Source organism: Apium graveolens, chromosome 5, assembly GCF_009905375.1.
Source record: "Apium graveolens cultivar Ventura chromosome 5, ASM990537v1, whole genome shotgun sequence".
NCBI classification, from domain to species: Eukaryota; Viridiplantae; Streptophyta; class Magnoliopsida; order Apiales; family Apiaceae; genus Apium; species Apium graveolens.
This window is the reverse complement of record NC_133651.1, coordinates 6,657,223-6,729,311: the sequence shown is the minus strand read 5'-3', so window position 1 is coordinate 6,729,311 and position 72,089 is coordinate 6,657,223. Positions and strand designations below refer to the sequence as shown.

The 72,089-nt window shown below is 32.8% G+C and overlaps 3 protein-coding genes and 2 long non-coding RNA genes across 6 annotated transcripts; 3 read left to right on the top strand and 2 right to left on the bottom strand.

Moving 5' to 3' along the window:
- Positions 1–13,430: 13,430 nt before the first annotated feature.
- On the bottom strand, positions 13,431–19,519 carry LOC141662121 (casein kinase II subunit alpha-2-like). The gene is made up of 10 exons (XM_074469170.1): positions 19,083–19,519; positions 18,619–18,748; positions 17,608–17,802; positions 16,370–16,527; positions 15,202–15,292; positions 14,795–14,860; positions 14,631–14,713; positions 14,485–14,548; positions 14,332–14,400; positions 13,431–13,697 (listed from the first exon to the last, which is right to left on the bottom strand). The coding sequence occupies exons 1-10, from the start codon at positions 19,424–19,426 to the stop codon at positions 13,638–13,640; spliced, it is 1,260 nt and encodes a 419-aa protein (XP_074325271.1). The 5' UTR covers positions 19,427–19,519; the 3' UTR covers positions 13,431–13,637.
- Positions 19,520–37,854: 18,335 nt separating this feature from the next.
- On the top strand, positions 37,855–39,840 carry LOC141661415 (uncharacterized). Its single transcript, XR_012549937.1, has 3 exons — positions 37,855–38,034; positions 38,112–38,243; positions 39,638–39,840. It is a non-coding gene; the product is annotated as an uncharacterized LOC141661415 (long non-coding RNA).
- A 2,692-nt stretch (positions 39,841–42,532) lies between these two features.
- LOC141662120 (uncharacterized) lies at positions 42,533–48,737 on the top strand. Of its 2 annotated transcripts, none has more exons than XR_012550256.1 (5): positions 42,533–42,821; positions 44,638–44,732; positions 44,841–44,997; positions 46,266–46,427; positions 47,358–48,737. It is a non-coding gene; the product is annotated as an uncharacterized LOC141662120 (long non-coding RNA). The 2 variants fall into 2 exon arrangements; XR_012550255.1 differs by having other exon boundaries at positions 42,535–42,821; positions 47,363–48,737.
- LOC141662119 (uncharacterized) lies at positions 45,093–48,696 on the bottom strand. Its single transcript, XM_074469169.1, has 7 exons — positions 48,478–48,696; positions 48,113–48,350; positions 47,837–48,027; positions 47,409–47,644; positions 46,545–46,788; positions 46,284–46,391; positions 45,093–45,493 (listed from the first exon to the last, which is right to left on the bottom strand). Exons 1-7 carry the CDS (start codon positions 48,694–48,696, stop codon positions 45,371–45,373), a joined length of 1,359 nt encoding a protein of 452 aa, XP_074325270.1. The 3' UTR covers positions 45,093–45,370.
- A 17,292-nt stretch (positions 48,738–66,029) lies between the features above and the next one.
- Positions 66,030–67,142, top strand: LOC141662116 (LOB domain-containing protein 38-like). The gene is made up of 2 exons (XM_074469166.1): positions 66,030–66,456; positions 66,637–67,142. The coding sequence occupies exons 1-2, from the start codon at positions 66,273–66,275 to the stop codon at positions 67,068–67,070; spliced, it is 618 nt and encodes a 205-aa protein (XP_074325267.1). The 5' UTR covers positions 66,030–66,272; the 3' UTR covers positions 67,071–67,142.
- Positions 67,143–72,089: the final 4,947 nt, after the last annotated feature.

The window sequence follows — 72,089 nt, the reverse complement described above, 5'->3', positions numbered from 1 at the left end:
ATTATTAGAAAGAAACTAAAGCGACTTAAATGGGAGAAATGCTGGCCGCTTGAACTAACCATGCCTGAATTGATTAATCTTGCCTAGCATGTATGCAGGGCGGATTCGGGATCCGATTTCTTTAGGTATATGTACATCATGTAATTAAGTGACTATTGGTGGTTCAAATTCAATTTCAATTTTATTATATTATATACTTAAAATTAATATTTTAGCAATTTAATCTCTAATTTATGATTGTATCATAATATATAAATAAAAATAAATATGACTCAAACTATGAAAATTTATTAACATTATATATGCACTTAAATTTTTTTATAATATGACACTTTATACAATATATATCTTCATATTTTAAAATTTTAATAAAAAAATTGCTAACTTTTGTATTGTTAATTTTTGTTTCCATGAATCCGCACTCACATGCATATATTATGTTTATCCAGAAAAACCAACTTGGTAACATAGATTATTTTATCTTTTTTTTGCCAAAGAAGTAAAATTTTATTAGAAGCATAAATCTTGACGCATTACAGGATAAAGTTCTGGGTAGGCATCTCCATACCAAAAACGATGAACTATTATGTCTCACTAGAAAATGAGCCACTTTGTCCGTAAATTGTTTAACAAAATTTAACGTCATATGACAATTTTTCAACTCGGGAAAGTAAAGCCACATTATTTTATCTTTACTGTGCGGTTAGATAACTAAAATTTTATGAAATATGTTTCGAGCTAGCTAAAATAAATTCAGTGTAACTTATGACGTACACAAACTAGCTAGTCCCAACAATTTTGAGAATTAGAATTCCTCAAATTAAGATCGCTCGATCAGATATATGAAATTAGTCAGCTTCAATCCTCTAAATTCTGCTTCAAATTTTGAAGCATAAACTATTTATTATTAATATTATTATTATTATTATAATTATAATTATTATTATTATTATTATTATTATGTATTAGAGTAAATTGTAAAGAATAACCAAGTATGGCTTAAGCTTTTATAAAAGTGGCTAATGATTATTATTTTTTAAAATAAACAATAGTTTCTTCTCTTAAAACAGTGGCTCTTAGTCATTTTTTGAAATATAAAAATAAAATTTAGCCACTTTATTATAAATTTGAAATATAAATGTAAAAGCAGTTAACTTCAGTCACATCTATGTAATTTTCTTTTTTTATTATTATTATTTGATAACCATTAGAAATTTCAATATTACATAAATAGGTTTATTGTAGGATAATTTCTATTTAATTGATCATATATAGGAAAAATTACCCAAGATACCTGTATTTTAAAACTTATTTCCGAAAATATCATCATTTTTAACTTATTTTCAAAAAATTTAATTTTTAAAGTTAATTTTCAAAAATATGATTTGCAACCTCTACAACATGTAATGGGACTTAATTTCAATTTTGAAAATGTTAATTTTAAGGTTGTTTTAGTTGCGTTTTTAAATTTGCAACCGAATCATCTTTAATATCAAATTGTTAAAAATGCATTTTAAGTCGCGGAATTTGCAAACCGTATTTTTGAAAATTAAATTGTAAAAAAAATTATGTTTTTAGAGGTTGTCCACAGAAGGCCGTATTTTTTAAAATTTTTAGAAAAACTATATTTTTAAAAAATTGGATTTTTTTCAAAAAATACTCATGTTGTAGAAAGTATTTTCACAAATATTGCAAAATATAGTATGCAATTTCGAGTAATATCCTTTACAATATTTGCAATCTCCTATTCAACTTAGAACAATCTCACCTGCACCCTCGTATATAATATTAACAACCATATTTTTTATAAATAAATTCATAAAACATGAATATTTTTAATAAATTTCCCCCTTATATATAATAAGAAGCCCTAATCATTAATTTAGTTCTTCATCATCCATCGGGCCCATTATTGAGTTCAATTAACAGATCATAAATTATGGGACTTTGCCGTACAATTAGCGCTCCAACTATCGGCACCTTATAGGGTTAGTCGACCGTGTTTATAGATATATTAATTTTGTATATTTTCGGCTATCACGTCATTTTTAACGACCTATCTCATAAATTATCTAGGTCGGCACATGAAATCAAGAGCTTTATAAAAATTATAAAAAAGAACACAAAATTGAACCACAGGATGTAGGAATAATTATTCACATGAGGATATTGATGCATTAGTTACCGAAGAATTAAAACAGTTACTCCACCTGTCTCGCTCAATATTTTATGTTGACAAACAATGACAAATTACTTAAATCTTTTTAATTTTTTTTAAATAAAAATAAAATGTATAAATATTATTATATTATATACAATCTAGCTCTACCAATATTTTGTTCAGTACTACTATCATTACAAAAAACAGGGCCTCTTCCGACTGTCTTATTCCGATCGACTCATAAAAATGACATATGACACTGAGATATCAGGTCGTGGGCCAAGCCACGCCTGATGGGCCCGACACGTCACATGTATTTCAGGTCGGTTAATATAAATTTGACCAAAAAGTAAATAACGATCGGGGATAATTCGATTGTTTTGATTTCGGTCATTATTTGTGAATATCGACCTATTTTGGCTTTAGGGCAACTCTAAGAATGACCTAAATGTACAAATTTGGACTGATTTCGGGTTAAATTTACCAACAGTGGCCTAAATTTTGGTCAAAATTTGGATCGATTAATAGTGTTGATGGTCCAAATTTGGATCAAGTTTAAAAAAATAGTTTTTAGTTTATTTGTTTTAGTTTGTTGGCATAAATTTTTGATTTCGTATACTTATATATGTGATTAACTAACATTAGGATATTTTGCATTTCTTATATTCAAATTACAAATACAGCCAAACATTAAACACTAAAGTAAGGGTTACAACACATAAAACTAAATTTGAAATAAAAAATAAATAAAATGCAATTTGATAATTTAGTTCGACAAATTAAATCATACTAGATAATAACTTATATCATTTAAAAATAAAAAAACTTATTATTATAAAGACTTAAAAAAATATTAAAAATAAATATTTTAACATGTTGAAGTTAAAGAGGTGCTCGGCTTAAATTGGATCATTTTTTATTTAAATTTGAACCAAACACTTGTCGTTACTTTTATCACAATTTGACTTTAGCCAACTGTACTATCTAACAAAATAACGGGAGAGCTAGACCGTATATATTACAATAATATTTGTAATTTGACAAAGCCACAAACTACTTTTAGCATAATTTTACTGAATATTGTGCCCTACATTTCATTTAAGAAATGGTTTCACACTTATAACCTTTTATTTTCATTACAATGAAAGAACCCCGATAATCCTAGTACAGAAATACATCTATACCTGTATGTAATAGTATTATTGAATACATCATTTTCGCGGTACTGATGGGGTCTTCGGTTGCTGTCCAGCCTTCGCATTGTCGTCTTTTGATTGGGTTTTGACCATCTAGTAAGATTGAATATGTCCATAAAGAATCAAAATTTACCAACATTGTATAGTACATATGTATATTCTAGCTAGCTAGAGTGATGAGCTGCATGCATGTGTTGTAAATTTGAACGAGGTGAGCACTGAGCAGCAGAGCCTGCAGGACCACAATGTTAATCCAAAAAACTCAATTCCTGTTACCAAAGCTTAACTAAACAAGTATATTAAGTACATATGCTTGTCGACCAAATCAAGTTAGCTAGATATAAGCCTTACTAGAATGAAAACTACAGTAAAAATCAAAGAAACATGAATCTAGACAGTTGCATTGGGACAATAATCCCAAGGATCTTGTTCCCTTTTCATATCATCTAACCTTATGCTCCGTACTATATTTTCAACTAATAATATTCCGGTAACAAACGAACACAGAGCACAATGCACTATGTAAGCACAGTTGGAAACAAGAACAACTCATAATCTCAAATTTTATTCCTAATTTGTCTTGCTCCGCGGAAACTAATTAGAAATTACCTGGTTCTTAATCTAAGATTATTATTAGGGTGATCAATTATTACTTAATTAATTAATTAAGAACGTTGAACGAATTAGTTCTTACCTTTGACCCGGCAACTCTACTGGTCTCTGGTGTCCCTGATGAATAAAATAACACTAATAATCAAATCACTACAAATATTTTTAGTTTTCTTATAGTTCCATGTTTTTGGGGTCTCTTGAATTTGACCATGTAGTCCGACTGTAAATAGTACCCTACATCTATATGGCTACATGTTACCGCATTCTTCTGATGCATGATATACAAGCTAATGAATATCTACGATCCCTTTCTCATGAGTTATCTGACCCGTTATAACAGATCCAACATAACCCTAAATTTGACTAATTAAACTCAACCATGCAAAATCGTGGATTATCAGAATTGATTTACTAGTAGTAGCACTTATCTTCTTTCTTGTCTATTTATTTTAACATTCGGGCATTTGTCATAATATTCGCTTAAGCTCTTTTTGATTAGTCTCTGGTCTCAAAATTCTGAGTACTCGTCTAAAACAACTTTTTAACCAACATATTATAGTGGATCCTTATGAGCTTATCCATCACATACGCTTGCTATCTTATATAGGTATCACTATTAATATATTTCGAAAGAGTAAAATTAAAATTCTTGATGTGAATGTAAATACCTAAATTTTGCACGTTCTTCGTTGTTTGTTATCATTTATTACATATGATATAACATATTTCGTTAAATTGTAAATTTTATTATGTAAAAAATATATTTAACTGAACATGTAGTTATAACATTTTTATTTATGATATTTTGCACTCTTCTTAGAAACACATTTTTGTTTATGATACGTTACACTTTCCTTAGAAATTCAACCGCGTTAAAAGTTAGGAATTCAAATGTGTTAAAAATAAAATGCATGAACACGTGTTGAATTGCTTGTTAATATTTGCACATATTTGCCTCATTTACTTTTGTAGCAAACTTACCGACTACAAACAATTCATTTTTAAATTCACTAAAAGGAGAAAATCCCGTTAAATCGACATAAATATGTTTTTCTGTAAACTAACCCATTAGCTAGCCTAAGAGCTAATATGACTTCAACTGGGTGGAATCTCAACTCTTCATAAAACTGTCATATATCACATATCTTAATATGTCATAACATATCATGTCGATATTTGGAACTTGATTGTTTTTGACGATGAAAAGCATGCTCCCCTTTTACTTCCATCCCAACAAGTACATAAGGGACATTATTGAAATATAAATAAATTATTTTAAAAATAAATAAATTAAGATAAGAAACATTATTCAAGTGAAATAGTTTTTATATTTCATATGTAGATAACTGATATTTTAAAAATATTTTAGGGATATAATATAAAATTTCATTAGAGATGCTCCAATTTCATATATATATATATATATATACACACACACACTTATGTGTGCATAGATAAAATTATTCTAGAAAAATTCCCGATTAATCCACTACAAAATCTTTCTTTTGGAAGAAATAATCAAGAAATACTTTAATTTATGAAATTTATTTAATCCATATGTGTCTTTCTGGTCGGTATATTGAAATTAAATTAGTTGATATAAGATCATTTTAAATAAATATAAGTTATGTAATATGATAAATATCTATTAATTTATAAATTATTAATAAAACAAATGTATTGAATTAAATATAATTAAAATATTAGAGCACAATACTTTGACAAGATGGTGCAAGCCGTGAGATAAAAAAGAGGATTTAGTAAGCAATTGAAAATAAGTAAACTAGTTTTATTTTCCCCAATAGCTTTTAGGGCTTGTTTGGATTAAGGGTTAGCAAGGGATGGGTTGGGTTGGTAGGGGTTGAAATCTCACAACTAGAGGTGGCCACTCGATCGGGCCGTGCGGGCCGGGCCGAATAATATCCGGGCCGGTTTGATTAGAGCTTAATTCGTGAACGGACCGTTATGAAGTGCGGGCCGTGCCGGTTCGGTTCGAATAACGAGAAAAGTGAATCGTGAACAGACCGCAAATTGAACGAATAATACGGTCAATTGAGAAAAGGCATACATGTGCGAATTATTCGCGGTTATTCGGTCGAATAATTCGCGGCCTAAGAAGAGTACGAGTTGCTGACAGAGTGTGATGTGACACAGTTGAGCTTAATTTGTTATGTTTATTTATGTTTGTTTATTCATTCTCTGTCCGATCCTTTTCTTCTTATGTACACCTTCTTTAACTTGGATTAATTTATTTTCATAAATTAACTAATTGATGTAACTAATTAATAGAAAATTAAATCAATTTCTTGATCCGGGTCTCCAAAAAAATTGTGTTCATTTTCTTTCCCGAATTTGTAAAACTTTAAAATAAAATAAGGAAAAGTGGACGGTACCTCTATAAATTTTATTAATTCAAAAAAATGTTACAATTGACAAATTCTAAAAAAATGTTACAATTGACAAATTCTAAAAATTCAAAAATATTTTATTAACTATTCAAATTCTTCTTCTTGTTGTGGATCGTTCGCTGACGTGCCCGATTCCGATGAAGTGTCCATCATCATCCAAGTATCCTCTTCACCGTCCGAGTCATCTTTTTTCTTCCCTTGTTGTCTCTTTGCCGCTTGATCCCAATCCTTTTTGCAAACACATATCTTGACCACATCCGGTGCAAGACTTGATCTCTTCTCGTCCAACACTCTTCTATCGGCACTGAAAGCGGACTCGGAAGCAATGGTAGAGGCGGGAACTACTAAAATGTCCCTTGCAATTTTAGCTAATACCGGAAATTGGTTCTCATGATTCTTCCACCACGTTAGTATTGAAAAATCCTCATCAAACTCATAGTTATATGAAAAAAACTCTCTAATCATGCTAAATGAAGTTGTAGGTGTAGATGCATTTTCGAGAATTCTACCCTTTTGTTTTTTAGTGAGGATACCAAGCAATGTGGGATTAAACCTACTAGACTGACTAGTCTTAGGTGGTATAATATTTTGAGTTCTAGGAGTATATAGATCTATAAGGCGGTGTAACAAGTCTAAACAATTTTGAACATAAAGCACGTGATTATATGAAACTCCTAATACCGAGTAATAATGTTCTAACATATTTTCTAAACCTTCTTTTCTAACACCGGGATCAATAAGACATGCAACACCATAAATAAAAGGAAATTCGGTAAAATATTCTATCCACTTTTTTTTCATATCAACAATAATTGCACCAAAACAATTATCTTCTTCATATGCTTTTAAAGTAGTAATAATATTAACACACTCAATAATAACAAGATGTACATTTGGCTCGTAAACGTAAGAAAATATCTTAGTACCACGTGCATAACAATCAAGCAAATCTTTTACCCTAATTGCCAAGTCCCATTCATTTTCGGTAATAAGTCTATCCTCCACTTGATTTCTTGGATCAGAATTATATAACTCGGTGATAACTACCTTATATTTAATTGCCTCACATATTAATTTATAAGTCGAACTCCATCTCGTGGGACAATCAATTCCCCACTTTTTGGGTATTAATCCGTTTTCTCTACACAATTTTTTATATTGTCTCTTTAATGTGTGTGCGATACGTAGATACTTAATTATTTTTCTAATAGGTGCTAAAAATTCGGTTATTTGTTGAATACCCTTTTGAGCCGATAAGTTGATTATGTGTGCACAACATCTAACATGCAAGAAAAGACCATCTAAAGTAGTAGGAATATCTTGTGCAATATAGTAAATAGCTTTATCATTTGCCGAAGCATTATCTAAAGAAATAGTAAACACCTTGTGTTGCAAATTAAATTCGTTAATTGTTTCGACTATTCGTGCCTTTATGTTATAACCCGTGTGTGACTCGTCCATAACATCAAAGACAATTATTCGTTTTTGTAAAAAATAATCGGAATCAATCCAATGAACGGTAACACAAATAAAAGGCTCACCGCAACTCGAACTCCAACAATCACTAGTTAAAGAAACCATGCCATCATAATCACGAAAAAAATTAATTAATTGTGCTCGTTGACTATAATATTGTTTTTGTGTGTGACGTTTTAGCGTGTTCCTAGAAATTCTTTTGAATGCCGGATTTATTGATTCTTTCATCATGTGCTCTAAATTCGGACTCTCACCGTGAGAAAAAGGTAACTCGTCTAGTGTAACATAAGTAGCAAAAGACTCGATCATTTTATCTCTACTATAGTGGAAAGGCATACCTCCATCGGGAGTCGATGTCACGAAACCACCAATTTGTGTTTGTTGCGGTGATTGTCCACGTGCCTCTCCACTTTCGTGACTTTGTTTAGAAATTCCGTGATTAACTTTCAAGTGTCGATCAAGTGTACCCGTACCGGCCCCTTTAGAGTGAAGAAAAGGAGATTGATTTCGGTCACTTTGAATACAAAGCAAACAAAAACATTTAAATCTGTTGGGTTCTTTCGTTGCTTGTCTCGAAAAATAATTCCAAACGTGCGAGGATTGTCTCGAAGAAGTACAAGTGATTCCTGCATATTTTTAATATAAAAAAATTAACAAAATATTCGAATACAGAAACTCACAAATAATATGAGTGAAACCGAATGTTAATGAAAATGATCCATACATTTAAAATTAAAAATAATATAGACAGCTAATTAGGTCCAAAAATATTAATGAACAATCTTTATAAATACGCCCTTAGATCTCACAGTTACCCAAACACTTGCAATTGCAATTTGCAAATAAATAAAAACCTATTTCAAAACAGATTTAAAAAACAAAAATTCATAGATTTTTTACCAGTTTCGGGTCGGGGGGGTCGCATCGTATGTGCTTGACTCGATCCTTGAGATGATTGTGTGCCCGTTCCTTCTTCCATTTTCTCGAATATGCTTGCCTGATTTTTTTTCGGTTTCGCCAGAATATTTCAGGCTTGCAGGCTTGCAGTTGCAGCAGTTGTTTGCGAATTGTGATGTGAGATTGAGAGAGATTAAGAGTGAAACGAGAAAGAAAGAGATGCAGAGAGATTAAGAGTGAAATGAGAAAGAAAGTTTGGACAATTATTTATAGGTAACAATAGCTGAAGAACGTTAGATGACCGTTGTGTTGTTGCCGTTGGAGAGCAGAGCAGAACAGCAGGGAGGCAGGTGAACGTTGCAGCTTGGAGGCGCGTGCCCTGCACGCGAGTGGCGGGTAACGAATTAAGCGGTTTAACCGCGGGCCGGTTAACCGCGATTTAAGCGGTTATGGTGTTGTTGGCTCGTGGCGAATTAACCGGTTCGGGCCGGTTTGGTACCGGGCCGGTTCCGGTTTTTGACAATTTTATTCGTATTCAGTTCGTATAATTTCACGGTTTGTGCGAATAATTAACCGTTCGTCTGGCGTGCCGAATAAGACGAATTTCAACGATCCGAATTGTGAACGGGCCGAGCCAAACCGCTCGTTTGGCCAGCTCTACTCACAACCCTTGTTTGGGAAAAAAATTAAACTAGAGGGGTGGGTTATCTCAGGTTTTGCGAGGTGTTGGTGAGGGTCATGGTTTAATAGAAAATGGGCAGTGTTTCAACACCCCGAATCGGGGTGTTGAGGATGCACAGATGGTTACGCGCCATACTCTTGTGAGTGCTGTAGCATTTTCTTTCTTTTGCATTTCTGTAAACTGATGTCTCACTTTCACGATGGTCTTTCTATTCTTATTTATTTTTAATTACTTTCGTACATTGATGTAAGATATCAATAAAATTGTAAATTTTCTTTTAATTATAATTTATTCTATTTATCTATTACATTAACATATAATCCAAATTTTTTTAAATTATCTAAATGTCTTACATTTTAATATCTAAGATTTTAAATTAAAAATCTTATTTCATTTTTAGAAAATAAAATAGATATTGATGGTTCGGAAGTTTGTTTCGGCGGTGTTATAATATTTTAATATATATTTTGCTCCTCAATCAAAACATTCATGTTAAATATATGATCTGGTTACACAACATGGTATCAGAACCCAAATATAGGCGTCGGTGTTCCACTCTTTAATCCCATAAATGAGATTTCAAGTGAGGGGAAGGGTTAAATATATGATCCTATTGAGTTTTTTTCTAACACTTTAAACTTTTAGATGAACTTTTAGATAAATAGAGTTATTTGTTCCCATTGACCGTTGTTTTTTTATACAATTGATAGACACGTGAATATATTCAGAGAGAGGTAAGGAAGAGGAGACAAATGTTTAGTGAAAATATTTTACATAGATTTGGTATGTGCCCTCTCCGGTTCCACTTCCACCGGCCACCGTCAATACAGCTTTATCAACATACCTGCATTCTCGAAATGACTGGTTGGGGTCCATCTTATTATGGTACTTGTAAAACTACATTGACTAATGGGTCCAAATGATTTTGAAAACTACTTGTTGCGTAGTGTAGTAGTACCTGTACAATATATGCTAAAAATGTCCTTCGTTTGTGTTTTAAATGTGCTGTGTGAACAAAAACCATAGAGTTATTTATACCACCAACACATGTTTTTTCTGAAAGTTGATGTTATATTGACATTGCATGAGTATAGCCAAATTGAAACTTGACTCTCTTATTTGTTTGTTGTCCAATATAGTATATTAAGTATCTCCCCGGACCAACCAATCTATTCGCTTGTAATCATTGTAAACCAGAACTATATAATCAAGTTCTTATATATATGCCAATGAGAAAAATGCATTAATATTATTGTTGTGCATGTATATACAGGCAAATATTCTTAAATAGAGTACTCTATACTGGGTAATATGCAAAACTATTGCAAGATGCAAGCAGTACTTCAACGATTAGTATTTCATATTGGGGCGCTTGTTCATGTTCATCGACTAACGATTTTAGGCAAATCATCGTAAAACCCCTAAAAGCAAGAATTTAAGTTTGGATAGAGTGACGTGAACCTGTATTTAAACCAATTTCTCATGTTGTCTTTTATATTTATGCAAATTATCTTATATTTTTAAAATTTTACATCATAACTTTTGTGTACATGCAAACCGTGGAAGAAAAAAGACCTTTACGCGTGAATTTATCCTCATACTCTGGATCCATGAGCATGAGCAGGAAATCAAATCGATCTTGATTTTGAAAGGCTGACTTTGAACTAGCTCAATAAAGAGAAAAAATCTATTGAGAAAAAGAATTTTCACATGTGAGTGAGTGTTTTATACTACCATTTGCAAATAGATACGGTTCCTCTGGTATATTAAATCTTTTGGGGTTCTAAAATGCTTGATTATGTTTCGATTATACCACACAGGATTAAGTGCATCATTAATTAGCAAAAGCACCATGTATTTACAGCTAATTATACTTGCAAGTCAGTTAGCTGGGACTGGGAGCTGGGTAACAATGATCTCTTGCATTAATGGATAGATGCCTATACCCTAAACATGGCCCTTGCCAGATGCTTTATATCAATAATCAACCTACTTGATTATCATTCTAAGGAGACAAGGAAGCATTTTGGATTAAAATTAAGCAATTAGGTTAATTAATTACATCAATGACTGCATGTGACTATGTTTAACTGTCACTTTTGTTACGGATAGATGTAAACTTGATTTAAGAAACCCGTTCTTGGTTATGCAGTTGCAGGACAGCTTAGGTTTGGTCGCTCAACTGTTTGGATATTACCCGACTTGATCACTGGTGAATTAGTGATGCATGCACGTTCTGTTACTAATCAATTTGTGTGTGTGTGTGAGTTTGTGTAAGATTCAGAATCTTATAGAAACTTACGTTTGCTGTTTACTTTAATTATGATACCTGTCATAACAAGAGAGTTTACATGTATTGAACCTGCAAATCGAGCAGCTGAAATTTGACATAGTAATTTTGGCAAAATACACCTGATACAGGTGGTTACTGATTTCGGATATCGGAACTACTCGGTTGAGTTACCGATTTATTGAATGATTTATCGAATGATTTATCAACGATTTATCAAAAATTGATCAAATCGGACAACCTTTTTGACCAATTAATGATAAATCGGACGATTTTTTGAATCACGATACATATAAACTTTGATCAATTTTATAAACCGAGCAATGTTATAGATCCCAAAACAGATCCAGAAATTGTTGACAAATTACATGTGAAATGTTTTAATTGGTGGAGCGCGTATAAATACACGCAAGGTCCAATCTATTTATTGATCAATAATTATTTATCATTTGAAGAATCATTTTTAACGTATTTGGGAGTTCTAATATTTTTCTTCGTGTATATATATATATATAGGTAAATTATCCCCAACCAACTTGGTTGGGATATACCATCTGCAATGTTTCATTGCAGGCTTTTATAATATTTTATTGCGGCAGGCGAGTACTACCGCAATAAAGCTGTTTCATTGCAGGCTTTTACAATATTTTATTGCGGCAGGCGAGTACTACCGCAATAAAGCATTACGGCAGCTGTATCTCAGAGAACAGCTCCTATATATATATATGATTGCTAAAAAATCAGGCAAATGTAGATAAATTACCTGTCATACACCCAATGGTTATATACATGATACATGTAGGATTTTATGAAAATAAAACATGGTATACATCATCCATGGTTGGTTAGGATTGTTAGAAAACTTGGATTAAGGGGCATGAAATATGGGGGAAAGAGACTCAAGAATCAAGATATAGACAAGCTAGCTAAACTAGAAGGGATGGGCCTTCTCTCTTTTTCTACAAAAAGGATCATACTTAACTCACAAGCCTTACTCAGCATCACTTTATTTAAAAATCAGCATCAACCAGATTTATTTTCCAATTGATCACTTTTGGATAGCTCACTAGTAAGGAGTTTATCCTTTGTCGTCTCAATTATTGTCTCAGGTCTTGAATTCGACTCTGACTCACCCGAGAATTATTAAGAATATATACTCATTAGTAAGGTTATAAGTCATATTAGTAAAAAAAAAGATTTATTTTCCAAATTTTCTGCATATTTCCGGGTACATACTTAATTAACCAATAACCATCATGCTCATACCTCTGATTTACATTTTCATTTACCCAAATGATTGTTGTCTAACTTAGTAACCTACAGAAAAAGGCTGGCTCGAAATTCTAATACAAGACGGCCTTTATAATCAAATATGATCTGATTTATTGATTTAAACTCTTGTTCGTTCTCATTTTCTCTGGCTATATTTATAGAAGAAAAAGAAGTTGACTCTCACTTGTCTGTGTTAAAGATACTGAGCAAATATAATCAATTTTTAATCAAACGACTTAAACAAGTACATATTTTCAGCTCATAATTATAACTATAGTCAAATTTCTCACATTTGTCTGGCTGCTAAAACAGTTTAAAAAAAATAAATTCACATTTACCTTGTTGCACAGCATATAAGGAAACATATAGGAAGCATAATTACCTTGGTAAACATCAGTTTTTTTGCTCATACCAGTTAATTTCTAAAACAGCAATGAATCCAAAAAAATCCATGCAATCAAGAAAAAATTAATTCTTGATCTTTGGAACACATTATACTGTAGATAACTGTTTTAAAACAAACCAGACATTAAAACCACAGACTTTTGAGAAAATTGCAATCATAATGAATTCAAAGCATTTTGCTGGATAATATTACAAATGAGCAATAGACACTTCTGCGAAGAGAAGGCGTCAATATCCACTATCCACGGGTTCTGGCGCTGCTCTCTGCATTCCTCACCGGATAGAAATAAGCATGGGCCTGCAATATCAATTATCGATTATTTCAATGAGGTTTCGGGGTGGCCGATGGCATGCAGACAATATCAATAATTTATGCAGACAATATCAATAATTCCATCGATTACAACTCATAACAGTATCTACCTAATTGGAACTCGAAATTCTACTAAATGGCATGACACTGCTAAACATGCAATCAAATATCTACAAGTCTACAACTCATTAGCCCCACTAAAAGAAAAAGATATTTAATATCAACAAAGAATATCATCAAGATTACTACAGCCTGCTATAACAAGTTTATATATATGTATATAACAAATTTTAAACAGTAGCAAGTTCTGATGAATTTCCAAGTTTGCTTTCACTTCCCATCATATATTGTCATAATCATAATAAAATTAAATATACATTCTGATTTTTTTATGTATAATACATTAATACTACATTTTTGACATATAACAAATAAATGGATCGCTGAGATGTATATATCGTTTACCAACTTAATAATTATATACATTAATTAATAACTAGAATGCAAAATACACTGTCTAAAATGACATTATACAGTACATTGTCAAATATTTATAGTATTTAAGTAAACTGGTTAGAAGAGTTTAGGCACTACTAACTGTGTTAGATAGTGATCTTACCATTGCTTCTTTTGCAGTTGGCCTTTCTTGATGATCATAACGCAGCAACTTGTCAAGGAAATCAACAGCCTACATGCACACACATGCCAACATTGTAATACTAAAAAAGTCAAAAGAAGAATGTTTACCAAGAACAAGTAGCAAAAAAACTACCTCAGGAACGGCTATATGTTGGTTATCAGCATTAATGAATTTTGACCACGGTTTCCGACTATGCCTATATATCCAAAGAATACAATAAGCATCAAGAAATGTAGAATTCCCTCTAAAACCAAAACTAGACTACTAAATTCACTAACCTTCCAACAAGTGCGGCAAGATTTGGGTCCAATTCTAATCGGTACTTGTTTAGATAAGAATTTAATTCTTCTGTCCCCAACACCTGCCCATCAGATACACTAATTATTAGAAATCATGCATGCTTAACCAATCAGAACAAGTGTACAAGTTGGAAAAAGAATACCTTGGCAATTTTGACAAGTTGATCATAATTATCATGCCCGTAAAAGAATGGTTCCTTGCGGAATATCTGCACAAACAAGTCCATACTGTAAGCAGTGAAAAAGTGAACTTCATATATCTGGCTAAGATATATAAATATAAAGTTTTTAAAATGAGAAAACCCATGAAAATGTAAAAAAAAAAATGGTCCGCATACATCATTAAACTATAGCAACTATTTTAGTGACGCTTAAAAAAAGGAAGGACCTAATTATACCGAGGTCCACTTAGATATCACAATTCACAATACTATAATGGCATGCATCATGCACCATCAAAAAACCCCATTATACAATTATGCAAATAATTTATTGAACTTATAATATAAAGTATTAAGCTTTAAGACTGAGATGCCAAGGGTATACATACCATCCCAGCAAACATACAACCCAGGCTCCACAAATCTAATGAATAATCATAGTCTTGCAGATCAACCAGAAGCTCGGGACCTTTAAAATATCTGCAAACACAAAATGGTATTTAAGATAAGAAAATGTCTTCACAAAATATAAATAGAAGTAGGCTAACACTTAGCCCAACAGCTCAAGTCAATAAACTAGTTGGACTAACTACTATCTAAACCATGTCAGTAATGAAACAATTGCATTGCCTACTTTCATCAAACTATTCACAAAGCCATTGTCCGTGAGTCAAAATACAACCAAAACTCAAGACTTATTGACTTTTAACTGAAATGGACATACATATACATACGATATATGATACATGCATACATACATACACACACACACACGTGCATGCGTACATACATATATATATGGATGTATAATATATTTGCATGTTGTGTATGCGATCACAACATGGGAAGCTGCCACTCAAGTATATATAAAAATACTGGTTTAACAAAATTTTATTAATCAAATGTCAAGTTCTGTGAAAAAGTCATTAAACTCAATTGTATCCGTTACATAAAAAATTAGAAGATGTACATATGCCTATATCACAATCATTTAACAAGTTCACTACTACGCCGCAAAATTTTGACCACCGGCCACCACAGAGTAAAAGACAACTCAAAAAAATACAAATCTTCGAGAATCCTTGAAAGTGGACTTCTAAGAAGACAGGAAGTAATGGAATGGACTCTGGCAAGCTTCATCCCAAAATTACACAGTTTAAATTAAGCCAGGGACATTAATATGTATTAGATATGAGAGAAAGACTTGTTCTCATTCCAGAAAAGAAACCACCAGCAGACGTATAAATTTACAGGAACAAAAAATTACACTGACATGATAAAAGGCACATATATTTTAATTGATTAAAACATCAATAGACAAAAAACTTTGTGATCAAAATCACCAGTAACCTTGGGGTTAAATTTAAGAAAACAACATTAGAATAATAGAAGAGTTAAAGATATAATGTAGCTGGGCCGGAATTTAGTCAACCATTAGAATCCAAAAAAAAATGGTAGATAATTAACTTATTGGGTGATGCACAACGAATCATCACTACATGTCAACCAGAGAACGTGTCTTCCATTTCAAAAACTAGAGGACAGACAGAGACAGACCTTGAAGCAACGCGCACATTATATTCTTTGCCAGGATGATAGAACTCTGCAAGGCCCCAATCAATAAGACGAAGCTTTCGTTGCTCGTGATCAATCATCACATTATGGGGCTTCACGTCTCGATGCATAATGCCTTGAGAATGGCAGTAATCTAATGCCTGAAATATGTTTACAAAATTTACAAATAACAGCAAAGATAGTTTTATATTAGAATCTTATTGACAAGTGAAAACACAAATGTGTCACAAACATAAATATATAAGATTTAACACAAATAAAACTTCCCAAAAGCACAATAACTATGGTATGTCCCGAAGCTATCTACGATAAAAAAAACTTTGACGACAGTAAGAACTTAGTCTAGCTATCGCCCGACAATGATAATAAGGTTTCATGTTTCAGACGTAATATTCATTATAACAAATGTGTATCAAATGCTGCCAAAAACTCCTCTTTATTTTCGTTATATTAATCCTTACAGATAGAAGTCGAATCACCAAGTGGGAGCATTTATGGATTACATATAAATCCTGTAAGTAACGTTCAGGTAGAAAGTAGCGGTGCCTTTTAATTTAAGTTGTCATACAAATGAACCGGAGATATGCTTTTCTAACATACAAGCAAATTCCCATGAAATGTAAGGTTACTCAATTAGCTCAAGTAACAAGGAATATCCACTCCTTCGAGTAAACTTTAGTCAACTGTCACGATATAAGCATTCTATAGAAAAAGTGAAAACAATGGCAAATGCAATCCAAATCCTAAACCATCTTAGTTTTTCCCTCATCTGACCATAATCTAGATTGACTGATCTTTAACATAAACTAAATTTAGAATACCAGAACATTCATCCTCTTGACATCCACAAGGCACAGCTTTTTCATATCAATTGAAATCTTTGTAAAAATCTTCAGCAAAATATTTTGAAAACAGAAAAAACTAATTGCAACAAATTTTATCAAGAACAGATTATACAGCCACTTTTCTTGAACTTACTATAACAAAATACTGTATACATCAGAGAGTTGGTCTGTTGATCTTATATTTAAAACAAAAGTAAAAATTTAACGTACTCGGTATCAGATAGAACATAGATGACAAAGATATGCAGTACTAGGATTGTTGGTTGAAAATTACTATCTAAATTTAGTGTAACAGAGACACAAAATAGACTACTTTCTTGAGGCCTGCATGATATGGAGATGTACAAGTATGACATATATAGTTTGAGCTCCTACCTTGAGAAGTTCATAGATGTAATACCGAATGTCGAAGTCAGAAAGCGTAGGATACAACACTTTAAAATCGGTATTATTCACATATTCAAATATTAAACTTGGAGTCTTTGATTGCTGGTCTCTAACAATATCAAGTAATTTCACAATATTTGGCCCGCCGCAGAGGTTTTGTAGTATTTTTATCTCCCTTTTGATCTGCACAGATGAAATAATGCCTTTCAAATAAAATGATATGTAGGTAAGAATATTATAGTTTTTTAAGCTAATCACGAGATCAAATGTTACACAAAAGTCACTAATCACAAGACCGAAACTTAAAAAAAAGTCTCTAACTCTATCTACATCATGTAGAAGCAAAAACACTATAATCCCTTCGTTAAGGGTCAAGGCGTAAGACTCAAGCAGGTCAAGCTTGGCTTGTCGCTTGTATAATATTCAAATTAATAATCATATATATATTCATTATCATATTATTAAGTTTACGTAAAAGAATCGCATTTTTGAGGATGACGGAACCAAAAAAGAAGAAAAGTACACAATAATTGAAGATCACAATCAATAAGCTTGTTTGTGAAACAAGGTAATAAGTTTACATGGAATTGTACACGACAAAAACTATGTAGTGCATTCTCTATCCTTGCAGTTTAAGATCCTTCTGGCTTTTATTCCCTCGTGTGTACACTTGTGAAACCCAAATGCAGAGTACATCGAGGAACACAAAATATACAGATAACATAGGAAAAAAGACACCTCCAGACTCTTGCAAATATCATGGCATTTTTATTAGATTTATTAACTTGACAGACTGTTCTTCCTAATAGTTGAGCAATTGTGAAACCAATACTATGAATCAATATAATTGAAATCTTTATCAACTATTTACATCACTAGGCTTAACACATAAACCGAAATCTCATCAAATGACCTTCAAAATTAAGACATTATAAACCAGAAAGGTGCAGTTTTGCAACAATATATAAAACAATCACTCATATTGCACCAAAAAAATACCTTCTTCTTCTTAACAGGCTTCAGAATTTTAATAATGCACTTATCATTGTTGCTGCAGTGAAACCCCTCAAAAACCTCGCTATATTTCCCCCTCCCAACTTTCCTCACAACCTCGTAATTGTCTTGCTCCCTGCATATCCCGTCCACAAAATCAAACCAAATACAAGCTCAATACAAAAATACTTTATATAAATAAGCTACAACCAAAACCTTATATCAATTAATCAATCTAAACAATTTAATTTCATCTATCATAATCACTACCAATACGATAAAGCATTCAATCAAAAACGATTTATCGGGATTTTATCCAGTGAAATAGAGATAGAGAGAGGGAGAGAGAGAGAGAGGGGGGAGAGAGAGCGAGAGGGAGAGAGAGAGCGCGAGAGGGAGAGAGAGAGAGAGAGAGAGGGAGAGAGAGGGAGGGAGGGAGCGAGAGAGAGAGAGAGAGAGAGAGGGATTACCCCCATTGAACAGTAACAGCCTCATAATCCCAATATTCCTTAGGCCTACTGACATTAATGTCAGAGTAAACCTTAGCCTTGGATGGCGCGCCAGGGCGGCGAATTGATTTCCCGATCTTCTGCGCCAGCGTTTCGGTCTGCGAAATCGACGGTCGTACACGGTAATTCAACGGCGGCGGCGGCGACGGCGAAGAAACAGATTGAAGCTTTACAATATTCTCTGGGAGAGACGAAAGGTGGGCTCGAGAAACGAAGTGACGGAGATTAAATAACGGCGGAGATGAGATTAACAGATTTGAACGGCGATGAGGTGAGATTATATGTAAAAGAGGCCTTACGGCCATCAAACGGAGGGTTTGATTAAATACGTTTGTTCTCAGATTCAACTTCTCTATTGCTTATCCATCTTTCTTTCCCCTTTTTCTATTATTATTTTGATAATTTTCCACCTAATTTTTCGAGGGTTTTGTTATTTTTTTTGGGTATTTTTGGCCCACGCGACTTCATCGATGTTGTTTGGATACTTTGGGCCAACTGGAAATTGGAGCACGTTATTGACCCATTGTGTACATGTCAAAAGTTTGATTATGATATTTTTGTTCTTTCATATTTTTTCATTTTAACACCGATAATAGCCGGTCAATAAATTTATACCTCTTTTTGGCTCAAATTACTACTATGTCCCTCCCAAATATTTATATTTGGGTTGAGCACGGATTTTAAGAAAAATGATAAATTAGTGGAGGAAAATTAAAAAAATGAGTAAAGTAGTGGAACCAATTAATAATATACGTATAAAGTGGGTATGGTGGAGATAAATAGTGGATATAGTTATTTTAAAAATTATAAAAACTTTACTATTTTTGATTTGAAATGTAAACAATTTGAAGGAACATCCCAAAAAGAAAAGTGTAAACAAATGGGAGGGCGGGGGAGTATTTGGTTTTTATCATGTATGTTTTCAATTGTTGAAAACATAAAAAGATTTGCAAAAGTGAGCTAACTAGCTTAGCAAGTCATAATAACAATAACTGAGGCTAAACAATAGCCAATTGAAATAATTCAGAAGAATCAAGTTTCTGAATAAGCAATGATTAGAATTGGATATTCACTTTTCATTTTAAAAACCAAGGTTAGGTTGTTGATCAGTCACGCACTAACCCCGAGCAAGGCTCCCAGCTTTGCTCTATATACTGGATCCAAGGCACGCATTGGCCTATTATGACCACGAATCTGGTCCGACCACGAATCTGGTCCTACCACGAATCTGGTCCACATTTATAAAACCATCCAATTCTAAAAGAATTCAATATGATAACCAATGTAATTCAATAAGCTGAATCATAAACAACATTTATTTTTAAGCATAAGGTAATTCACAATACCATGAAGGTATAACGAAGAATTCAAAAAGATTGGTTTTCAATCAAGGAAAGAATCAGAAAGTAGAAGACCAATGGTTCAAGGGTTCCAAGGATTGGTCTTCTGTTAAACAAAGAATAAGGGTTGGTATGTCAAGAAATTCAATATCAGAAATCAGTATGTGGTAGATATGTATTTGTGGAGTAGTATCGTATGTGTCTGGCTCGTATCTGAGAATTCAACAATCAATGGTTTATGAAGAATAAGGCTTATGGCTCAAGATCAATTAGAATCAGGGTTCACGGTTGAATAGTTTAAAGCGCTTGCAATATAAAACACGATTTATTTTGAATACTAGCAACATGTTATGAGAGAGTTTGAAAATATTTGCAATATATCTTGAAGAAGGTTCAGAAGTACTTGACTTATCACCGATGATTTCCAACTTTACTTGTACCCGTCTAACAGATTTACTTTTCCATCACTTTCCTTCTTTTCCTATGCCTTGCTTCTATTCATCGATCACTTGCTTTCTTTTTCTACACTTCAGTTCTATTTATTGATCACTGGTTTTCTTTTCTATGCCTCTCTCACTCTGCTAGGCATCACAAGTATCTATCAATATTCAATCTCATATTATTATAATCGTCACATAGACGTCATAAGCTTTTATCTACCCTTCGTTATACCCAAATCCGATTTACGGATTGAAAGTTATGACCAAAACAGTCAAACAATTACCACATAGGCATATAACATATCAATCGGATAGCACGTAGCACAGAGCACGCAAGATATTCGATCAAAATAATTTTCAAAGAAGATTCGGGGTCAAAATGATTTTCCAAGTATCTATTACGAAATTTTGAACATTGTTCGGAGTTAAAACGGGTCTCCAAATCATTTTATAATATAATAATAGGGTTCGAACACCCGAATCTGACTTTAAAATAATTTTATAATAATTATCGAGCCTAAAATAATTTAAAATCATATTTTAAAGCTCAAAACTATTTTTTGAAATTTTTAAATCAAATTAAATGATTAAATCTAATTATTAAATTAATTATAATTAATTAATAATTAATTAAATTAATTAATCAATTAATATTAGATTAATCGATTAATTTAAATAATTAAAAACTAATTAAAATTAATTAATAAAATAAATTAAATTTATTTTTAAATAAATAAATGATTAAAACAATTTTCTAGATTTAAAATAAATAAATAACCATTTTTTTGATTTTCAAAATAATAAAAATACAATTTTTAAAATATTTCTAAACGTCAGGGTTAAATTTGCAAATTGTTGAAAACTTGGGGGGGTCAGGAGGTAATTTACCACCTTCATCCCCCATTTCTTTCCCGACATTCGTCGGCGAAGCCATGGCCGCCGGCCAGAAGCTTCCCGACTACGTTCAACCCGCCCAGATCAGTGCAAAAACGAGCAGGAATCCTCTATGATACTGCAGAGCATGATTTATCACAACAAAATCAACAGATTCGCAGTCAAACAATCGAAAATCCTCCCGCCGACTCTTTCTTTCTTTTTCCGGCGAAGTCGACTCCGACTTCCCCTGTTAAAACACACACTTAGAATTGATTCCCCTTCACACGATCTGTTTATTGATGTAATTAGTATGATTCCGGGTTTAACGAATCAAAAATCCGGCCAATATGAATTTTCCGGTGACTTCCTTCAAGAACACCAAGAACACTCAAACTCAAAGATCAAACCAACTTTTCTACATGTTATTGAACTCCAAATTTGACATATAATATACCAAAATGACCAGGAAGAAAAGATCTACATGATTCTAGCATCAAATCACACAAACAACATCAAGAACATAAATTTCATAATTTAATCTTTAATTAATTCGAAATAAAATAATTAAATAAGAAAAATATCTTGATTTCTACACAAAAACAGATGATTGATTCAGAAAGAGTTTTTCAAGAGTTTCGATTTAATATATTGCACGCTTGAATCGGAGTTCGATAACGCTTTCGTTTGTGCGTTTGATTCCGAAGAACGCGACGTTTTTAGGGTTTTTCTCTGTAAATTCTATATTTCTACTGATCGATTATGATTATATGAATAAAATGAAATAATAAAAGGGCTATATATATTTATGGAATATTGGTTCGTGTTGGATCATTTTGGATCGATAAATTAGTTACTTAGCCGCTAAGTAACTGCAAAAACGATCTGATTTGATACTCGTATTGGATAATTATCCAAACTGTGCTTCATAGAAAACACTATATACAAAAATAACGTAATATTATCCCATCTTTCGAGAATACGGGTTTTGTTGCTTTATTAAAATGATTATCGTATCGAAAAATCTTGCGTCGGGCCGCGCACGGTTCAAACAGTAATCCAGATTGAAAAGTTAAAACACGGAAAATGTCTGGAATTACCAGATTAGGTTAGGAAGGAGTTTTCAGAAGAGTTTCGGATTGTAAAAACGTAAAAACGGTTGAGGTTGGACGATTCCCGGCTTTATAAAAATAGTTTTGTAATTATTCAGAAAATAACTAATAAATTAATAAATCATTTATAAATCATATAACGATCCAAAAATTACCAGAAAAATATCACAATCATCTATATTTCATTCTGGACATAATAAAATTAACATACTCACATTTTATCATATATAAACATCCAAATATTATTATCAATCATCAGATAATTCACCAAAATCACATAATAATCACATAATAATTATTTATTGATAAAAATAATTACATTCTATGTCCCGTATATTACAAAAGGTCTATTCTTAAGTTTCTTAAAAATACTCTCAATACCATTAACTCTTCTGAAATCCTTGTTTGATATATAATCAAACATGGGGCAGCCACATATCCATCGTAAGATACGCATTTTCTTCGTTTCCAACTTACACCCTTGAGTTTTTTCTCAATGGACAACATTTATATAATAATGACGGTTTGACTGCCAATCTATAAAATTTAATCTTCAACTTTGAAGGTACACTATAATCACACAACATTCCAGTAGTAGCCCTTCATTTAACCCAAATTGCTTCAATACGATATGTAACGTCGAGATTAATATCACCATTTTTTAGTTTGATAGGGCTCATATATTTCAAAATTTCGGTTTGTGGCACACGTTCTCCAGCAATACAAACTATAACAACATCCGCATGATTCACTTTTATGTATTTATTATATACTGTTTTGTTTGTTACACGTTAAGTTTATAAACAAATTTCGCGTACTATTTTATTTATTATGTACCAAGCCGATAATCTTTATAAAACCAACCTCTACTAAGGAGTAGATCTTAATATGTTCATACCCTCCTTCGAGCAAAATTAATTTAATATTTTTTGATTTTCTTTACATATAACATGTGATGATGTTCTAAACAAATTATTTTTTTTAAAAAATAAGTGAACAATTTTAAAAAAAATTAGCTATTCAATTTTTAAAATTTGATTAACCGCTTGGAATTATTTTTAAATTATATTATTATTGAATAATCCGAGTGAGCAAGCAATTCGTGACTATGGCGTAAATGAACCGATACACACATAAACAGTTTCGGTGTTTGGCTCAAAAAAAATTGGTTCAATTTCGGCTCGAATTGTGAATGAGTCGAACATGAATAAAATTTTAAGGCCTGGCTAATAAATAGATGAACCTGAGTATATTATTGTTCGACTCAGAAATTCATGTATAAATTCAATTGTAATGTTCGTGAATATATTTGTTAAGAAAATAAGCATTCTAAGGTTAACATTAGGATAATTTCCTATTGTAATGGTTGAATTGGGTGTAGTATATTTATTATATAATTAATCACTTTCCTAATTTAATAGCCATGCAAAATATATGATAAGTAAATATTAATAATAAATTGTTATGATTATTTGTTTACATGTATTTTTGGTGATCTTTTTTTTTGACATGAAAATGAACTTTTATTCAAATCTCAAATCCTCCAATAGTACATAATAGAATTCAGAATGGGCATCCTTCATCCTCCATTGACGATCAACAATGGATCAACTGTATCTCGTTAGATAGTGAGCTACTTTGTTCGCAGATCGTTTAATAAATCCAAACACAATGTTTTGACCACTTAAGCTTGCCATTAGTTTTCGGCGTTCTTCTATCACTCACCCTAAATAAGATGCACTAGTGAAAGAGCTACAAGTTGCTTGAACAAGTTGTAGGTAATCAGTTTCAATTTATGCACCTATATAGTCTCTTTCTTTTACCCAACTTAGTGTCTCTCGTATGCCAATAGCTTCAACTAGGTCAAGTGATATGTGCCCATACCTGCACTTCGAGATTGTTTCCATAAGCTCTTCACTGTGCGTACGAACTACGAAAGCGTGACTGTAGGGATTAGACTCCTCGAAGATGGCCGCATCAGTGTTTATCTTAACTCTATCACTTCTTGGTGGTCTCCAATGATCATGACCATCATCTGAAGTCATAATCCCCATAAAACAATCAAAGGTTTTATCTTGAACACTTTTCCATTGGTTAAGAACAGAGATTGCTGATTGAACCACTTCATTAGAATTTATATTACGATGCTTCCAAACTACATCTTTTCAAACTTTCCATATCATCCAATACACCATTACAATCTGATTAATTTCAACCTTGCTCTTCTGCTTGAATATGTCTTGTAACCAATCTGAGAACGAGAAGAAAACTCGATCCGTCTGCAATATGCCTACCTTGTTCCAAGATCCTTTTGCATAACTGCATCCGACCAAAATATGATAGATTGTTTCTACCTCTTCATTGCACACACGACAGTCTGCATTTATTGGAACTTTCCTTGACAGAAGATGATTTTTTGTGGGAAAACATGTTAGATATATTTGTGATGTCATGTCTAATAATGATTTGTGTTTAGTTTTCAGATCTTGACTAACAGGACAAATTAGGACTTAACTGGAAATCAGTACTTATACTGAAGTCAGAACTTAAGATATCAGAACTTAAGTTATCAGAAGATATCCATCAGAAGATAATATCAGGACTTAAGAAGACTTTCAGATAAGGAAGGCGGTTGATTGAAGGGAATGAAGATCAAGACTAAAATAAGAAGAGATATGCATGGAGAAGAATTCTATGAAGAATAGAAGACTTGGAGGAAAAGATAACTAATTGATATATTTTAGGATACAGAATTATATCCGATATCAATTAGATATTATCTTGTAACTGTGTGATATATAAACACAGACATAGGGTTTACACTATAAGTGTTATCATTATCGAGAATATTATTAATTGTAACCCTAGCAACTCTTAGTGATATTGTTCATCACTGAGAGATAACAGTTCCATTGTAACACTGTGTTATTAATAAGATTATTCTTTGTTACATACTTGTGTTCTTAATTCGATTTGATTGTATTATACACTGTATTCAACCCCATTCTACAGTGTGTGTGACCTAACAAGTGGTATCAGAGCCTATATGTTAACACATATGCAGTAAAGATCCAAAGCAATCATGTCTGAAGAAGAACAAACTCCAACCAAGCCCACCAAAACTGAAGAAACTCCAAAGATTCAAATCCACAGTCGATATGAGACTATTAGGGTTCCCATGCTGAGACCTTCTGAGTATCCCATATGGAAAGTAAAGATGGCTATGTTTCTGGAAGCTACAGATCCAGATACCTTGACATAATTTTTGAAGGACCACATAAGCCAACCAAGCTCTCTGTTGTAGTTGCAGACCAACCAGCAAAGACCATACCAAAGGAGAAAAGTGAGTATACAGCAGAAGATATCTCATATATTGCCAAGGATGCAAAGGTAAGACATTTGCTGCATAGTGCCATTGATAATGTCATGTCAAACAGGGTAATTAATTGCAAGACAGTAAATGAGATATGGGATGCTTTGGAAACAAGGTGTCAGGGAACTGATGCAATCAAGAAGAACATGAAGACTATACTCACTCAAGAGTATGAGCACTTTGACTCAAAAGCTGATGAGTCATTAACTGGATTATATGTCAGGTTTGTCAAACTCTTGAATGATATGTCACTGGTGAACAAGGAATATGATCTTGAAGATTCAAATCTAAAATTCTTGTTATCTCTTCCTGAAAGTTGGGATTTAAAGTCTACTACTATAAGAGACAACTATGCTCTTGATGAAACTACTCTTGATGAAATTTATGGTATGCTAAAGACTCATGAACTTGAGATGGATCAAAGAAGCAAGAGGCATGGGAGAAATTCAATGACAATTGCTCTTAAGGCTGAGGAGGAATTCCCCAAAGTGGTTGTCTCAAAAAAAAGCAAAGGAAAGGCTCTCATCACAAAGTCTGATACTGAGTCGTCAAGTTCTGATAATGATGAGGATTCAGAAACTGAAAGTCTATCTGAGATGGATGCTGATGAAGAGATGATGAAATTGTGTGCTCTTATGGTGAAGGGTATCACAAAGATAGCCTACAGGAAATTCAGAAAGGGAAAGAAGGTTTTACAGGAAAAGTGGAAGTTCTGATAAGAAAAGTTTCAGAAAATCTGAAGACAAAGGAGGAAAGTCTGACAGAGGAGATTACTCAAATGTTAAATGCTACAATTGTGGTGAGAAAGGCCACATATCTCCTGATTGTAAGAAAGAAAAGGAGACAAAGGCAAGGTACTTGTCACAAAGAAGAAAAGCTGGACAGACACTTCAGATTCTGAAGATGAGGTGAACTATGCCTTGATGGCAAATACTGATAGCAGTTCTGATGCTGCTGATTTAAAGGTACCTCAAACAACTTATGCTTTTCATACTGATGATATTACTGAGTTGAGATCTTATCTTTAAACCATATTCATTAGCTATAGAGATCAGACTTTAACATGTGATAGGTTAACTTCTGAAAATCTGGCTTTTAAGAAAATGAATGACTATTTAGAAAAGGAGTTAGTTATGTTTCATCAAACTCAGAAAGAAAGAGATGATACTTTTTATGTTAGAGATAAAGTGTTAAAATTGAATCAATCTCTAAAAACTGAGTTAGAAAAGGAAAGAGAGATTATCAAGACTTGGACTAACTCTGGTAGAACAACTCAGAATTTGCTAAGTAGTGGAAACTGGAAAGAGGGCTTAGGTTATGGAGATGATAAAAGTGAAATAGGAACTGAACAAATTAAGCCAATTATTGTTAAACAGACTGTCAAGCCAAGGGTAAATCCTGTTAAGTTTGTAGCTAAAACTGTAAAGTCTGATTCTGAAAAGATGAAAGGTACTGAGACAGAAGTTAAGGCAGAGTCAACTTCTGACAAATTAAAACGGGATAAGCCAACTGAAGTCAACATAGCCTTAATGACAAAAAGACAGCTTAAGCATAAGTTGAAAGAGATTAAGAATGTAAACAAGGTAAAGCCACCTAGGAAAAATAGGAATGGAAAGGAAGGTGTAAATAAAAGCAATAATTATAAGCCTGTTCCTAATGCTCCTAGAAAGAAATGCTATAACTGTGGAAACTCTAATCATCTTGCTTCTTTTTGCAGGAAGAATAAGGATATAAACTCTTTACCTCCCAAATCAGGAGTTAAGAGTCAGTCTGTTAGGTTTAAACCACAAAATCCTTGTTTTCATTGTGGTAGTTTATGGCATTCTATTTATACTTGTAAGGAATATCATAGTTTATACTATGATTATTATCAAATAAAACCTTCTTTAAAGAAAGTTAGCATTATTCCTTCTAGTGTAAGTTCTGATACAAAGTCTGATACTGTAAAATCTGATAAGAAAAAAGTTAGCATAAACTCTGAAGTTAAATCCGCTGCAAATGCTAACAAACTTAATAAGGCCAAAGGATCCAAGCAAGTCTGGGTCCTTAAAACTAATCATTAGTGGTTTTTGTGATTACAGGGAAACAGAAAAAATATCCCAGTTCTTGATAGTGGATGTTCAGGACATATGACTGAAAATAAAGCCCTGCTATCAGACTTTGTGGAGAAAGCTGGCCCAGGAGTTTCTTATGGAGATGACAACATGGGAAAAACTCTGGGATATGGCAATATCAATCTTGGGAATGTCATCATTGAAAAAGTAGCTCTAGTCTCAAGACTTAAACATAATCTGCTGAGTGTTAGTCAAATATGTGACAGAGGTTATCATGTGGATTTCTTTGAAGAACACTGTGAAGTTGTAAGCAAATCTACAGGCAAAGTTGTTCTGAAGAGATACAGGCATGGTAACATTTATGAAGCCAAACTTTCAACAAGTTCTGATGGTTCTGCAATCTGTCTGTTATGCAGAGCATCAATTGAAGAAAGTTGGGATTGGCACAAGAAACTCTCTCATTTAAATTTTAATAATATAAATAAACTAGTCAAGAAAGATCTTGTGAGAGGACTGCCAAAATCAGTATTTGCTCCTGATGGCCTTTGTGATTCATGTCAAAAGGCAAAACAAAGAAAATCTTCATTCAAGAGCAAGACTGAATCTTCAATTCTTGAGCCTTATCACCTACTACATGTTGATCTATTTGGTCCAGTGAATGTCATGTCTATTACAAAGAAGAAATATGCTATGGTCATAGTAGATGAGTTTACCAGATACACATGGGTGTATTTCTAGCATACAAAAAGTGAAACTGCATCTATCTTGATTGATCATGTCAAACAACTGGATAAATTGGTCAAAGACTCTGTGAAAATCATAAGAAGGGATAATGACACTGAGTTCAAGAATTTGATCATGGAAGAGTTCTGCAAAGACCATGGAATAAATGAGGAATTCTCTGCTCCTGGAACTCCACAGCAAAATGGAGTTGTTGAAAGAAAAAATAGAACTCTTATTGAAGTTGCACGAACTATGCTTGATGAAGCAAAGTTACCAACCTACTTTTGGGTTGAATCTGTGCAGACTGTTTGTTTTACTCAGAATGCAACACTTATCAACAAGCATGGAAAGACATCATATGAGATGGTGAAGAAAAAGAAGCCAAATCTGAAGTACTTTCACGTATTTGGATGCAAGTATTTTGTTCTTAAGACTCATCCTGAACAGCTATCCAAATTTGATCTAAAAGCCGATGAAGGAATTTTTGTTGGATATCCACTTTCCACAAAAGCCTTAAGAGTCTGCAATTTAAGAACAAGGGTTGTCATGGAATCTATAAATGTCTCTTTTGATGATAAGAAGATTACTGGACTTGAATATTTCAATGATCATGATCAGCTGAGATTTGAGAATGAAGTTTTAAATTATGATAGTCTAAATCCTGATACTGCATACTCTGATGGGTTAAACTCTGATGTTACTGAAACTATGGTGACTACGCCAAAGGAAAATGTACCTGTGCAGGGGGAGCATATTGAAGATCCAACCACATCTCAAGAAGCATCAGAACCTAGAACAGGCTCTTCAAGTTCTGATGGGCCAAGTTCTGATAATTATGGAAACTCAAATTCTGAAGGATCCAACTCAGAGAGCATAATTTCAGGGGGAGTATTAGAAAATGTTGATGGAGACAGCATGGATCATGGGGGAGCATCCAGTTCTAGAGATCACCTTCCATCTGCAAGGAAGTGGACTAAAGCACATACACCTGACTTGATTATTGGAGATCCTGAAGCAGGTGTTAGAACTAGAACAGCAACATCAAATGAATGTCTCTATCATTCTTTTCTTTCTCAGACTGAACTAAAGAAAGTGGAAGAAGCTCTTCAAGATGTTGATTGGGTGCAAGCAATGCATGAAGAGTTAAATGAATTTGAAAGAAATAAAGCTTGGACCCTAGTGCCAAGACCAAAGAATAGATCTGTTGTTGGTACAAAGTGGGTGTTCAGAAATAAAACTGATAGTGATGGCATAATTACAAGAAATAAAGCAAGGCTGGTTGCAAACGGATATTCTCAGCAGGAGGGAATTGATTATGATGAAACATTTACACCAGTTGCTAGATTGGAAGCCATAAGAATATTTTTGGCTTATGCTGCTCACAAAAAGTTTAAAGTCTTTCAAATGGATGTAAAAAGTGCTTTTCTTAATGGAGAATTGGAAGAAGAAGTATATGTTGAACAACCTCTAGGTTTTGTAGATTCAAAATTTCCTAATCATGTCTACAGACTTGATAAAGCACTTTATGGCCTTAAGCAAGCTCCAAGAGCATGGTATGAGACATTAACTCAGTTTCTTCTGGAAAGTGGATTTAACAGAGGGACTATTGACAAAACTTTATTCTATCTCAACCATGGAAAGGACTTACTTTGGGTACAGATATATATTGATGATATCATTTTTAGTTCTATAAATGACAGACTTTGTAAAAGGTTTGCCAAGCTAATGCAATCAAGATATCAAATGAGTATGATGTGAGAACTTACTATTTTATGGGCTTTCAAATCAAGCAGAATGAAGAAGGAACTTTTATTTGTCAATCTAAGTACACCAGAAATTTGTTGAAGAAATTTGGAATGCAAGACTGTTCAAGTGCATCCACTCTCATGACCACTGCAACAAAATTGGATAAGGATATTGGCACATCAATAGATATTACTGATTACAGAGGTATGATTGGCTCATTACTCTATCTAACTACAAGTAGACCTGATATCATGTATGCTACCTGTCTTTGTGCAAGATTTTAAGCAGATCCAAGGGAACCTCACTTAACAGCTGTGAAAAGAATTTTCAAGTACCTTAAGGGTACAGCTGATCTAGGATTGTGGTATCCTAGAGAATCAGACTTTAAGCTAATAGGTTACTCAGATGCAGATTTTGCAGGGTGCAAAATTGACAGGAAAAGCACAAGTGGAAGCTGCCAATTTCTTGGAGGCAGATTAGTTTCTTGGTTTAGCAAGAAATAAAAGTCAATTTCCACATCAACTGAAGAGGCAGAGTACATTGCTGCAGGAAACTGTTGTGCACAAATTCTTTGGATGAAGAATCAGTTACTGGATTATGGGTTAACATATTGTAAAATACCCTTTTACTGTGATAATCAAAGTGCTATTGCTATGACAGGTAATCCAGTTCAGCACTCAATGACAAAGCACATCAGCATTAGGTACCACTTCATAAGGGAACATGTGATGGAAGGTACACTGGAATTGCTTGTTGTTCCAACAGATCAACAACTAACAGATATCTTCACAAAACCACTGTGTGAAGCTACTTTTACAATATTGGTAAATGAACTTGGAATGGTTTCAGGTTCTCTCTCTAAATCTGTTTAGTTTATGTTCTGATACATCAGACTTTATGATCAGTATTTACAGATATTACTATCTTTATGTAATATGTGCTTAAATTGAAATTTTCCTAAGTGATGATTGTTGTCTGATGTGAATTTCTAAACTCTGATAGTGATATTAATGTTTCTGTGACTATTCAATCCAATGAGGATAACTGTGCTAGATGCTGACCTAATAGTCTCTAATATACTAAAGATCCCATGTTTGAAGTAATTGTTTATGTGGAAATCTTTTAACACAAACAAATTCTGATATTGAGCTTGGTTAGGTTTACTTTGTGTATCTTTTTACTAAGTCAAAAACTAGAATAGTGCTTCTTATCTGTTAAGTTCTGATGTTGGTAAATCTTATGGATGTACTAAATGCTGATAAGCCTCACTTATCAAAAGAAAAAGTAAATAAAAGAAATAAATATCAGGTACTCCTTTGAGATCTAGAGAAAAAAATATGTGGAAGGGAAGACCCAAGTGCATTGCTGGTATTAAGTAATATGTATTAGAAAAGCAAAACAAATTTTTCTCGGTGACTTTTCACATTCTCTGATTACTGGAGAAATACTCTGATAATAGTATAAATTTTGATAAGCAGTTGTGACTCACTTACACTGAGGAGCTCATGTGAAAAAGAATATCAAAAGATGCATAAAATGAGTACAAAACAGTTGAGGTGGACTCATGCATGAACTCATTCTATAGTAGACTTCAAACTAATGACAGATTTTGAGCAAAGTTCTTAGTTATGCCTTATTTCTAAGATGTACTGAAGTGAATCAGACTTTACTCTTTGTTTGATATTTAGCTTAAAGCACACACTTACACTCCATATGAATAATGAAAATTACTGTGGTGATCAATGTTGTTTTAGATGAACATTTTAAGTGTTAGTTGCATAAATTCTGAGGACAAGTTCTGATGGAAGTTCTGATGATTAAATTCTGAGGAAACCATATCAGTATTTGTGTGAAGAATTACAGAAATAAACATTCACTTTTTGAGTATAGAAGCCATATTCTGATGACCTTTAAATTCTGATAATAATCAAGTTCTGATGCTTACGTGGCAGTATTTATTTACTTGATTTATTTTTGGTCAATACTTGAATGGTTCTATTTTATCAGAATATTGGTTTAAGTGAGATAAAGACAGTCATAATTATTTGTTTAGTGGGAACATTTTTTTATTGAAAAACTGCATGTGCATAGTAACCATTACTTATTTCTCGTCCCCATTAACTATTGTCTTAACTACTGAATGGCTGACAGGTGTAAAGACTGTTCCAATTCGTCTTAACTGTTGTCAAGTGGCGTGTATAAGTAAAAGAGAGAAAAGATTTTAAATCTTTTATCTACTTTTGTATTTTATACTCTCTCTCTTTTCTCTTATTCTCTCTATATTCTTTAACGGTTTTTACACAGGCATTTTACCCAACACCTTTCAGGCATTCTTATTTCTCACTTCTTTTTCAATGGCACCCAAGGATCTAATCTTTAATGGAGCAAAGTTCATCCCCAACAACTACACTGCCATTCTAACCAAGAGTGACGCTCCGTCGGAACTTCATTTTGTTCAGGACTTCTTGGCTCACAGTGAAATAGGGTTCGCTTTGACGCAACCATCCGCTTTATCTGGAACTCAAGTTCTGACGTTCCGGCGAACGGGACTTTATGATGATTGTGGTAAGGATGGGACTCCAGGCATCGTTTTTACAACAAAGAAGGTGGAGTACGTTGTTACTCCGGCAACAGTCAGGAAAGCTCTACATCTACCTGAGAACTGTCAGTTCAGTTCTGCTGTTGAGGAGCCATTGCTACAGCAAATGATGGCTAATTTAGGGTATGAGGAGAGTTTGGCAAAGTTGGGCCAACTTAAACGCCCACATATTCGAAGAGAATGGAGCTTTTTCTTCGATTGCATCACCAAGGCGTTCGCAAACAAATGCTCGAATTTTGACGCCATTCCGATTCTGACTCAACAAATTGGGTATGCTCTCCTAAACCAGTCTCACTTTGATTATGCCAAGACTGTGTTATGTTTTATAGGAGATATAATGGAAGAGGATAGGAATGTAGTTTACTTTGCTAGGTTCTGTCAGTTAATTTACAGTTACTGTACATCAGATGAACCACAACTGGCAAGTGAACACATAGAACCTTTTAGGTTAGCAAAAAGGGCTTTTACTGACCTTTTAACTGCTGATAACAAAAAGAAAGTTCTGAGGCCCCTTAAAATTCCTTTAGCAGTAAAGCAAGCCCTTGTAAATGCTGATGCTGATACTTACTCTGTATTATATCCTGATGTTCCACAACAACTACCACAACCACAACATCCATCAGAACCTACTACTGCCACTCAACAAACACACACATCAGAACATACCAGCCAGCCATCAGCACATAATCAGGTGAAGCCTTCTTCTTCTAGAGTAAAGAGGACTAAGACAGTACCTCGGGCACATCAGAAAAGAAGGAAGATGATTTTAAGAGATGAGTCTGATGATGAGGCACATGTTCAACCATCAGAATCTGTTGCTGAAGTAGCTGAGAAGGTCTCTTCTCAGAAAGCTTAAGAAACCGGGAGTACTAGGCCCCTAAAAAGGCTTAGAAAGCTAAACTCTGATGATCAAGCTCCTAGAGTCTCTCCACCAGCTAAGAGACTTAAAAAGCAAAGAGCAAGGAGGGTTGTAGAAGAATCAATCTCTGAAGGAGGAATGGAAGTAGCAGCTGTGGAAGGGGGTCAGGAATCTCTGATCCCACAAGAACCTACTGTAGTTGAATCTCTTCCAAGTGTTGAGCCAGAACTTCATGAAGCTCACAAATCTCCAATCCAAGAGCCAGAGACCACTCCAATACCTCCACCTCCACCTCCCGTGTCTCCAATAAACTCTCCAGTACATGCTGACAACCCAGGCACAAGTGCTGAAATTGATATCAACAACTTGGATGTGCCTATGGTCTTGTATCTGGAAGCTCCATCTACTTCACATCTTTCTTAGAATACTCCACCAACAACTCCACTGCTAGATGTTGATGTCCATGCAAATGAATCTTCTATTGCTTCATATACAATCATTCTATCAAAAGATGCTGATACTAAAGATTCTGCAAGTTCTGTTGAAGAAAATACTGGTGAAGCTGCTACAAATATAAATGTTGATGCAGCTGGTCCTTCAGGACATGCACCTCCACAAACAGTTGATAAAGCTGATTTGATTAAGAAATTTATGAGAAAGGATGCACCAGTTCCTTGGAGTGAAACTCACAGAGGAAGAGAGTGGATCAAGGAGTGGAACAAAGTTGATTTTGTTCCTACAACAGATGTTCTTGCTGAGCACCTGGCTAAAGCTGATGAGATGCTGATGAATGATGACTTCAAAGCACAGCTCAGAGTTATTGCATTGAGTACCAGGAACCTTCAAGGTCAACACTCAATAACTCAAGCTAAGGTGGACTAAATTCAAGATATAGTGACTAAGCAAACCATGAATGTCACAGTGGACAAGAAAAGGTTTTTTAAGCCAGCCTTTGACCGCATTGAGTATATAAAAAAGACTCAAAGAAAGGAGCAAGCTCAACTATCTGATATTTTAAAGAATCAAGCTGCTCAACAAAACCAACTCAATGAAATCCAAAACTCTGTGGAATTGCTTGTCTCCCTGCTTTTACCAGATGATGCCAAAAAGGGTAAGGATGATGATAATGAAGACCAAGGAAACTCTGAAAGGAGTAGAGGTCTAAGTCAAGGCAGGGGTTCTTTATCAAGGGAAGCCATAACTATAAGTCAAAGAACAAGTTCTGATACTAAAAGGATAAGTTCTGATGAACAAACTCTGAAACTTGATGAAGAGATCTCCAAAAGGTTGTTCCTAAAGGATAATCCAGGCATGGATTTTGAAAGCCTGAAGGAAGAAGAGATTAGACTGAAAGCTGAAAATGACAAATCTAAGTCAAAGTCTAAAACTCAAGTCACAACAAAGAAACCACCTAAGCCTAAGGGCATTGTGATCAAAGAGAGGACAAATACTGAGGCATCTAAGGCCAAGTCCAAATCACAGGTGGAAGTTGATCCTAGATTCAAGGGTAAGGCAAAAGCTGATGAATCTATAAAGATATATCTGCCAACCATGGATCTGGAAGTAAATGCTGATAAAGATACAAGTCTGATTTTGAAGAAGAAAAGGAATATTCAAGCAACCTCTAACAGAGCTCAAGTTGTCTTGACATCAGAAGAAAAGGAAACCTCTGACATTGCTCATGTTAAACCTTCAACAGTTCTACTACCTGGGTTTACTAAAGCTCAACAATCTGTTCAACCTATGAAGACTTCAATAAATGTTTTTCAGGGTAGATTGATCCAAGGGAAGGAAGCTAGAGATAAAAAAGGACTGGGTAATGCTGATGAGAAAAGAATAAACAACTCTACCTCAGATCCTACATCCCTTACTGAACCAGGAGTAGGGACAACTCCGGAAAGACTAAATCAATTAGAGTCTGTACAGATGGTCTACAACTCCAAGTTGAAAGAAGACATAATGCTTTATTTTATGACATATGGGAGAGTATTCCAGATAAGAAAGGATGTAATTTGGTTGAAGTATTATGAAGAGCTGCAACCTGTTTTATTTCTAATTCAAGTGAAGAACAGGTCAACAGATGGTGCTGCCAGATACTTAATATCTGATATTCAAAGGCAGAAGAAACTTTACTCTATAAAGTCTGAAAGCCCATACTATCCAAAGTACAGAGCTCACAATGGTGATTTAGTTGAGATGAAGCCCAATACCGCCAAGATCACTACCTTTTTGGGTATTAAGGGTGTTGAATTTAATATGGAGTCTTACAAAGCTTATCTGATCAGATTGGATCAGGAGATAAGGAAAGCAAAGATTAATGATCTCAGGGCTGCTATCTTTCAGATATGAGAAAATACAGCTGAACTTAAAGATGCTAAAAGGAGGATGATAAATGAAATTGAATATGCTGAGAGAACTCTTCTGAAGAACTATCTCAGAACAACTCCTGACATTCAAGAGATCATACACTAAAGCCAGGTCAAGGACTACAACTGTTAAATTTTGAAGGATATACAGGCTAAAGCTAATATCAGACTTTAAGGATGGTAAAAGCTACAATGGCTGTGAGTTGTAGTTATCTAGTCAAATTCTCATATGCATTTGTACTTAATGTTTTTGACATCATCAAATATCTATTGAACTTGTATATTATGCTAATTTACAAGTTGGGGGAGATTGTTAGATATATTTGTGATATCATGTCTAATAATGATTTGTGTTTAGTTTTCAGATCTTGACTAACAGGACAAATCAGGACTTAACTGGAAATCAGTACTTATACTGAAGTCAGAACTTAAGATATCAGAACTTAAGATATCAGAACTTAAGTTATCAGAACTTAAGATATCAGAAGATATTCATCAGAAGATAATATCAGGACTTAAGAAGACTTTCAGATAAAGAAGACGGCTGAATGAAGGGAAAGAAGATCAAGACTAAAACAAGAAGAGATATGCATGGAGAAGAATTCTATGAAGAATAGAAGACTTGGAGGAAAAGATAACCAATTGATATATTTTAGGATACAGAATTATATTCGATATCAATTAGATATTATCTTGTAACTGTGTGGTATATAAACACAGACATAGGGTTTACACTATAAGTGTTATCATTATCGAGAATATTATTAATTGTAACCCTAACAGGGATATTGTTCATCACTGAGAGATAACAGTTCCATTGCAACACTGTGTTATTAATAAGATTATTCTTTATTACATACTTGTGTTCTTAATTCGATTTGATTGTATTATACACTGTATTCAACCCCCTTCTACAGTGTGTGTGACCTAACAAAACATTCAACACTTGCACGCTATAAGAAATTCTTAACTTTGGGTGGGATCTTTAGGTTCCAAAGCTAGGGTGAGCTGAAAACCGCACAAACCGCCCGCACCGCACCAATCCGCACTGCAAAACGCGGTTTTTAATTTTCGTGGTGCGGTTGCGGTTTGAATTTTTAATATACCGCGCGGTGAGGTGTGGGTTGTGGTTTTAAATTTATGAAATGTGGTTCAAACCGTACCGCGCCGCAATATTTAATATGTTATAATTATATATATAATTATATTTCTATCGGGTCAGCCCACTAAATATTTACAACCCAATACCTAATTAGGTATTTAGGTTATAATTTGCTCTTCTGGCCGCACAAGCACTTCCCAGTTCCCACTTTGGTACTTCTCAGTTTTCACTTCAGCTTCTTAGTTCCAATTATCTTGCGAAGCACTTCTGATACTGCAAACACTTCTCCCACTTCTGCAACTGCAATTATCCTGGTTCCAAATTAGGTAACTTCTAATTTATTGTTAGATTTGTTTAATTGTTTGATTTTAATCAATTGTTAACATATGACTTGTTGTTTTAGATGGAGACTGAACAAAGCTCGGAACATGTCAATAGTCCAATGACCTCGGTAAGTCACAATCAGACAAGAGAGACTCCACTGACCAATGAAATCAATGAGAAGACACCTTCATCACAAAAACGAAAACCAGAGGTATAGTCTTGTAAAACAAGTGATGTTTGGGACCATTTTATGATAGATAAATCTGACCCAAATAATGTTAGAGCTATTTGTATCTACTGTGATAAGAGTTATAAGGCTGTTACTATGAGACATGGTACTAGTACCATTAGGTACCATTTGATAAATCAGTGTCTGAAATATCCATATAGAGTGGAGGATAAAAAAACAAAAACTTTTGTGCTTTCAAAAACAAGTAAATTTGGATCTGAAAGTGGTGGTAGTGCTAGCAATTTAGTTGTCGTGAGGTTTAGTCAATCTGATTGTAGGGGTTGCGTGTGCTAAAATGATTGTTATTGATGAATTGTCCTTCATATTTGTTGAGCACGGGGGGTTTAGGTTGTTTTGATTTGTTGATTGTCCTAGATTTATCATTCCTTCGCATTTTATAATTGCTAGAGATATTATGAAGTTGTATAATTCTGAGAAGTCAAAATTAAGGGACTACTTGGTTAGAAATTCACAAAGAGTTTCTTTAACAAGCAATACTTGGACTTCAATCCAAAATGTTTGTTATCTTGTATTAATATCACATTTTATTGATAATGAGTGGAAAATGCAAAAGAGAATTCTGATTTTTTGTCAAATTGCTAATCATAAAGGGGGAGACAATAGGTAAATCAATCGAGGCATGCTTAAAAGAATGGGGTATTGATAAAGTATTTACGATTACTCTTGACAATGCAGCCTCTAATGGTGTGGCTATTAATCACATTAAAAAAAGGTTGCAGATCTGGAGAACAGCCATTTGCAATGGAGAATTTTTGCATATGAGGTGTTTAGCTCATATCCTTAATTTAATTGTAACTGGTGGACTAAAGGATATTGATAATTCTATTTCATCTGTTCGTAATGCGATTAGGTATGTCAGAGCTTCTCCTTCTAGATTGGCAAGGTTTCAAAGTTGTGTGAAAAATACTTCCAAAGAGGAAAAAACTTTAGTTTGCTTGAATGTACAAACAAGGTGGAATTCCACTTATTTAATGTTGGATAGTGCATTAAAATGTGTTGATGGCTTCAATATGTTAGAAGAGGAAGATGAGATATATATGCAATATTTTGTTGACGCAAGTAGATATTTAATGTTTGATGTTTCTGGTGATTGGTATAACACTGTAAGACGCTGGTCAATTAATATGTCAAATGTAACTATGTATTGCTGATTACTTCTTCATGCTTTAAATTTGTTATAGTACTTTCAGTCGAGTAGATTACTATTACCTACATTTTATAAAAATAAATTATTTTATGGAGTATGCTACTACCTAAGTAATTAAATGCCACTTTTGAGTTTGTCTTGAATTTTTTTTGAATATGTTTTGTGTCAAACTCAATAATAATGTACATTTGTTTTGTCAACCTTTCAGGTCAGTTTTGCAGAGGAGAGCTTTCAAGAACAGATGATCAGATTTTGGAGCTGTTGTTTATGTATTTTGCCTTGCATTTTTAAACTACTTTTGTTTTGTAATTGAATTCCTAAAAAGTTAAACTTTCCGGTGTGTAATTTCTAATTTGTATTGTTGAAGAATATTGGCGACTTTGTTATATTATTCGGAAATTTGATTAAATTTTAGTCTTATACTACCTCCGTCCCTCATTTCTTTACAGTTTTTTTCACATGCTTGACACGTAATTTAAGGCAACTATAAAGTATATTTTCGTAATTTATTTTTAAAATTTTTTTTTGTATAAAAGTTTAAACATTATATTTTTATTTAGAAGAAAAAGAATTTAAAAAAGATTTATGCAACTACGTTTAATTTGAACATTAAAGTGCGTGCCGAACCCTCGTCCCCCAATGTAAAGAGTAGTTTAATAAGAACATTAAAGTGCGTGTCAAGCCCCCGTCCCCCAATGTAAAGAATTGAGGAGGACGGAGGGAGTATTTATTTAAATTTTTTGAACTTGTAAAGTATAAATCGCAGTAAACGCACCACATCGTACCATATTTTCGTGGTATACTTTATGTGATTTTTGAGGGTACGCGGTGCGGGTGCGGTTTGGAAATTTGATCAAACCGCATGTGCGATTTGGTTTGCGGTTTGAGGAAAAAACTGCATCGCCCGCACCGCGCTCACCCCTATCCAAAGCTGTCTCCAGAAACTAGAACTCGAACCTACTTGATGCGTTGGTTTGCTGGCTTGTATTAGATGATATGCGCTTTTGACAAAGTAGCATTCAAACTTTTCGTGTCTTCAGTACCATTTGTCTTCTTCTTCGACGGTCAAGGGTACAGAGGCAATCATACATGCATCTCTTTCTTCGAACCTTTCCAAAATTAAATCTAAGTCCCAACGATCCTCTTGAGCATTTATCAAGGATGAGACCGTTTAATGTTGAAAAACGTCACTAACAGTATGAATATACTGGTCTTGATTCGATGGAAGTCAGGGATCTTCATAAATGTTTATTGATCAACCGTTTCCTACCCTATGACCCACACCTTGCTTCAGTACTGGTTGAGTCATCAAGAGGCTACACCATTTGAAGCTAGGATTACTACCGATCTTGGAGTTTAAAAATGTGCCTTATGGATAATACAGAGCTTTGAAAACTCTGATGACCAACTTTTCAGGATGCGTTACTAGTCGCCAACTTTGGTTACCCAATAGTGCAATATTAAAATCACGCAGGCATCGAAATCTCATTCCTCCATCCGACTTCTTGAAGCTCATATTCTCCCAGATTTTCCGGTGTATACATTTTTCTTTATTAAAATTGGTTTTTCCACCAAAAAATACACATTATCCTCTCCAATTGGTTACATAACTCCTGAGGAAGAAAGAACATCGACATGGAATAATTTGGCAAAGTCCGGGAAAACATTTTCAAGAGTAATTCTTTCCCTTCTTTTGGTAGCATCTTTTTATCCCAGTCTTGAATTTTATTTTGCAATCTTTCTTTTATATACCCAAAGATAACCTTCTTGTTTCTACCTATAACATTAGGTAAACCAAGGTATAAACTGTGATCATCTGCTTCATGAAATCCGAGCTGATTGCACAGGTCTTCCTTTATCAAAGTCGTAATATTATTGCGGAAAAATATGGATGATTTGTCCATATTTATTTATTAACCGGATGCTTGCTAAAAAATATTCAGAAGAGAGAAGACATGCTGAGCACTCTCAGTAGTTGCTTTGGTGAAGAATGAAGATGTACGAATCGTCCTAAAAAAACATGTGAGAAATGGCTAGTGTAGCTCTAGCAACTTTTATCCCTGTCAACAAATTTCTGCGCTCATAGTCATAAATTAAAGAAGTTAACATTATGAGTTTTGAACAAGTACGCGAGTATTGTTTATGAACATACTCGTCAATTGAAGCTCCAATTTTGACAATGCTATTTATTTTTACACTTAAAAGCTTGTTTAAAGAGGTTGTTGGAGATGCTCTTAGAGCAAGTCCAACAGCTCCCTTAAACTTGTTATTAACTTCAAATATAAAAAATATGACAAAAAATTGCACTCCAAAAGTGTCTTAGTGATCTCTCATATCACTAAAACACCTCTCCCATACCTTATCTTTAAGGAACCATAAGTCATCCCTTATTTCATTTTTATCAATAAAAAAATGATTTATCTCTCTTCTTTTTATTTTTTTTCTCTCTCCTCCTTTCATATCTCATTCACATTTATTATTATTATAATAATAAGGAATGAAGATAAAGATTATTGTTGAAGTTCAAATTCAAAATCATGTCTTAAATCAGTAAGAATTAATATTTTATAATATTTATAAGAAACCTATTAAGAGACTGTTGGACTTGCTCTTAAATCAAATCATTAAGACATGACTTTCATTCTTAAAGATTCTTTAAGGAACTTTCTAGTGTTCCCTTATAACATTTTTAGCAACAAAAAATTCATTTCTCTCTCTTATTTTTACTTTTCTCTCTCTTTCTTCCACTTTTTGTTCATATATTTTCAAATTTATTAATATAATAATATTAATAAGGAATGAAGATGAGAATCATTGTTGAAGTTGAAATTCAAAATCATGTCTTAAATCACTAAAAGTCAATATTTTATAATATTTATAAGAAACGCTAAACACTGTTGGACTTGCTCTAATGTTGCAATATTCCCCCTCCTAAGTCATATTTTAACAAAATTAACACAAAAATCATCTTTAATAGTCTCCTTGGGCCTCCTTATAAATTTAACATTTTCAAAACCTTCCTATTTATTGAAGAGCATATAATGCTTACTCGACCACTTTTATATATATTAGTATATAGTACTTCCCCTCTAAAACATGGTCACTCCCTCCATTGCTGTGATAAATAACTTTGGAGTGCATATAATAGTAACTTGTTTAGGAGTTTTTTGAGCAACTCTTGAGATTTTGAAGAGACTTTGAGAGTTTTTGTTCCTTTTTTTGGTTTAAAGAATTTATTCGGAGATTCTCTGAGTATGCGAGTAAAATTAAAGATAGGCTTGATACTTGATATCTCTAGACATGAATACAAGTCGTACAGTCACAGAAACACAACCGGCATGGTCGGAAGGCTCTGCTTGGGTCGCCACTCGCTCAAACCTTGGACTCTTCAGGTTATACACATCTCACTCAAACTTAAAATTTTCATTTTGATCCACCATTTGTGTTTTATTCAGCTTAGTTTTTAGTAAAATAATACTAATATGTTTCCATGCAATGCACAACTATACAAGTTTTAGAATGAAATTTTGCATAAATATCATTAATAATCTTGTTATGATTAGCGATGTCAAAAAAAATCTTGTTATGATTAGATATTGTTATTTTTTGTATTTTGTATGATTATATTTATTCATTTTGTGCTTGATTGCATCTCCTGTAATTTATTTATGTTTTAACATGTCTTAATAGAAACTTAAGCAATTCGTATTAAAGCTAAGTTCACACTGATTATCATAATTAATTTAAGTAATTGTCCATTTCATTCACATTCTGAAATTGTTCTCTGTAGGCCTGATCTTGCTAATATTTTCAGTATTGATCGATTCTAAATCATCGACTGAAATAGTATTTTTTTTCTAGTTAAACACACTCACACACCCGACTTGTTTTTGACAAGGTTTGAACCTTCGACATCCCGTAAAGGGTGCCCAATAGTACAACGTACCAAAATGACTTGTGTATTGTGTAAAACTGAACTCTCCACCGCATAGGTTGTTCGGAACTTAATGAATAGAAAATCATTAGGCTACAAGCCATTGTTAGCTATTTTCTTATTTTGATATTAATCTTAAGATTTATAAATGTCTTTTTTTAATAAATATTGTGTGTAGGAGTATTCAAAGACATTGTGATGTTGCTTAGTGTGTCAAAGATTTATCACACAGTCAGGGTGCCTTTCATTTACCTTTGATGTTTCAACCGGGCAATCTAAAATTGATAAATTAGGATTTAATGTTAATATACGATTGAAGAATCTTGAATTTGTAAGATAGTGACATGCACTAATACGAAAACCTGAGGCTGGGGGTCTAGGGCTTAGCCTTCCCCTAACAGTGGGTTCACACAAGGGCTAGGAGCCAAATTAATGAACTCACTAGAATGGAAATGGTTGGTATTTGGAAAGATCTGTATACAGTTTAGCTGGTAGAATTAGTGAATAGACACAAAGAGTTGAAGACTCCTTTGTAGGATCAAAGATGTATAGAAGAGCTTAGATATTTTTCGCTGACTTATGAGGTGCCTTTAAGGAATAAAGTTATGGAGAGTTTTGTAATATTGGTTCTATTACCATGTATGCCGAATACATTGTTCTGATGGTGCCTCAGAAACTATGAATACTAGATGTAACTCCTCCCTGTCTCCTGTTATTGTCAATACAAGTGAAATAGCTCCAGGCAGGGAGGAGGAAATTGCACTTCAAGCTTGCTCAGTTTATGCTTCGGAAAAGTTAAGGGAATTTATCCACAACATATATGGAAAGAATGGTTTATATTGCTTATCTATTAATTCTACAAGTAAACTATAAATCATCCATTTGATTCTGTTCTTAATAAACTCTTATTTGTGTGCAAATTAGCTTTTTTCCCCGTCTGGCTGGAATTTCACATTTGTGGTTGGAACTTGAGGCATGTTGCCAACTCACAGAGATGCACAAATCTATGTCTCTCCTTGAGTATATATTTGGTGTAATTTTCCAGTTCAAATTTCTTGTAATCCTTTACTTTATGCTGCTACATTTCTATGTGCTTTTCCCAGTAATAGCCACCAGTTTGTGCCCATGATGACATGATTCTACTGGCTTATGCATTCTGAAAGGACCGATCTTCTTTTAGAAGATCAGTTTCTTTTTATTTTGTGATTATTCTACTACAAATTGCATGTTGATTAATAATCTGAGTTATCATAATGATCTCTTAGATTTTGCAGACCATTTCTACAGGTGTTGAGCTTGGAATTGGACCTTTAGTCGTGGTGACAGCCATTATATGTTACTGCAGCTCGATTGACTTTCCTTGCATTCGGTGAGTTAGAAGTTACGATACTGTTGTTCATAAAGTTTCTTAAGCAATTTCAGTGAAAAGTATTATAAATATATAGCTTTTTTCACAATATTTTATGTTTTTTTTCAGATCTTACTTGTGATCCCATCCCATAATCTGTCTAAATTGTCAATCACTAACAGTGATATCATAAGTTGATTAAACTGTATGTTTATGCAACTACTCGACCTGAGTTTTCGGAATTCGGGAGATCTACTTCTTTTCAGACACTAAATTTTAATATCGAGTTAGTCAAGTCTCTACCCTTCCTTACTTGAATTTTACTTTACTAAGCAAATCTCACTCTTAGTTGTTTAAATACTCTGGGTTGACACTTGACACTTAGACTGTAAGACATAATAAATATATCCATCCAAAATGTTTATTAAGATCAAACCATCCAAATAGAAAATAACAGAGGGTGATGCTGCTGTTCTTTTGGTTTTCAGGGCATTGTTATTTCATGTATCTGGTTGTATAACCAATCAGAAATTGGGCTCTTTTGCAACAGATATTCTCATCACCCAACCTTGTGCCTTACTTCATTTCTGTACGTCGACTTGATATACGATACGATCTTCAATGTATCACCTGCTTCTGCTTTTTCTCCTCATGAGTAGTCAATCTGATGCACACGGATTTTTTGTGGTAGGCAAATTTCCATCATAAGTGCATTGTGGGATATTTGGGTTCCTAACGAGCCGGGGTCCAACAGGCAGTTTGCTTGCTTTTGGACGAATATCCTGCCAGTTCAACAATATTAATTCTACAGTATCATAGAATACACATATAAGCTCGCAATATTAAAGTTTTCGAGGCCTGGTCTAGCTATATAATGACACATGATAATAAGGTGTACTCTGATTTCATGTTCAGGATTTTTAATGCCTAACAGGATATGTGCATTTTCTTTTTGGTTTTTCCTTTTTTTTCCTTTTGTGTGGCCAATATGGTGATGGTAGAAAGAGGTGAGAAACAAGACTTGGTAAACCCTTTCCGGCTTTCCAGAACTCTATAAACATTAATGTCCAGATGTACTATATGAATTTCCTGATTTTGCGAACACCATTGATGGTATTTGTTAGGAGCTAAGGTTTCAGAACATGTAGATTGATACAATGAGAATTTGTGATGCAGAAATCTTAAATATAGGGATTAGACAGAAAACTTAGAGAGATAAACAGTAAAACCAGACCAAACATACGCAGTAGTTATTCTAGAGGGTGAAAGTAAAATGAGAGAGAGTTGGTGGCAGTTCTTAACAGAAATTGCCTTTTTTTCTTTAATTCGTTTTTTTGAAACTAATTCAGTAATACAAGGTCTTAACTATATATCAATTGTTCAATTGCTTAAATATAGAACAAATTACAAGTACTCATATTAGGACATTTATTGTGTTGGGATTCTTGATGGTGCTTACTGCTTAATGGAAAGTAGTTTATTTTCTCTGACGGAATAGTGCTAAATGTTTAGATATGTTATATACCTTATATGAAACACTAATCATGTGGATAGGAATTTGAAATTATCTACCTGATCAAAGATAGCGGTTGGGATAGCAAGAGTAGCAACTGCATTAGGGGCGTCAACTATTCCTGAAATTCTTCCTTCACAAGGGCAACACGAGAGTAGAAGATAAACCTAAAGGCGTCATAATACACCTGATGTCAGTCCTCGGTACTAGTTAAAACTTTGAACTTCTAATACCTGGATTGAATTGTTTAAAATGTATGGGCAGGTGCATGTTTAAATGACATGAATCATATAAGGGATTTTTTGTAAGCAATCTTATACCTGTTCTTTCGTGTACCCAAATTTTGATAAGTAGTCAATTGCATTGAGTACTGCTCGTTTATAAGCAACACTGGCATCAAGGTAATGTTGTCTTCCACTCTCATCAACGCTGATGCCCTCAAATACCAACCACTCTGAAAATCTTGGTTCAACGGGTCCAATTTCGAATATTGGGTTTACATGAAGAGGTGTTGGTCCCATTGGAGTCAAGTACTCTTTCATTCCACCCCTAATGATCTCGCACCTAAGAGAAATTAATATTTTCATTAAGATCTAAGCAAGAATGTGAAGGGATATTTTAGTTATTATTTGAAAAAAACACAAGAAAAAAGCAATTATTGATGTGAACTTAGCAAATTTTGGCAGGTGATAGAAGTTTTAGGGATAAAGATTCTTCTAGGACATGATACAAAAACTTGGTAATTCAATTAAAGCCTGTCAGATATATTGGTTGTCTTTTCAAGAAGCTCAAGACATGGAATTTTATTCTTGAGGTATCTTGATAAGGTATTAGAGTGAACTTGTTAACATTTTATGGGCTCCATGGTCTAGAGAGAGAGAGAGCATCTCCTGAGAAAGGTTCTCATGACTTGCTCTAATTTTATGATAATATTGTGTGTGTCCGCGTCTCAAACCTGTACATATTTTCTTGTATTCAACATAATTTATTAGGAATAAAACCAAGCATTAGATTGTAATTTTGATATGGATACTGACAGGATGTCGTGTTCTTTGTAAGATATATTTGTTCCATATAAGTAATATGATCGACTTCTTATTCATTATTTTGACTTTAATTACTTTTACCTGAAGTGCAGGTCTGAAAGCATATTCAAATTTAGTTATATGATATATGAAATGCACCTGAGCTCCAAAAACCCACTCATTTCAATAGCTCCGCAGAATGATACCTCACCATCACCCTGTGAAAAGTGCATGTCTCCTGTGCTAAAATTAGCACCTTCAACAAATACTGGAAGGTATATTTTCGAACCCCTGCTAAGATTTTTTATATCACAGTTTCCCCCATTCTCTCTTCCAGGAATTGTCCTGGCTGCCTCATTAGCAATCCTTTCCCATTCAGGTGTTTGTCCTTGAATCTAGACAAAAATCTTAAAGAGTGTTAACATAAGCTTGGTCAATTCACAATATAGCCTTAACATATGTTGTGGTATTCAAACATTACCATTATTTTAAATGTCTGCATTACTTATTTTGAAGTACTTCTTCGGGAATAGGTAGTTAGCCTTCTGGAGTGCACAAGGCTAGTATGTTAGATGATTATTGCGTACCTTGCCAAGGTGGCATCCTTTTGTTGAGGGTAGATTTGCCAGTGGTCGAGTATGCAGCACCTCACATAATTTCATCGACTGATGCCCAGTTTCTTCAAGCTCTCTTTCCCTCTTATTCCATATATTCAGGAGCTCAACTGAAGGAGCAGTTCCAATAATTCCAGGGTGAGTTAAACCTGGGAACCGCACCCCTGTTCCAAGTAGTGTAATTTGTTAATACACTTGGTTGCATAAATAAATGACAGAAAAACTGAATACACTAGGAAGAAGTTTAACCTGGTATATGAGGAGAGTAAGCATATATTCCTTCAAAATACCAAATGGCTTTGGTTGCGCAGGGAAAGTGATCAGTTAGAAATCCGCCACCATTTTCTCTATCAAATATTGCTGTGAACCCCCATTCATCTCCTGGAAGAGGACCCAAGTTGCATATTTCAACTGCTAGAAGATCGCCTGGCTTGGCTGGAGTACCCTCCTTATCCACAACTCTAATTGGACCACTGAGGTAGTGAACCTAAGACAGTTTCAGAGATCAGTGTTAGTTGCTCAGCTTCAACGCAGTTAAAACATTTTCACTAATTCATTACACTCTATTTGGAGTTTATACTGGATTTGCCATATCAGATAAATATTATACTTACAGTTGATAGATCTACATATTTTATATCAGTTGCAGAATTATCATCCTTAATAGCACCACCTGTCCAGTCTACCATCTCTACCCTGAACATCTCGCCAGTCTTAACCTCTGCAACTGGTGGTATTTCTGGATGCCACCGGTTGTGAAGAGGCAGTGTTTGTTCCCATGGCTTCTTCTTTAGGTCTACGGATACTATAAGTTTTGGAGTTGGAGGAGCCATGGATGAATTGAGATAGTCTATGAACAGATCTAGTTGTGTGTGTTCCAATGACAAATTGATCCTCAATTATTTGTGTCTCTAAACTTCATAAAAAATCTGTCCAGGTCACTTTCTATTCTTATTAGTTAAGTCTATCACTTTCCAACATCTACACTTACTCTATTAACAATCTAGTTGTCCTTGTTCAGTTGTTCACCAGATACAAGGAAAAAGATTCACTAATTTTTTTTTGTTTACATCGATTCTTTTTTATAATATCTGAATTTTGCCGTAAATTCTCGATAATGATTAGATTAGCCATAAGCCTTCCAGAAATAAAAGCATACAAGTGCATCAAAAAACTGACTCACTATAGATTGATCAGCATATTTGATGTCAAGGGCAGAATAATCTTTAGTGATTCCACCCCGCTAAAATCCACCATCTCTACCCTGAAAAGCTCCCCGACTGATACCTCCGCAACAGGAGGTATGTCGGGGTGCCATCTGTTGTGGAGGGGGTGTTTTTGTTCCCAGGCCTTCTTCTTTAAATCAATGCTCACTACAAGCCTTGCTCCAAGTTCAGCCATACTCTTCTCACTCTAAATCAATACTTGAGATTTTGGTTCATTTTACTTTGTCTTTTTTGATAACTATTAGTTCACATAACAACTTTTGTCTGCATTGTTTCTTTTCCTAGTGGATGGACCACTTGCTGATTTAACTCAGGACCTACTTGGTTGATTGAAAGCTACACCGAATCTTAATATCTTTTTTCTCTGCATTCCAATGACTATTCTTTGACAGGATAAATATAAAGCTTCTTGTTGATCTGCTTATCTTATTGTAAATTAAATTTAGCCATTGCTTTATCACTCTTTTCTTACGGAATTACGGAGAATAACTTTAATTAGTAACATCAAAAGCTAATGTAGAACCAGGAATTGCCTAACGATTGTGAGATTGATGTGATGGTGTATATAATCTAAATCTGATTTGAATGACAACCAAGATAAACTTAGTTGAAAATGAAACTGATTTTTTTGGTTTGTGTTGAAATTGTGATTTTAAAGATGGTCCAAATTGCTAGAGTGCCCCCACTGAAAGTAAATTTCTTTAGCAGATTGCCTGGATTCTTGAGGATTTGGTTCCTGTTCTGTTACAGTTCTGAGAATGATGGTCGCTCAATTTTATAAGAATTTCGTCCACACTTATTGTCTTCCACGTAATTACTCATTCTTTACCTTTTTTGGCACGTTTTTTAATACTTATTTAAAATATAGTTATATAATACTCTATATATTTTTTAATATATGACGTTTTATTTTTGACACACATATTTAGGAGGGTTGACCACGAATTATTATTTTTAAGAAATTCTTTTTGAATAAAAATATGAGATCAAATATTTTTTTAAATTTTTTTTTATTCAAAAAAAATTTAAAAAAATATTATGAAACTATACTTTATAAAAGTCTCGAAATATGTGCAAACATTGAACGTAAACAATTCACCGGGACGGAGGGAGTATAAATTTTTTAAATTTAATCTGAAGTGAAAATTTAAATATTAGAAATTTTTAATAATATAGTTTGCTAATAATTTTAAATATACACATGTATAAGTTAGTGATATTTTAGTTTAAAAAAATGCCAATGATTAAAAGATATAGTTTTATTGATGTTTATATGTGTTTTTATAAAAGATAATTTTGTTTTAATTTAAAGGTAAATTTTAGCTTATAAATGAATTATTTTTAATTTGATATAACGACCAAATCAAACTAATTATATTTAAATTTATTAAGTTTGATTTGTTCAAAATCGGATTTATGGTCAAAAAAAATTATGTATCAATGGTAAAAAATTTATGTTAACTCATATAAAAGTATAAAACGGGACTAGTTATTTTTTTATTTTAAGTTTAATTTTAATTTAACATAAATTAATTGTATAATTTTTTAGTCCGGATGAATAACATATTTTGATTTATTTTAATCCGACACAATTATGCTAAGTAAGAAACCATCTATATTTTTGTCTTATAAAATAGTATATATATTATAAAAATTGAAGTAAACACGTAATTCTATAAACCAAACATTGTGCCCACACACCTAATATCAAACTTTTAATATTTCGATCTTAGGACTACTCTTCTAAACCTACATTAACCTACTAACGGTAGATTTTATTTGTATTTTAATACCAAATTCATAACATAAGAATCATCTTTACTTGGAATTTAATTTTACTTTAACGTATATCAATAATATACATTATTTGTTTTAATATCACTCGTTCTATAAGCACCTAATTATATTTAGTTTGTTTTTAATTTTATTCTACCTCAGGGTGAAAATTATTTTGTTTTAAATCGAATAAATAACATATTTTGTTTTAGTGTGATAACATTATACCGATCAACATATTACGCTTAAAATTTTATTTTTGTTTTGGCATGGTTTGATAAAAAAATTTTTAACCAGATCAGTAATATTTATTATATTGTTTTAGCATGATACAACAAATCTTCGTTTTAGTCTGAGACCCGTTATATCAACCAAATCCAGCTAATTATATTTAATTTTTTGTTTAATTTTAATTTAGTTTGGGGTAAATATTATTTTGTTTTGAAGCGAATGGATAATATATAATTTTCTTTTAGCCTGATAACATTATATCAACTAAATGATTTTTTTTTTAAATTTTGATTTTATTTTAGCCCGTTTATTATTTTATTTTAGCCTGATGACATTATATCGACCAAACGAATTTTCTTTCAAATTCTTTATTAGTCATTATTATTTTGTTTTAGTCTGAGGCTGCAAATCCAGCTAACTGTATGTAGTTTTTTTTTCTATTTAAGATTGGATCAACAATATAATTTTGTTTAGTCCATCTCTGATTTATATTATATATTATTTTGTTTAAATCAAGACCACTAGACATATTATAATTTTATTTGTATTTAAATAATTCTATTATAAATATTAATCTATTTATGAGAGTGTTTTAAATATTACTATAATTACAATGACCAGATCGACTACCAACCAAATTTTCATTATTTTGTCTGTAATATAATAGTATAGATTTATATAATATTGTTCTCCATCTTATTTGCTTTTATAAAAATTTTAATTTTCCCAAAACAATCAATCTTATTTAATTGATTATAATCATTAAAGCAAATATAAGTTATTTATTATTTTAATTTTTAGAACATGGTAGTTCTAAAAATAAATTATATTAACTTTCTTTAATATTATATTATTATTGAATAAAATGACTATTTTACTATGACAACAATGCCACATTATCTTTTTTACACTAATTATATATAGAATATAATATAATTATTAAAATCACAGACCTAACTTTCAATAAAAAATACTAATTAAATTCATTTATGCATATATAATACGTAATAATGTAAGAAGAATTAAAAAAATTTATCGTTTATCTGATCTTTAAATATATATGAACCCATATGTTATATATAAAAGTCAATGGTCTTTGAAAAAGAAAATCCTAAAAAGTTATTAATATAAATGATAAATATTTTAAGGTGAAAATCCTAAATAGCCATATTTAAATAACCATTACTTGAAATACCCAACAAAATTTTAATCCCCAAAATACCCACCCAATACTCTTTAGTGGAGTACTACTTTGTCACTAGAGGAACATGTGATACTCCTGTGTCACTAAAATATCATCTAAAATTATTAAATTATTAAATTAAGGTCCACAATATTAATTAAGGTTTAGGATGCCATAAATTCTAAATCAATTTTACTTTTATTCATTTTTTTTAAAATATATTTAAACCCCAAACGAAAAATTATTAAACCATAAAATATTAAAATTATAAATATGATACATGTTTAAATAATAAAATATTAAATAAATATTTTAATTTTCAAAAAAAAATATAATGCTCTACGGAAGTGGCGTATATGATACTCCACGGAAGTGGCGTATATCTCGTAATGGGTATTTTGAAGAAAAGGACATCTAAAAACAGGTATTTTGGTCCATTTTTCAATATTTTATCCTAAATGATAATTCTTAAAAATGAAATTCACAGTAACAAATTAGCCTGGCAAATCGGGAGTTTAAGGATGGGTTTCTAAATGATGGGTGTTAATATATTTATTATTATTATTATTATTATTATTATTATTATTATTATTATTATTATCAACAAAAAATGTTTTATGGAAAAAGAAGATACTTAAAACATAATTGCAAATTTTAACAATATACAACTAAATATTAATAAAAAGGTAACACTTAATAATTTATTCATAAAGACCGTCATAAAATTATAAAAGTTTTTGCTGATTTTTTTTTAAAGAATTATAGCTGATTACGGTAGTAACTTTTTTTTTGTCAGCAAAAAAGATAACTTTCATTAAATCAAATCATTGTTAGTACATGAATGATTTCCGGGTCATATGCCTTCCAGATGCGGTTAGCTACATAGAATAACTACAACTAGCTAAAGTATGAGCTAAGTTATTCGCACATCGCTTAATAAACACAAGGATTACACCTTTGTCTTTCACTGTCACCAACAAGTCTCTGCAATCCTGAACTACAGAGCCAAAATATGAGTTCATTGCAGCTTCAATTCGTATTGCCTGGATTGCAACCAAGCAGTCTGTTTCAATCACCACGTTTTCCATTTGTTTATCTTTGATCCAACTCAAAGCTTCACGGATGCCCATAACCTCCGCACAATCTGGAGAGATAGTACCCACCTTGCACTTCGATCGAGCTTTCATTAGTTATCCCTTATGGTTCCTTGCAGCAAACGTGTAACTGTAACAATTAGTCGGAGCAAAAACTGCAGCATTAGTATTTACCTTAGTCTGATTCTCTGTTAGCAAAGTCCATCGCTCATTCCCGTCATTTTGGTTTAACAATCCCCAAGAACGATCGAAAAATTTATCCTGAGCTTCTTTCCACTGGCTAAGGGCCACTCTAGCTGAATTTACAGTTTCATGCGGTTCCAGACATTCTGATTCCATATTAAATCGTTTCTGCACTTCCAAATGATCCAACAAAGTATAGCTCCACTTTGACGTTTTACTACATTCCACCCATTGAAAATATTATAGGCCCAATCCTGAAAAGAATCATAAACTGCAACGTCCAACGTAATTCTTGCTACCTGCCAGCATGATTTAGCAAAAGAGCACTCCAGAAAGATATGACTTGTAGTTTCTGCTTCCCTGTTACACAAAGAACATATCACGTTGATGTTGACTTGCTTTATACAAAGCATGTCTTTAGTTGGGAGGCATCCTGTAATAACTCGCCACATAAAATTCTTAACTTTTGGAGGAATCTGTAAATTCCACAGACTTTTCCAGAAATAAGGATTGGCATAATGATTCCGCACGAGTTTAGTTTCTTGAATTAGTCTATAAGCTGTCTTTACTGAGTAGATTACGTTGTTATCTTTCCTCCAAAACCAGATGTCCCTATTAGCTTCTGGTAAAGGCGTGGCTAGGATAATATTAGCATCTCTCTGGATAAATATATCCTTCACCAAGTCCTCATCCCATCTTCTTTCACCTGTAAGCATTAGAGCTGATACCTTTTGGTTATGAATCGCTTCACTTTCGATCAACACATACGGATTATCGTTACTTGGAAGCCATGGATCATTTACTATATTTATAGAACTGCCATCTCCCACTCTACACCCCATCCCTTGATTTAGAATATTCTGAGCTGCTAAGATGCTATGCCCAATAAAGCTTGGATTTGCTCCTAACTTGGCACTGAGGAAACTGTCATTTGGATAATATTTCGCCTTGAATATCCTAGCAACAAGAGAAGTTGAGTTTGTAACCAGGTGCCAACCCTGCTTGCCCAGAAGGGCGATGTTGAACTCATGGAGGTTTCTGAAACCAAGGTCCCCATACATTTTCGAACAACTCATTCTCTCCCAACTCATCTAGTGTATATTTTTTTCTTTTTTTCCTGATTTTCACCAGTACTTACACATCGACTTCTCCATATCTTTGCACATTTCTTTAGGAAGGAGAAACACCGACATTGCATAAGTAGGGATTGCTTGGGTTACCGTCTTGGGAAGCACTTCATTTCCACTTTTGTTCAACAGATTTCCATCCCAACTCTGAATCTTGCAACTAACTCGATCCTTCAAATACCCCAGTGCTGCTGTTTTGTTTCTACCAATACAATTAGGGAGTCCCAAGTACTGAGTATTCGGGTCTGCTTCATGAAAACCCAGCACTTGCAAAATTTTGTCTTTTACCTCATGCTGTACATTACAACTGAAGAAAACACTAGACTTACTAGTGTTAATTTTTTGTCCAGAGGCTTGTTCAAAAATTGCTAGGATTTCCATTACTTGCATTGCTTCCTCTCTAGTAGAATGACAATAGATATAACTATCGTCCGCAAAAAATATATGTGAAACTGAAGGAGCACCTCGCGCTACCTTAATTCCTTTTATTAGGCCACGATTTTCATAGGACTTTATAATGGCTGATAAACCTTCCATGCAAACCAGAAATAAATATGACGATAGGGGGTCACCTTGTTGAAGGCCCCTTTGAGGAATTATGTCGCCAAACTCCTTTCCAGAATGTGTTATCTTGTACCGAGCTGTAATGACACATTGCATAAACAGATTAATAACTGAATTGTTAAGACCCAACTTACCAAGCATAGCTCGTACATAGCTCCATTACACCATGTCATATGCTTTGCTCATGTCGAGCTTTAGAGCCATCCGGCCTTTTTTACCTTGAGTTTTGCGTTTCATGTAATGAATAATCTCAAACGATATCATGATGTTGTCTGAAATTATACGGCCTGGAATGAAAGCACTCTGTTCTTCTGAGATGATTTTATCGATCACCTTTTTCAATCGATTTGCTAGCACTTTAGAAGCTATTTTGTACCTTACATTGCATAGAGATATTGGCCTAAGATCGGTCATATACTGGGGTTTCTTTTTCTTGGGAACAAGAACAATATTAGCGCAAGTGTATTGATCATCGAACATGCCATTATCAAAGAAAGATTTTACCATTTGAACGATGTCACTGCCAACTATACTCCAGTATTTGTGGTAAAATCCGGGACTGATGTCGTCGGGTCCCGGAGATTTATCTGAATGCATATGAAAGATAGCTTGTTTTACTTCTTGGCAATCCACAGGCTGCAGAATCATGTCGTTCTGAGAAGTAGAAACCTTATTCTCGACATAGTTAACTACACTATGCCAGTCAACTTCTGTTGCTGCAAATAGGCTTGTAAAATACTCTACCATCAATTCTGGTAGGCCTTCTCCCCACTCTACTTGTTCTCCTTCTACATTCAATAGGCATTTAATGTGATTATTCTTTCTACGAGCTCGGGCTGTAGCATGGAAAAATTTACTATTCTTGTCTCCCTCTCTAAGCCATAATTGTTTTGACCGTTGTTTCCAGAAAATTTCCTGTTGCGTGAGTATCTCTGTCAGTTCCCTATTTGCGTTCTGATTCCTCTGTATTGGATCTCTGTCCCTGCGACCCTTTGTGCTTCTTATAATCTGCTTGCACTTGTCTATCCTTTTCTTGAAATATCCTGTAAATTCACGACCCCAAACTGACACTTCCTCTAAACACTTGCTCAACTTTGTATGAAGATTTTCATTCTGGTTTTTGTGCCACGACCCTTCCACTATAAGCTTACAAACAGGTTCTCTAAGCCAGGCATTTTCAAACTTTAGTTTGCGATTTCTGGACGGTGATGAAACTGTACTCACTGGCTCAAGAAAAATGGGACTGTGATCCGACGTTGAAACCTCCAGGTTAACTAGCTTTGCATCTTTAAATAAATTCAACCAAGAACTAGAGGCCAAAGCTCTATCTAACCTTATCTCGATCCATTTATATGTACCTTTGCCCCTCTCCCAAGTGAACGGGTATCCAGTAAGCTCCATGTCGTGCAAATCACACTCCTCTAACACCTCTTGAAAACCATTTATCAACCATGACGGGTATAAAGGCCCTTCTCTCTTATCAGCTTGACCAAGCACATTGTTCATGTCTCCGATCAATACCCACGGATGCTGATTTAGCAAATACAATTATCGAATGAGGTTCCAGGTAGATCTTCGTTTTGTTCTGTTTGGTTCACCATAGATGCCGGTTAGTCTAAACGGATGCCAACCTTGGATAGTAACTAATATGTAAATATGATTATTGTTGTAAGACTGAACAGTGACATCTTCTTTATTTCTCCAGAACATTACAAGGCCTCCTCCATGTCCTTGACAGTCCACCCCAAGAGCTCCTTTAAAACCTATTTTTTTCTTACATTTCTGCTTTTTCTTTTTTACATAGAGTTTCGCTTATAAAAATAATACCGGGCTTCTTTTGGATTGCTTGATCCTTTAGGAATTGTAAGGCCCATGGGGTGCCAAGCCCGTGACAATTCTAACTAAAGGTTGTCATAATCCTTGGCGGGCCCGAAGTTTGGAACCCGCCATCAATCCATTTTTGGCCCAATATTAATTTCATCCTGATCCATGCTTTCATTCTCCGTATTTTGCTCTATTTCTGTATTTGTGATCATACACTCCTTTCCATTACAATCTGTCCTCCTTTTTTTATTCTCTAAAATCACGCTTTTGACACCTATATTGCTTTTCCCGCTTCCATCTAACTCCTCAGAATTCAAATTCCCTGATTTATCTCCCATTATATCTTTCTGTTGCACCCCATCTCCTGATTTTTGGCTATCCTTATCTTTCACCGAAATTACAGGGATTGGTAACTCTGTTTGGGAAGATTTTGCCGTTACCGGATTTCGTCTCTCGCCTGAATTACTTGCTTCTGAATCTGATCTAGGTTTATCCCCGTTTCTCATCCATTTTGATCTTATCTGATTATTTTGTCTTCGCAGTTGTGCTCTCATCCACGCACCATAAGGCCTGGTTATTTCACTCTCCGGAGTGTCAAATAATTTACTGCAAAACTTATCTGCATGGCCTATAATTCCACATATGAAGCAGAAAGTGGGGATATGTTCGTATTTGAATGTGATCGAGTTCCACTCATTACCAGATTTACGGATTCTCATCCTCCTTCTTATTGGTTTTGTAATTTCTATGGTGACCCTGATTCTCATGTATTCCTTCCATACGCCTTTGTAGTTGCTTGGACATGAACTGATGTAACGACCCACCTGGTTTCCAACCTCCTGCATAATTCTTTCAGACATGAAACCTGGTTGAACGTCATGTACTTGGACCCATAGGTCCATTGACGAGACACATCTCGGGTTCATGCTATCATTCATACGACTAATTAGCAAAACTTTACGATTGAAGGACCATGGACTCCCTTCGATCACTCTGTTCAAATTAATAATATGGTAAAACTGAAAAATGAACAGAGTAGCCTCAATGGTTTTAATGTAGACTCTCTTTCCTGGTTTCCACAATGATTCTAATGTGTGTTTCATTGCTGTGAAATCAAGAGGGCCTTCTGTTAAGAATTTCCCCACCAGACAAAGCTTTGGATCTCCTGCTAGTTGTTGTCCAACAACACTATCTTCTTCAGCTTCTTTTATGCCTATGCCTCCTTCATCTTCCTCGTCCAAACTTATTTCAAACATTGCTTGAGTAATGTTTTCCATTGACAAAGATTGATATGACGTCTAATAACTTGAAACCAATCTTTGTACCGAAACTAAATAACAAAAATCACAAACTTACATATACGACCTTACCATGGCAGATGCCAAGACAATTACGGTAGTAACTAAGAAAATGATAACTAAACTATAAGAATCATAAAATTTTGTGTCTATATATATCATGTATATGTTTCGAAATGACAAAGTTTAAAATATCGGATTGTAACAAAAAATATAATGGAAATAAAAAAATATAAAGCATTTATATATAGGAATAATTGATAAAATAACAATCTAGTACAAATAATATTTTTTTTCTCTTGTCTCCAGATGAGAGATACATTGTATTTTTACACCCGATAAAATAATAACATTGTATTTTTATACCCGATAAAATAATAAACTGGTTAAAAACCCTGTCAATTTAAAAAGGTTTAACTGAATCTCTTCTATATATAATAGGAGAATAAGGGTATAATTTCATGAGATTAAAAAGTCTTATTGAAAAGACTAAATTACCCCTGTTTTTAATATTTATATAAAAGATGTGGTTTGTGGAATCGAACTCAAGTTATTTCATTCAACTATACAACCTCTTACCACTACACCATATTGTCACATGTGCTTTTTGTCGTACACATAATATGTAAGTGTGCTAAATGAATATTTTATTTAACTTTAAAAATACTTACTTGAATTCCACAAAAAAATGATCGTTAGTTGAATATTTGTACAGTTAATTTTAAAGAATTGAATTCCAGGTATAAAATTAGGCATAGTACATAAATGGATTATTATATTATTTATTAATCATTTTTTAATTTAAAAATATATCTCATATATTTTTAACATATTTTTTATTATAAAAAGTAATTAAAATGTACATATATAATTTTTTTAAAATTTTTGAATATGGAATCACTTATATATAAATAATCTATATTGGTATTAAATATTTAGATAAGTTCGAATTATAAAGGAGTCAATGCATATTAGAACTTGGCCCATTGTTAAAAAAATACTCGAAATTTGACTACATGACCCTGCCGAAAAACATCGTCACATTTTACGTTTAGTAAATTTAAATTACAAGCTCGGCGAGAATTTCTTACCAATAATGTGAATTTTTTTAATATCTTATGTTAATATAAATTAATGTGTTTGAGGTCTTTATAGGATCTAGTCAATTGATTATTTATATTAAAATTACTAACTTCATTGGTAACGCATTATTAATTTTGGGATTTATCCAAATTTTAAGAATTTATGAAATTTGAAATGAGATCTCACTAGATTTGTTAAACTACGATTATATATTAAATCGATTTATTTTTCATTTTTCACTTTAAAAAAACTAACTTTTTAAAAAGAATTCTTTTAGATCAACAATATTCATTGATCAAAATAATATTGTACAAATATTTTAAATTATTTTAATATTTTGAATTATTCAAATAAAAGTTATATCTATACTATATTGTAGCATTTAATTCAATGCATTTTATATTATTTAAGAAAAAAACATATATTATTCAATAATTTGAAGGAATTATTTATAAAATTTTATCGAACTGAAATTTTTTAATTTTTGAAGAATAGTATAAAATGTTATCAAATTATTATATGGAAAAATATTAGACTCGTAATGAAAGAAACTTAAAAACGGTTTAAATAACGATATAAATATAATTTTTCTTTCGAATTCTTTAAAAAAATCATGAATATCAATGATCAGTATTAAAAATATATAATTCATTTTTATGTTACAACCATTATTGATACCCGGTTGTGTAAAAAATAGATATGGATTGTTTGTCAGTGATAATGTGAATACCATATATAAATTATAGCAATTTATTTCTTACATAATTTTAATTTTTGAATAATTATAAACGCATGTTATGTAAGTAATTAATTATCTCACTAGATGTTAATAATGATTATACATGTACTAAATCAGATATTTAGCATGTAAATAATTGAAACCGTCATAATTTACTATGAGATGTAACATACAATAATTTACATGACACACATACATATAACTTAATCTTAATTTGTTAACAGTACTATAAATAAAAAACTAACATTTTCACATACATACGTTGAATTTCAAAAACTAATATTTTTCATTAAAATCAACTTTAATATTAACAAGAATATAAATTTTACATTATTGTATATTTAATATTATGATTGCAAGTCATTCTGACTTCAATTATGCATTTTTTATCTTTTTAAATTGAGTAAGTTAATTGTAAGTTAGTAGTTAACTCAGTAATAATATATAGCAGTACATTTAGTTTATTGAAATAAAATTCAAGATTTTGGTCAACTCTGTATTCAACATATATGTTAATCTGTAGCTTTTTATTTGTAAACATATTAACGGCATTCCACATATTAAGTTTAATCGTTTCGTTTTAAACGTACACTTACTACCCCGTTTATATTCATTCATTAAATATAAAATAACGGGTAAGAAAAATATAATATAATAATAGTTGATGGGATATTCACTCCCAGAAAGTGAGGAAACATTCGAAGCTCCTAATGTTATAGAGGGGGACATGGAGCTTGTTGGAGAGAAATTTTATCTCCATTTTTTCAAAATTTGAGTCAAGAGCCTATATACGGATATTGTTGGAGTTGCTCTACAAACATTATAATTGTATGATGCATAAAAAAAACTCTAGAAAATGACTCGTGACTCGCACGGGTTATAATGCTAGTTTTTGTATTATGAGTAAAACACTTTATATGATTAATGTTTAATACTATAAACACATTACATAAAAAACACTTTATTGTTCATGTATCTAATTAGTGTGTTTATATCATTATTTTAATAAAAATAACATAATTGATTCGAAATCATAATGCTAAACACTTATTTTTTTTGTTTCTAAGGTTTATAAAAAATTTATTTGATATTTTTTATTTATTTTTAAAAAATAAATAAGGAAAACTCATGCATTAATTCAGGAAAAGTTAGATGGAGTTTGTAAAATAAGTTGTTTGCGATCAATAATTCGTGAGTTGTTTGTTAAATAATAGTTGATGAGTTGTTCGTGAATATATTCGCTAATAATCTTTTATTTATGAGTCGATATACAAACAAAAAATTTAACTCCATAAAAATTTGAGTTCGAGTTCGAATTCGAGTTCAAGAGTTCAGTATATTTTTAACGAGTGAACACTTAAAAGTTGAGTTCAATTCAATCTGGCTCATATCCGGTCCTGCAAACAATACATGGTTGCGCGGACAAATGTTGGCTGGAGTGAAGAGAGGATCATTGATGTACATCAATTAGGGGATATAATTTTTTTAAAAAATTAAAACGTTTTTCCGTGCTTATTTTTCTCCCGTAAAGTCTAAACTACCCTTTAAAATGTTGGCTGGAGTGAAGAGAGGACCATTGCATGGTCTTGTTAATAATGTTTAGTTGTCATTTTTAGGTTCCCGACATTTGACATGATAATAATGATTTATTAAAAAGGACATGAATGGGGTAGAGTTAACCTAAGGATCAATAAGATTCAGGGGTGTATTCAATTGAGATTTTGAAGGATTTTTATGGATTTTATAAATGATGGGATATTCAATTTGAATTTTAAATAATCTTTTAAAATCTGAAGGTATTCAATTAGGATTGGAAAAAGTCTTTTAAAATCTGAGTGTATTTAATTTAGATTTTAAAAAGTCAATCAAAATTTGGTGGTATTCAATTAGAATTTTAAAAAATCCATCAAAATCTGATGGTATTCAAAAATCCATGGATTTTCTTTTATTTAAAAAAGTTGTGGATTTTGATGGATTTGCTAGTACATTTTTAATATTTTGAAATCTCTTCAAAATACATGAGATTTTGATGGATTTCTAAAAAACTCCACAAAATCTGTAAGACTCTACAAGATTTTGGATCAACTCCATCAAAATCCACGAAGAATTAAAATCAACGAAAATCTTTTAAAATCCATAGATTATTAACAATAATTTAAAATCTGAAATGAATACACCCCCCTTAGTGTTTTAAAAAAATAATATTTCATTTGTGTAAATAAAATATCCATAAGAACATCTCCGATACTTATTAGTTAAAATGATTGGCTAAATAGTGTGAAATACTGATTATCTAAACTTTACTGAATTCGTAAGAAATTTCCCTTCAATGGAGTTGACTATAATGAATAGCTATATTTTGAAAATAATATGTTATAATTATTTCAAGTTGTTATAAATAGAATATTGTATTTTAATATGGTAACATATGATGTGTCATTCAGCGTCGGCAGAGGTTCAACAAATATGGCCAACGTTAGGATGTTGACTATATTTTTAGCTTAGAGAAATGTACCATTGGAGTGTATACTTTTATACAAAATCTTTATAATTGATATTTATGGAATGTCACCTATATTTCTAGGTAAGGGTTTGTTAGCATTGGAGATGGTCTAACAAGAAGATATTAGGGCTATCGAGCTATTGCAAAGAAAGAAAAAAAGTAAAATGATGCCGCTTCACGGGAAAAGCCTACTGAAATTACGCCCAATACTCCAAAATTGGGCCTAGACTATCCAGTCAACCATTTCCGTAAAAAGGGAGTAAAATCTAGGAAAAGATTGGGAAATTTATTATGTCTGACATGCCAAATTGCAGCAGCACAGCCCGGCCCAGTCCTGCAATAACTCCTTTAGCAACCTACTTGTTTCCTCACTTTCTCCCCTTTGATTGGGTCCGTACATTATATTACGTCCAATTCACTTTTTTATTGTTCGTCGTATTAGGCCGGCGCTCTACATTTCTGCATGCCATATCAATGACTTTTGATTTTTGTCGCGCACCTCTGGATCTTGTAATCTACGTTCATTACAAATTGTCTTATACTATTACATTTCAGAAATTTATCAACATCGACATAAAATGAAAATAAAAGAAAGAGAATAAGGATACTGGGATTAATCTTAGGATAATTTTCTAAGATAATGGTTGACTTGGGTGTATTATGATTATATTCCCTCCGTCCCTTTCAATTATTTACATTTTTTAGAGAGTGTCCGACACGCATTTTAAGGTGCATGTAAAGTATAATTCTGTAATTTTTTTTTACAATTTTTTTTCTGACTAAAAATTAAAACATTCAACTTTTATTCAAAAAAAGAAAATTGTAAAAATAAGTTACATAACTATACTTTTTATGCACCTTAAAATGCGTGTCGTACACTTCCTCAGAAATGTAAACAATCGGAAGGGACTATGGGAGTATTTGTTATGAAATTGCTTACTTTCCTAATTAAAAGACATATAAAAAATATGGTAAGTAAATATTTAATAATACATGATTAGAATTAATTGTTTACATGTATTTGTAGTGATTTTAGGAAAAATATCATAAGGTTAACCTTATAATTCTTAGGCTCCGTTTGATATTGCTGTTGCAGACAGTTACATCAGCTTTTTACTGAAATATTATCAGAAAGGTGTTTGGTAAAGTCTAAAAATTGCTGTCTGGAAAAGCGTTTTTGGTCTAAAAACTGTTGGTAGTAAAAGTATGTCCCCCGTGATTTTGAAAAAATCTGCTTTCAGCTTTTGCAGGAAGTAACTATCAGTTTAACCATCAAATTTTCTCAAAAATATTATTTTTATATATTATATCTCAAAATATGCATAAATTAAAAAAAATTGCCAAACAATCATCTAATTTTCATAACAGCACTTTTTACGCCAACACTTTTTCTCACAGCAGAACAATTTTCAACAGCACTACCAAACGAAGCCTTATTCTCTAAAAGAAAACTTTACATTTTTTAAAAGAAATGTTAGGTTCTCTAAAATAATTTCCCAAATTTTTTCGATGTGTCACGTTGTATAAAACAACTTTCCTAATAATATTATGGAACTCGCGTGCATAAATATGCGCTCACAAATCAAAATCTATCATATATTAATTATATCATTTGGGATTATGTTCGGGAAAGACTTTTGGAAAACCTAACATTACCCTTTTTTTTTAATTAGTCACAGATATAGCATTCAGAAATGTACATCGGTTATAATGTATATTATGCTTATAATACATATATTTATATAAATAATACTTCCTCTGTCCCTTTCAATTTTTACATTTTTTAGACAGTGTTCGACACACATTTTAAGGTATATATAAAATATAGTTCTGAAAAAAAGATTACAATTTTGTTTTTCTGAATAAAAATTAAAATATTTAACTTTTATTCAGAAAAAAAATTGTAAAAATAAGTTACTTAACTATACTTTTTATGCACTTTAAAATGCGTGTCAGATACTTTCTCAGTAAATAATTGGAAAGGACTAAGGGAGTAACAATTAATTAATTGTATAAAGTTGTTTATAGTTTTTATACCTTTGCACTTTAGTGCATTTCATCGTTGTTATTTGTAAACTGTAGTACTCCCTCCGTCTCACATTACATGTCCTTCTGAAAAAATTATGCCAAAAATATTAGTTGGATAAGGTTTTTCAAAAGGGACATCTATATTAGGACGTAGGGGTACATTTTAAAGAATTTCTGAATCATAGAAGTTGGTAAATACACAGAATTCCATAAACTCTATAATGCCTGTTGATTTATTTGCCCCCAAAATAAATAACTGGAATATAAGTACATAAACTGGACCTGGCGAGAGTGTTTATCTCCAAGCATTACTATGGCCTATGGGGGCTGTGGTTAGGTTTATGTCACGTCAAACAGTGCACAAGTTGCTAGTCTTAATTTATTGTTGATCGCGAATTAGCTGTTGCAAACATTTACGCTCATATAAGTTGTAGAGACAATTTAACCCTAGTTTTAAATGGAAATTGAATAGTAAAGGGGTTCTAAGATATTTTAGGTCGAAAAGTTACAACTAATAAATAGTTTAGACGTTTAATGATTACTAATAGTAATGGTAATTTATGATTTTATACCAACAAAATATGATAATGAATTTATACGAACAATCTCTCTCATTTCCTAATTTCCGAGTTATTATAATATCTTTATCAATTTGTGATATCTGAGCTATGTTTTATAATCCAACTTTTTAAAACTAAGAAAGATGAATGTGTAAAATAACGCAAGGCAAGTTATAGAAAGAGGAGTAGGAACGGGAATAAAATAAAGGGGAGATATGAAGCAAAACGAAAGAGCGAGCGAGGGGGGGATAAGAATTAAGAAGATCCAACGGTGGAAAAGAAAAGAAAAGAATAGATGAGGCGCGGAAACAAGGAGCCGCTGACGCCCAATAGTTTGGAATCAAAGTTCCGACCACAAACATTACAACATGCCACATCCTCCAACACACACTTTCACTCACCCCTCCTCTTTCCTCTTTCTGACTCACCCCATTACTCCCATTCCACCAATCACATTTCTACCCTATTTCTTTTAAGGAATTTTTTATGGTCCGGCCAAGTGGATACAATAAACACTAACTACCCTGAGTTTGATTCATTTTGATTGGTTCTTTAATCAGAAATATTGATGTACCCTGTATTTACGATAACTCCACTAATCAAAATGCACCAAACTCATAAAATTTAGTACTTATTGTGTGCCCTTAGACACACATTAAAAAGACCGTTCTTTTAATACCCCATGTTTTAACTAAACCCTTCTCTCTGTCTCTCATACAAACTTTTATTCCTTCCCTTCTCTTCCCATTATATATAACCCTACCATCCTCCTCTATACTTCAACTCTCTCTCTCTCCCTCCCTCGCTCTCTCTCTCAACCTCCTCTATACTTCAACCCTCTCTCTCTCTCATCCTCCTCTATACTTCAACCCCTCTCTCTCTCTCTCTCCGTACACTAATCACCTTATCTACTTAGTTCCACTTTTCTTCTCTCAATCATCTGACCTACTTATACAGATATAAAATCGATTATTTAAAAAGAGAAGGAAAATGAGCTGCAATGGATGCCGAGTTCTGCGGAAAGGATGCAGTGAAAACTGTATACTACAGCCATGCTTACAGTGGATCCAAACTCCTGAAGCTCAAGGTCACGCCACCGTCTTCGTTGCCAAATTCTTCGGCCGCGCTGGCCTCATGTCTTTCATCTCCGCCGTCCCTCTTCCCCAGAGACCTGGTACATATATTTCCTAGCGTCACACAAACAAAAACATTTACCAAATTTTTAATTTCCGAAATCCGGAATTGTTAAATTTTATTCATTTATCGAGATTAAAAATACACTGTTTTTATTAGGTTAAGACCGAAAAGGTATTAAAATTTTTAATTTATCCTTTACTAACTTACTTTTTACCAGCTCTATTTCAGTCGCTATTATTTGAAGCTGCTGGAAGGACTGTAAATCCGGTCAACGGAGCCGTAGGTCTTTTGGCCACAGGAAACTGGCACATCTGCCAAGCTGCCGTCGAAACTGTGCTGCGCGGCGGCGCGTTGCGTCCAATCACAGATCTGGAATCATCATCCTCTGAATGCACCGACATATTTAAGTTACGAGACTCAGGTTCGAGTTCTCGCTTAAGAGTGGAGAAGCGCAGACGTCCGTACGATCCCGAGATGAAGATGCCTGATCCATCTCTTAGTTTATCTCAAGCTTTACCGGTTAACAAGGTGGTTATAACCGAGAAGCGGCGATCTGAGACGCCTTCGAGAATATCGGAGGAGTCGGTGACGACGTCGTGTTACGAAAGCGGAAATGGATTGCGAGAAGTTAAACTTCTGAATTTGTTTTAAGTATGATGATTGTGATAGTATCAAATAATCAATTTTGTATGCTTATTTGATTATTACGGCGAGGTTTCTGGATTTCCCTACTTAATTACTCTAGGTGGTTATTTTACTAGGTTTTTAAGGGAAATTTCAGAGTTTGTTTCTGCAATTCTAGTGATCTGGTAATAATTGACTATCAAGTTATTATGTTAATAACTTCTAATCTTGCAATTTAGATCACTTTGTTTACTGTTGTTTAAAATGAAATTATCTAACTAGTTGGACAGACTTAACTTCATTAAATTTAAGTTATTAGGCTCAGTTAAATGTTGCGAGTGTATGGATTTTGTTCGAATTAGATGCAAATATTTAACAAATTCTCAACTTCAATCAAATGAGATCCCAAATTAATTTTATTAATACAATTCATGAATTACATAATTATATTGTATCCAGTTGAAACCAAAGTTCAAGTTGACATTGATTAGAAGTATATCTGGTTCAAATTATAGCACTAGTGACTAGTGAGAGGAAAAGTTTCAACAATTGTAAATACCACTAACCAGGGGAAAAGTTTCGACATATACACTTTATGATTGATTATCCAGCTTATTACGAGAATGTTACTCCATTGGACTGCTAGGTAGATGGTTGTTTCGTAATAACCAGGGGTCGTTTGTTTCGAGAGATTTTGGAACTGAGTGTGATTTTCGTTTATTTTAACCTTATACATGATATTTGGTTCAGAATTTTATTTCTCCAAACATATTATTCATATTCATACCTAAGGGTGAGTTGGGTAGGAGGGAATGATATTGAGAATCAATTTTATGTATAATATTTCAACTTTATTTACTAAAAAATGAATTAATGAACCAAAAAATTATTAAAATATATTTTAAACTAATTACAATTAATGACTTAAAAATATTTTAAATTAAACATATTTGTTCCAACACTTAACCAAATACCTGATCATAAATGATATCTCAACTTCATACAAATTTAACCCGAATTCTGATTACATCCTCACACCACTATTAGAACCAAACTAGCAGATATTATAAATTTTAAAGTGCCAAATTAAACAAATTAAAATGTACATATGTGTCCTGTTTTAAAAGGTTAGAAATTAATTTTTTTTATGTTGTAGAAATTTTTGAAAATATTAAAACTTTTATGTGCAGATAGTCGAAACAATCAAAATACTTGTTAAAATGAAGATATTGAAAACTATGTGAATATTATGGGGTGAAATTAATAATAACAATAAAATTAGAAGTTAGTATTAAAAACGAAATCTATCAAAAATATTCATATTTTCAAAATTATTTTTAAAAAAGCGGTAAATGTTACAAATGAGGTTGCAGAGGAGTTTTCTCAAAATTACATATGCGATTACGAATATTAAATATAAATTTACAACATATTTTTAAAAATATTTCCAGCAATTTCACAGATTTTTTTAAAAAAAACCCTGTTAAAAATGAGTACCTGTTTTGGGTTCCAAGTTTTAACAAAAACCACACGAAAGCCTTTCTCCCTTTCTCTTTTTTTATATAATTTGACCATATGAGAAAAAGAAAGAGGACGGGAACGTATGGTACCCATATGCAGAATCAACCAAATGGATTTGGTATCCAAAGTGAAAGCGAAGTCAAGTGACAATATTCATCATATATATTTTACAATTTTTAACCTACAAATTGTAGATTCAAAAAAACAAGTGGGAGGTAGAGCTGCATAGCTGGCCTCAAGGAGGGTTGTCTCTGTGCACATATAAGTACGAACATTTATAAAAATAGATCTACAAGAAATCTCAAATATACCAACGAAAATTGCTAATGGAAATATTTCCGTTAGCATCCGCTGACGGATTGCTTATACATATTACAATGTTAAATAGTCAATAACATAATAACGGAAAGCTAACAGTTTACCAACAATTTATTGCCAACAAAAAAAACTGTTAGGAAAAAGAGGCGCCAAAATTACCCGCCTAACATTACCAACGACAATACCAATAGACTCCCAACGACATACTACCAACGGGGTCGTAACGAAATTATAACACTTTACAAAAGTTTACCAAGGAACTACTAATAGTATACTAACAGATATATTTTCGTTGAAAATTCTCCCATTTCGTTATGAATTTGTTACAATTTTAGATCGGTTATATTTGTTCCGTTACTAAATCGTTACTAATCTAGATCGGTTAAATTATTTTCGTTGTTAATCATTAGATATATCTCATGGAATTAAACAATTTAAAATAAATGTCCAATCATTAATCAAATCCAATTTTATATATTTGATATATATAATAGGGGTTGATGTGTTTGATGATGACCTTACGATCTTACAAGAGCGGCTTGAAGTTAAAAGAAAATAAGTACAAGACAGTGGCATTTTTGTGAATGTAGGGGGTTGAGTTTATATTTACAGATTTGTCATTCAAAAAAAACCTAACATCGGGTAACATGCATTTGGACAATCTCAGGCTCAATTTTCTAATATCCAATAGCTACATAAATTATCATTCATAATGTTCGAAAATCAAAACACCAATTTGGGACCAAATACTAGTTAGTAATACTAGTCAATTGACTCGTTGACTGTTAAAATCTCAAGTCAAATAATTTTATTTTCCAAAAAAATTGGAAATACCACAAAAAATATATAGATCTTCACATCCATACGGTTGGATCTTTGAAAAGTTTTTTTTTAAAAAAAACCAGAACATAAATCTCGGAGAAAATACTAGTTAGAGGTACTCGTGAACTGACTAGTTGACAATTAAAATATCAAACCATAAAAATTTAGTTTTTTCTAAATATTTGAAAATATAACTAAATTATATAGATCTTCACATCCATACGGTTGGATCGTTGAAAATTATTTTTTTCAATAAAAATAATCAAAACACCAATCCCGGACGAAACATAAATTAAATGTACTCATGAACTGACTGTTTGTGTTAGGAATATGTTGTAAATTTGATGATAATTTAACAACATACCTTAGTAGATTTAATTAAGTGAAATTGTAGCTCTCAACGGATAATCTTATTTGTCATTCGTTGAAAGAATAAGTTATGTTTTAATAAGTATTTGCAGCATATTCCTCTCTACTGTAATATCTTAGAGAATTAGAAATTGTAGGATAATCTAAGTCATGTTGACTGCAAGAATGATATGTAAAATAGGCAGGCTAATTGTATATATTAGATGCCTTGTAATTTTATATAATTGAAATTGAGTCAACTGCTATGAGAATACTTTCAATGGATGTTTCCATAAGACTTTGACGGATAGCCCAAGTCACATTCGACGGATGATCCAATAGAGTCTCGACGGATGATTCAATACACTTTCGACGGATGATCCAAACAGAGTCTAGAGGGATAACAAATTCAAATTGGAGTTGATAGTGAAGAAACACTAATTAGTAATTAGTCCATTGACTCGTAGACGGTTAAAATCTCGAGCCAAACAAATTTAATTTTTTCTAAAAAATCTCTAAAATATATAGATCTGACATCCATACAGTCGGATCCTCGAGAAATATTGTTAAAAAAATTGAAATACTAATTCAAGATAAAACACTAGTAATTAGTACCAGTCAAATAACTCGTTGACTATGAAAAAGTCAAATCAAATAAATTTATTTCTTTCAAAAAATTTGAAAATATCACTAAAGTCTTGGCTATATTTTGTTAAATCGAGGAGGAGTTTCGCAACAATAAGTAAAAACACTTTTTATTAATACAGTAAATACAAATACCTAATATATATATATATTAATTTGATTAAGTAATTTTTTTTTCTGAAATTTATTACAAAGATGTTGGTACGTAATATTAAGAAATATAATGAATACTATTACTAGTTTGTAACTTAAATAAAAATATAATCAATATTAATGATAAATATGCGGGAATTTCAAGTTTTGGAAAATTTTAATTTCCCGGGCTGGTCGTGCAAAAATACCCCCAAATCCCTAATTTCTAGTACCTCTCCTTTTCTCCGTAGCAGCGGCTGTATCTATAGTTCTATAAACACATCTGTAAGACCTCGGTCTCTATCATTTTGTTACAAAACTGTATTATCTGTGCAGGAAATCAAAACACAGTGGCGTTGTGATCCATGGAGCTAGAGCAACAAGAGATTTCATCAATCTAATTTCTTCTCTTCCTCGAATTTGTGAGTAAAGTATTGTAATTAAAGATTGAAGATTACGTTTAGACTTTTAATCAAAGGTATAGCATTTGAAAGTGATGGTTAACTTTAGGGTTTTAATCCATCTCATTACTATTATTTTTGTTAGTTAGATTTTTAAGATGTATGGTTTGTTCTTTTCTAGTTATTTAATTTAATTAACTAATTCAAATATGGGTTTAGCGGATACATATGTTTGAATGCTCATCTAATTATCTATCTGCTCAATTAATATTTTGTATGTTTACTATTTGAATATTGTCTTTGAACACAATTTGCCATATGTAGAAATGCAACTTCTTTCTAATTGTAACAGATCACAAATCCAACTTGATTAAAATGAGTAAATTAATGTAGTTATATATGAGACAAGTATCGTGAAAGATTACCCATTTTTCTTATTAATTCACCATACTTAGAATTGGTAATGGCTTTGCTCTGTTTGTGAGTAACAAGTGGCTATGAAATTGTTAATGAACCGGATGTAACAATAATATCTTTATGCGCGAGTCTGCTCAGACATACAATTTAATTGTTCACCCACTTGAATAAAAATGGGAAATGTACACAATGATGTCCTTTACAGGACAACCTAGTTAAACATATATAATCAAAACAAAGATCATCTATTCACAGGTCACTGGATACCATAAATATGCAGTATCCATTATATATTGATCTAGTTCCGCTAGTCAGAATATGCATCTAGTTACTTATGTAGAACTTGTGCATTTTTTCTCGTACAAGACAAGTCCATTATCTAGCCTTTTAAAATTTATTCAATTATGATTAATTGACATTTGCATTAGTATTAAAATTATTG

Coding starts and splice junctions, on each gene's coding strand:
- LOC141662119 (XM_074469169.1), bottom strand. CDS start 48,696: ATGGCTCCTCCAACTCCAAAACTTATAGTATCCGTAGACCTAAAGAAG. Junction 46,789..47,408: donor AGTGGGTTTTTGGAGCTCAG/GTGCATTTCATA, acceptor AATTTCTCTTAG/GTGCGAGATCATTAGGGGTG. Junction 46,392..46,544: donor TTGGGTACACGAAAGAACAG/GTATAAGATTGC, acceptor TGACGCCTTTAG/GTTTATCTTCTACTCTCGTG.
- LOC141662116 (XM_074469166.1), top strand. CDS start 66,273: ATGAGCTGCAATGGATGCCGAGTTCTGCGGAAAGGATGCAGTGAAAAC. Junction 66,457..66,636: donor CCCTCTTCCCCAGAGACCTG/GTACATATATTT, acceptor ACTTTTTACCAG/CTCTATTTCAGTCGCTATTA.
- LOC141662121 (XM_074469170.1), bottom strand. CDS start 19,426: ATGGCCGTAAGGCCTCTTTTACATATAATCTCACCTCATCGCCGTTCA. Junction 15,293..16,369: donor AATGTGCGCGTTGCTTCAAG/GTCTGTCTCTGT, acceptor TTGTGTTTGCAG/ATATTTTAAAGGTCCCGAGC. Junction 14,861..15,201: donor GTTGTATGTTTGCTGGGATG/GTATGTATACCC, acceptor TTGTTTGTGCAG/ATATTCCGCAAGGAACCATT.